The sequence below is a fragment of the Helianthus annuus genome, chromosome 12, assembly GCF_002127325.2.
Source record: "Helianthus annuus cultivar XRQ/B chromosome 12, HanXRQr2.0-SUNRISE, whole genome shotgun sequence".
Classification (NCBI taxonomy): Eukaryota; Viridiplantae; Streptophyta; class Magnoliopsida; order Asterales; family Asteraceae; genus Helianthus; species Helianthus annuus.
In genome coordinates, this window is record NC_035444.2 from 70626229 (window position 1) to 70698317 (window position 72089).

Genomic DNA, 72089 nt, shown 5'->3' on the forward strand with positions numbered 1-72089 from the left:
ATTCGAACAGCACTCAAGTATTCAAGTCGAAATCACGATGAATAGTCAAAGTACAAGCTCAATTTGAGTAGCACTCGGACAATCGTTGGATAGTTATAATCGATCGGACGTTGAATCGTAAAAGCGATCGAGTTATTACCCTGATTGCGGCAGCGATTCGAGACCTGTGTGTGTTTTAATAGTATACAGGCGATATCTCCGTGTGTATTTGGAGTTTTATCGTCGTTTCAGTGCCCAAAATCAAGTCCCAGTGTCCTCTATTTATACTAATTTTTGGGACATGCTTACCTACCTGCTTGACATGCCTACCTACTTGCTTGATTGACATGCCTACCTACCTGCTTGACATGCCTACCTACCTGCTTGACATGCCTACCCACTTGCTTGATTGACATGCCTACCTACCTGCTTGACATGCCTACCTACCTGCTTGACATGCCTACCTACTTGCTTGATTGACATGCCTACCTACCTGCTTGACATGCCTACCTACCTGCTTGATTGACATGCCTACCTACCTGCTTGACATGCCTACCTACCTGCTTGACATGCCTAGGTGTCTTAATTATGGTTTCCTTATTGATTAATTATCATCCTAATTATTGACTTTAATGAGAGTTGTTACATGTAAAACAATTGATAAAAAGAGAATGACTCACATTGCAGATTTAACACGGACAGAATATGATTTAGCCTTGTTAACCTAATTTAAATAATAATGCACACAAAACCGGGTTAGTGATCAATACAGCATTTACGATAACTCACGAGATCAAATTCTCACAACGAATGACAAAGTGCAATACTTAAACATCCATCGATTTAACGACGAACGACAAAGTATAACCCTATGTGGGCGGCACTTAAACATCCATTGGATATATTGATCAGTCGGAAAATGAATCGTAATAGCGATCGAGTGATTACCCTGTTTTGCGGCAGCATTTAGAGATTTAGTGTGTGTTTAATTGTACTGTAACAGCCTTAATTCGACGTACAGACAGAGTTGAGACGTCGTTTTCGTATCCTATTTCAAGTCCCAAGGTCGGCTATTTATAGCAATTTTTGAGACTCCCTTACGGACCGTATGCCTGATCCCTTACGGTCCGTAAGCTAAGCAGTCTAATTATAGGCTGCCTAGGCTTGGGACTAGCTTAGCTGATTCAAAAATTTGGTCAAATCATAATTCAACAACGAAAATTATTGATAATTATCATTAGGGTTTATCCCCCCCCCTGAGTATTAGGGGCCCTGATCCTGATTCCGATTGTTATGAAAATTTTAGGGTTGGTGCAGAATTACTTGGGTGTCTCAATTAGGGTTTTCTTATTGATTAATTATCATTCTAATTATGGATTTTAATGAGAGTTATTACATCCTCCCCACCTTATGAAAAAATCTCGTCCTCGAGATTCATTGAAATAGATGAGGGTATTTCCGCTTTATTTCTGACTCCAGTTCCCAAGTATATTCTGGTCCCCTCTTTGAATCCCATTTGACTTTGACTAGCACTAGTCGCTTGTGTTTGAGAAACTTGACCTTCCGGTCTTCTATTTGTAAGGGTTTTTCTATGAATTTTAACTTTTTATTTACCTCTATGTCTTGAAGAGGTACTACCAGAGATTCGTTTGATAGACATTTCTTAAGATTGGATACATGAAATACATCATGTACTCCAGCTAATTCTTCTGGTAGTTGTAATTGATAAGCTACTGGTCCTATTCGTTGGATCACTGGGAATGGTCCAACATATCTTGGACTCAGTTTTCCTTTCTTACCGAATCGTACTACTCCTTTCCAAGGAGATACTTTCAAAAGTACTTTGTCTCCTATCTGGAATTCTAGTGGCTTGCGGCGATTGTCTGCATAGCTTTTCTGACGATCTCTAGCTGTCTTCAATCTTTCCTTGATTTGGGTTATCTTGTCTGTGGTTTCTTGCACGATTTCTGGACCTGATAATTGACTTTCTCCTATTTCTGCCCAACATACGGGAGTTCTGCACTTGCGTCCATACAGTGCTTCGAATGGAGCGACTTCGATGCTTGAGTGATAACTATTATTATAGGAGAATTCGATTAATGGTAAATGGTTATCCCAATTACCACCAAAGTCAATTACACATGCTCGGAGCATGTCTTCTAGAGTTTGGATCGTCCTTTCACTTTGCTCGTCTGTTTGTGGATGATATGCAGTACTTAAATTGAGTCGGGTTCCCATTGCTTCTTGGAAGCTTGTCCAGAAACGGGAAGTGAAGCGACTATCTCTATCCGATACAATGGAGAGTGGGACTCCATGTAAGGATACTACTTCATCCACATACAACTTGGCTAACCTTTCCATGCTAAAGGTTTCTTTCATCGGTAGAAAATGAGCGGATTTGGTTAACCGATCCACAATTACCCAAATAGCATCATTACCTTTTCTGGTTTTGGGTAACTTAGTAACAAAGTCCATTGTTATGAGTTCCCATTTCCATACAGGCATTTCTAACTGTTGTAGTAGTCCTGAAGGTTTCTGGTGTTCGGCTTTAACTTGTGAACAGGTTAGACACGTAGATATATATTCGGCTATATCCTTTTTCATTCCTATCCACCAGAAATTCTTTCTTAAATCTTGTTACATCTTATTGTTTCCTGGGTGTACAGTATACCTAGATTTATGAGCTTCCTCTAAAATCTTTGATCTTAAATTTCCCTGCTTAGGTACCCAAATTCTGCTTTTGTGGAATTTCCAAATTCCATCATTTCCTTGTCCCAATTCTTTTAGGTAACCTTTCATTCTTTCATTATCATCCATGATTGTTGTTTCCTGAATTTCCTTCAATTGTTCCATTAAATCTACTTGTAGATTTATTCTAAGAGCACGGACTCGCTTTTGCTTCTCATGATACTTACGACTTAAGGCATCTACGACTACGTTTGCCTTTCCTTCGTGATATTGAATATCACAATCGTAATCACTCAGGATTTCCATCCATCTTCTTTGCCTCATATTTAACTCTTTTTGCCCAAATATATATCTTAAACTTTTATGATCTGTATAAACAGTAAACTTACTTCCATACAGATAATGTCTCTATATCTTAAGGGCAAAAACTATAGCTCCTAATTCTAAGTCATGAGTCGTATAGTTTTCCTCGTGCTTTTTCAATTGTCTGGAAGCATACGCAATTACCTTCTTGCGTTGCATTAACACACATCCGAATCCTAATTTTGAAGCATCACAATATACTTCAAAATCTTCTGTTCCTTCTGGTAAGGCTAAGATTGGAGCATTAGTTAATTTCTGCTTCAAGATTCTAAAGGCTTCTTCTTGTTTAGGTCCCCATTCAAACTTAATGGCTTTACAGGTTAGCTTAGTTAATGGTACAGCTATCTTGGAAAAATCCTTAATAAACCGTCTATAATACCTGGCTAAACCTATAAAACTTCTAATTTCCATTGCGGTTTGCGGAACTTTCCAATTGGTAATTGCTTCTATCTTAGCAGGATCTACGTGAATACCTTCATGATTCACCATGTGTCCTAAGAATTGCACTTCTTGTAGCCAAAATTCACACTTCGAAAATTTGGCGTACAACTTTTCTTTTCTTAACAAAGTTAAGAGTGCATGCAAGTGCTGACAATGTTCGTCCTGACTTTTTGAATAAATAAGTATATCGTCTATGAAAACAATTACAAATTTATCCAAATATGGTTTACAGATCCTGTTCATCATGTCCATAAATGCTGCAGGTGCATTAGTTAACCCAAAGGGCATGACTGTAAACTCATAGTGTCCATACCTAGTTCTAAAAGCAGTTTTAGGTATGTCTTCTTCTTGAACCTTTAATTGATGATATCCGGAGCGCAAGTCTATCTTAGAAAAGTACTTAGCGCCTTGCAATTGATCGAAAAGATCATCAATCCTAGGTAATGGGTATCGATTCTTAATTGTAACCTTATTTAGCTCTCTATAATCGATACACATTCTCATTAATCCATCTTTCTTTTTCACAAACAACACTGGTGCACCCCAAAGGGATGAACTAGGTTGTATAAATCCTTTACTTAGTAATTCATCTAATTGCTTCTTCAATTCTAGCATTTCGGTAGGAGCTAATCGATAAGGTGCCTTGGCTATCGGTGTAGTTCCTGGAATTAGATGAATCCTAAATTCTACCTCCCTATCTGGTGGTAACCCAGGTAAATCTTCCGGGAATATATCTGGATATTCTGAGACTACAGGAATTTCCTTAAGTTCTTTACCTTTAGTACTAATGATTACTGAAATCATATATACTATTCCTTGTTTTCGTTCATAATTAGCAACTTTCATTACTGATATGAACTTCAGTGGCTCTCGAGGTTTATCTCCTGTAATCATGATTACTTCTCCAGTAGGTGCTTGAATTTCTATAGAGTTTTTAGCACAAATGATTTGAGCATGGTTGGCTATTAACCAATCCATTCCTAACACAACATCAAATTCAGCTAATTTCATAGGTAATAGGTTTGCAGCAAATTTATGACCTGAAAGTTCTATTTCTACTTTTTGCAAAACCTGATTGATTTTTACTGAATTCCCATCTGCGGTTTCGACTATAAAAATCTGCCTAATGGTAGTTAAGGGTAACTTAAGAGCTTGGCAGAATGAAGTATTTATAAAACTTTGGTTTGCACCAGAGTCAAATAATACTTTTGCATAAACGTCGTGAACTAAAAACGTACCAGCTATGACGTCAGGAATCAGTTCGGCTTCCTAAGTAGTTAATTGAAAGGCTCTGGCATTCTTCTTAGTAGCTCCTTCGGTCGCCTTAGGTTTGTTGTCTACTGGTTTGACTAACTTAGGACATTCTGTTTTGAAATGTCCGGCTTCTCCACAATTGTAACAAATTATGGATTTCTTTCTGCAGTTTTCTTCACGATGTCCTATAGTTTTGCAAAAATTGCAAATTTTATTACATTTTCCAAAATGTTTCTTTTTGCAAATTTTGCAGAATGGCAAAGTTGAAGATTGCCCTGCTCCTCTTTTCTTGAAATTACTACTATTACCCACCCTAAATCCTTGGGTAATTTTCTGAGCTAGTTCCTTCTTCCTGTCTTCATCTCTTGTGCGTATCAGTTCATCAGTTAGGGTGTTAGCTAATTCTACTGCATCGTCAATAGTGCGAGGTCTCGCAGCCTTAACGATATTGCGAATTTCGCCAATTAATCCCCAAATATAGCGAGAAATGAGTACCGGTTCTGGCGAAGCCAGTGTTGGTACCACTCTAGCATATTCAAAGAATGTCGAAGTATAACCACGACAATCTACACCTATCATCCGATGATTTAGAAACTTATTTGCCATTTGTTCCTTTTCATACTCAGGACAGAATTTTCTTTCTATAAGATTCTTAAATTCTTCCCAAGTCATAGCATAAGCCCTATTTCTTCCTTTAGCTTGTAACATAGTGTTCCACCATTCGAGTGCTCCTTATTTAAACAGATTTGATGCGTACATGACCTGATCATCTTTGGCACACTTACTTATTGCAATTACTGCTTCGGTTTTCTCTAACCAACGCAGTGATGCAGTTGCCCCTTCATTGCCTGCAAATTCAGTGGGTTTACAAGCAAGGAATTCTTTGAAAGTGCAACCAGGTGTTGCAGCTTTCAGTTTCTTAGGGAGCGGCGTGTGCTGGGATTCATTATCATGATTAACATGATTATTGCCCCCGTTTATACTATTACTGAAGTTATCTTCAGAAGTACGTTTACTAGGAACGATATGTTGTGGTTCGATTGGACTTTTTACAGCGGCAACGAATGCTGGAATAGCATTGGCTATCCCTTGAGCAACAATATTTTCAATATCTTGTCTAGTCATATATTGATCCCCTGGATGTTGCTCCGACTGATTAACCTCATTTACCGGTTCATTACCAATATTTGCCATCTGATAATATATATAATTTTTATTAGTATTTTAATAAATAGTAATTATACACAAACAATCAGACAATTTACAATACACGTATAGTCAAAACTATCGATTTCTCGATTCTAATTTATATCTGTTATAGTATGCATCACTACACACAAATATTTTACAAAGTTTTATTTGTAGTTATGTTACAGACTGATTTCACTATTACTTTTACTATTACACAACTATAGTTTTTCCACCCTCCTATCTCTCGCCACTTGTCGTCCTAAAAACGAAGCTCCCTTTCATCATACTTCCAGGCAATTTGTCCCCCTATCTCCCTAATTCTATTTCCTGCATCCATCAATTCTTTACCATAATGACGAAGTTCCGCCATATTTTCGTTACTCATTGGTGGATTAGGTAGGGGTTCTGGATCGAATTGTGGAAGAAAGGAATAAGGGTCGTTGACAATATTTTGAAATTGCCAATCATTCGTCCACCATTCGTCCATTTCTACAGGTTGAGAGTGGACTATTGGTTCTGGGATTGCTGGTTCAAGATTTATAGGGAGTTGATTTTCAAGAGGATAGGTAAAAACATTAGTATTGACAGGCTGAATAGTCTCACAGCTTGCTAATAGAAAATCTATTTCCTCCTGAAAAGTTATTCCCTGGTTTTGGTTGGAGCTCTCTCCAATTTCTATCTAAGTTGGTCTAGAACCTTGTCCTACTTCCATTTCTATTTCTTTAGAATATTCCTCAAACTGTATTTCCATTTGCCTAGAATCTTTCTTGACTTCAGTTTCCATCTCTTGCTGTTTAATACTTTCTTTGATTACAATTTCTTTTCCTTTTTCTAAAGGGTTGTTTATTTTAGGAAGTTTCGTAGCTGGCTTTTTCCTACGTATACGACTACCCCATACATAATTCTTTCTTTTCTTTCGTTTTGGCTTTGTCAAAGGTGGAGCATTGAATTCTACAGGTTGTTCCACATCAGCAAAGTATCCAGTAAAATCTTAGGAAACTTCTACATTCACCGGGTAAAGATTGAGGTTCTGAAAGGCTTCAGATATCTCATTCATGCTGTGTAGCATATATGCAAAATGCACAAAAATACTAAGTTAAAACTTTGGAACAAAGTTTAACAAATAAACATTGAAGTTTTATTGCACACTATTTGTACAAAATAACAGGAAAGAACACACTCGGATTTATTTATTTATTTATTTACTGGGAAGTACTATTACTAGACTTAGGGTTTTTAAAGATCTGCATGTTCTGCTACTGTGGCTAGCATATACAAATTTGCCCATTTCTCATCTAGCTTGTCTTCCCAAGGTGATTTATTTATTAATTCCTGGGTTTCCTTTTTAATCTTCTTTTCTCGGATTTGCTTTTTACTTTTCTTAATAATCATACTCCTTTTTCTAGGAGAAAGCGGTTTCTCATATTGTGCTTTTCGCACAAATATTCCTTCTTCAGGAATTGTAGGGAGTTTTGAAGATTTGGTTTGGGATGAACTTCCCTCTTCGTAGACTGACCTATCTAATTTAAGATAGATATTTTGCAGCTTTTGCTTACCCATACTGTAACTAACAAATAGTCAGTTTAATAAAACACATAATCACATAATAGTAATCAGGAAAAATTAAGTATCTCTAAATACTTAATTAGCTTAACTCAGTGGCTCTGATACCACCTTATTTCTGTCACGGCCCCCGACAAGGTTTGACCCGTTTCAGGAGCCGCGGGACAGAAATCCCGTGATATTTATTTAATTGATTTTTAGCAGCGGAATTTTATCAACAGGATCTTTTTAAAACTAAAAAAAACTTTTCCCGATTATTTTATTTCACAACTCGGGATAAAATCCCGGTAATTTACAACAACATGATTTTAATGAGAAATCTTTATTTTTAAAAAACATATTTCTCTATTTTATAATGAGCCACTTTCGTAAGCTTGAAATGCTCCCCAGCACTTTTCCTGAATTACAATAGATCACCTGAAACATGTTTGAAAAAGGTTTTTGTCAGCGGGAATTACTGAGTGAATCATTCTATTTATTTAAAATGACTCGTTTATTATAATTTACAGTATTAAGAGTTTTTACATATGTTTCTGATATCTACCAATTACCCACAGTATTTGTCACTCGACCGGATCTGTGACTATGGTCATACACCATTGGCTGCCCCAATGAATGACGTATATCACTTAATTTTAGGTTCGCCCACCTAAAGTGATAACAACAGTAGTAATGTGCACAATACCCCACATACTGGCTGTAATTTGGTGATTACATAAACTTAATCACTGTAATTATAATTCTGAAAATAATTTGGAGTATTGTAAAACAGTTGATAAAAAGAGAATGACTCACATTGCAGATTTAACACGGACAAAATATGATTTAGCCTTGTTAACCTAATTTAAATAATAATGCACACAAAACCGGGTTAGTGATCAATACAGCATTTACGATAACTCACGAGATCAAATTCTCACAATGAACGACAAAGTGCAATACTTAAACATCCATCGATTTAACGACGAACGACAAAGTATAACCCTATGTGGGCGGCACTTAAACATCCATTGGATATATTGATCAGTCGGAAAATAAATCGTAATAGCGATCGAGTGATTACCCTGTTTTGCGGCAGCACTTAGAGATTTAGTGTGTGTTTAATTGTACTGTAACAGCCTTAATTCGACGTACAGACAGAGTTGAGACGTCATTTTCGTATCCTATTTCAAGTCCCAAGGTCGGCTATTTATAGCAATTTTTGAGACTCCCTTACGGACCGTATGCCTGATCCCTTACGGTCCGTAAGCTAAGCAGTCTAATTATAGGCTGCCTAGGCTTGGGACTAGCTTAGCTGATTCAAAAATTTGGTCAAATCATAATTCAACAACGAAAATTATTGATAATTATCATTAGGGTTTATCCCCCCCTGAGTTTTAGGGGCCTTGACCCTGATTCCGATTGTTATGAAAATTTTAGGGTTGGTGCAGAATTACTTGGGTGTCTCAATTAGGGTTTTCTTATTGATTAATTATCATTCTAATTATGGATTTTAATGAGAGTTATTACAGGCTCTCTTATACATTTGGATATTTGGGCTTGTAGTTCAGAGGTGGGTATAACTGGGCTGTTGTTATTGTACCGTGTCTGTTACAACTGATTATGTTCCAGTTTTATATGTTGTGTATTTGTTCAGGGTTATATATGAAATATTCCAGGGGCTCCGATCATCTATGCGTATATTTTTGGACTAAAGTGTAACTTCAGCAGTTACATTATATAAAAGTCTCACTTGTGCACAGCTAGGGTTTCCAGATCATTCTTTCATTCTCGTATCGTCTCTTTCGTTGCCTCTCGGCTGTTTGTTGATCTGCTGGAAGTTCCATTGAAGATTTAGAGCAGATTTTACACTTGCAGTATTTTGTATTGTTCGATCCTGTGGATCGTTGTCTTTTTGGTTGTATCATTCCCTTTAATCAACTGATTTATCATCAGTTGGTTACTTGTTACCTGTATTGTTCATAGATCTTACACTTTGTAAGATCAAGGGTGGTTTGGGTGTTTTTCTGGGTTGGTTAAGAAATAAAAACTTTACGTCACGGTTTTGTCGCTATTTCTGGTGTTGTAGTTTATTTGTCTTGATTAATAGCTTTCATACCATTTTTACAGATCAATCAGTGAATTAGTATGAAATTATGCTTGTGTATGAATTAGAACCATCGTTAGAGGGTGTTTTATGCTTGATTTCGTTTGTATTGAAAGTTTGAAGGAAAACCCATTTGTTCTAGTAGTATGATAGTATTGAAGTTAGATAAATTGAGTAGTTTTTTGATTGATGAATGAATATGTATCAGAAAATTTATGAATTGTTATGTTGTAGAAAGAACAAGTTGTGTGAATTTTAGTCGATTAAAAAGAATTGTGAATATTGCTAGTGAAATTATGCATTGGGTACATGTACATAAAGCCTAAAATGTTGTATGCACATATAACACCCCGTGTTTTCGAATGTCAAAGTCAAAGTCAAAGTCCAAGTCAACTTTGACTTTCTTTGACTGTAAATAGTCTATTTTATGTTTTATTTGTATTATGTGGAGTAAGTGTTGTAATCAAGAAAGAATCAAAGTAATCGAATGTGTAATCGACGCGAAGCGACTTACGATTGTGAATAGTAGGAAGTAACAATGCGATAAAGTTAACTAATCAGTAATCAAACCGATCTAACTATCATCGAACTCGAATCTCGAATTACACGAACTTTGGTTGTTGCTATACGTGTGTGTGTGCCATATGTGTTACCTGTGCGTGCTTACTTTATGTTTTGTGTGGTGATCAATCGAAACTCGAAGCTCAAATCGAATGCAATCGAAATCGAATTACGACGAATAGTAACGTAAGGATAGGTTGAAGTATAGATGATTTTATGTTAGATATAGTGGTTGGGATTAAAAGTAATTTGATTAGGAAACTCTATCGTATTCATATCGTCTTTAATTGTAATCAAAACGTCAAAAATCGTCACACTGAACACTCGAACCAGGCTGTTGATCAATCAGGCTGTCAGCCGATCGAACAGCCCAGCCGATCGGACAGACTGTCCGATCGAACAGGCTGTCCGATCGGCCAACCCTTTCCTCTTTTGGAGCCTATAAATAGGGCTGTCATTGTCACTCTTTACCACTTTTGGAAAGCTCTGAACGACCAACTCGTGCTCCTCTTCCTTCCTCAGATTTCTTCCGATTCCGGTAAGTTTTCATCCTAAATCTTGTACTTTCTTGATCAAAACATGCTCCTACACCTTTCTATCTTTCAAATCTTGATTTCTAACTGTGAAATCATCAAGATATAAGCATTCTTGGATGATGTCATCATGGTGTTCTTCAAGAACATCATGTTATGGCTTCAATCCACTATGAATAGCTCGGATCTAACCAATTTCCACATAAACAAGCTAAGATCTATCAAAGATCTAAACATTTACATGATGTGAAGGATTGAAAGAAGGATTTCCAACTTTCTTTCAACTCTTTTACACTCAATGCCTTCAAACCAGTAGAAACGGAGCTTGAACCAACTCACTAGTCATTCCAATGGTTGTGTGGTTCAACATCCGGGTTCTATCTACGAGGTTCACCGACTTCGGGTTAAACGTTAAACGACCATTCAGAACCGTTAACCGGCCAGACTTGGGTGATTCCTGTCCGAGCAGGGGAAACAAGTAAGAACGAAGGTTCCATGGTTCAGCTTGTTGTCAAACTACCTCAATATAACGTCAAATAATCAGAACAACCAAGTGTTAGACGAACAGGCCGACCAGGTCAGGATGCTGGCCGAACGGTTAGGCTGTTCGAACGAACAGCCCAACCGATCGGACATGCCAGCCGATCGACCAGGCCATCCGATCGGCTAGCATATGGCCCCATACCTTACAATTTCATGAAGTATGGTATTGAACGAGGTACTGTTCGATCGAACAGCTGTTCGTCAACATTACTCCTCGGATCATGAGATACTATGCTTCAACACTTAGTCGATTTTCAATTCGTTGTCGTCTAGGAATGCCATCCGATCGAGCATGTTATTCGATCGAGTAGGCTGTTCAATTGAGTGACCTCCTGATGAGGACTACTACTAAAGTTCCTAACCGATCGGTTATGCCGACCGATCAAATGGACCGTTCGATCGATCGACCTGAAAGGTAAGAACACTTCAGTGTTCTCAAATACTACAACGAAAACTTCAAAAGTTCAAATCCTCACACACAAACACATCCTACTCAAAGGAAGAAACAATCCACTCGAACAGTCCAGCCGATCGAGCCTACCAGCCGATCGAACAGACTGTCCGAACGGATTGTCTAACCGGACGAACATCCCATCCGATCGAACCTGCTGATCGATCGACCAGGCTGTTCGACCCACTTACACTTGTTTCCATTCTACCTTCATCGTTGTGCTATCGAACTGTTCAGGCTAACCCCACTCTCAAGCGCTCCCTTCAATCCACCAAATCAAACGCTGTGAGTTTACTCGATCCCTTTTTGCTTTTAGCACTTTTGGGTGTTACAAACGTTACTTATATCAAAACACAATCGATCACACTACTCAACTATTTGAACGCTAACCAAAATTCATGTATTACGTGACTAAATGAATGCTTGTTGATTGTGTTTACACGTGGAATGTTGTCTACCTGCCTTAACGACGTAGTACTATAGTTTGGACTCAGCACCCATTCACAAGGGGGTTATTAAGGACAATTACTTGCATGGATTACGGTGGTAATCATGTATTGCGAACCGTCCCGGACGGTCAACCCGCAGTCATTGGTATCGATAGGTCCATGTCGAATTGTCGATAATTAACATGCTTCGTTTTCCTCTGTGTGTTTAAGATGTTTGCTTGCTAGGAAAGCAAGGCTAGAATAAAGCTCTAGAGGGCCCCAACAAATAGTTGTCTGTCAGGAAAGAGCAACTGGAGCATAGTTGTCTGTAGATCTTGTCAGGCTGGGTCTTTAGGAGCATTTGAACAATATTCATTTGTCTTATTTAAATCTGAGTTGTCGGAACACGATATTTGACTAGTTGTTATCTGTAATAATTTGTTTGTTAGTTGGGACACGGTATGGGACGTGTTATTTAAACTGAATAGTGATGATAATTGTTATGGAAACTTCTGGACAATCTGTTTCGCTCAGTGCCATGCCCCGATGATTCCGCCATCGGTTGGGGTGTGACAGATTGGTATCAGAGCCATAACTATAGGGAATTAGGCAAGACACGACCTAGTCCGAGTCGCTGTCTTAGAGACCTAGACTATAGTTAGGAACCAACAGACCAAGTTTAGGTGCTATATCCTGCTATTCTTCGCTATCACTGCACTCGTAATCTCAAATAAAGTCAAGCGATTTAGCCGAGATTAGGTGTGAAAGCCGCAAACTCTCGACTAAATTGTTCGATCAATGCAGATTTTGTCAGTTTATCAATGTTTTCCTTATTATTTTCGATAACGAACGAGGAGAATTATACCAAAACAGGAGTGAAATCCATATTTTGATGAATAACCTCCTCAAATTTTACTAAAACAAGGAAGAAATTGCTAAGCCAGGGGTGAAACCCGAACCTTGGCAACTTATTCCAACTTTCACTCATCTCAACAAAGCCTCGACGGACTCCAACGACCTTAACTCACGAGTATGACTTAGGGAATACGTGTTGAATGCCCAAGAATCGAGGCAGAAACGCGATCCCGAAAGTTGGAAAGTGACGACAAGTCTATCATGAATAGTCAAATCGCTTTGGGTAGTCAATGTCTAGTAGCCGCAGACAATCCATTTCCTCGATTTTACATGTTTCGATTCTGAGCCCGCAACTGCCGACTCTGATAATTCGTTGATTTTATGTGTTTTATGTGTAATTACCTGTTTATGTGTTAATTTTGAAGTTCGCCCGATTTTTGCTATCACTTCGATCGACACACACGACTCGTATTGTTATTCTACCTCAAAACGCTAACAAGTCGTTGCAATTCTAGGCGATACTATAAAGCGATATACGCTATACTGTACTCGACATGCTATACGATTATGCGATACTACTCGTTATGCTATACGAACGACACGCGAACTTTGAACGATAAGATCTTGAGGTAGTCAGAATACTCTGTGTGCTTATAAGAGAACTGCGTGCTTAACTGCATCTGTGAATAAATGCCTATGTGCTTATGTGCTTCTGTGCTTATGTGTCTCTGTGCTCTACGTGCCTATGTGCTTCTGTGATTACGTGAACCTGTGGTTATGTGCCTACGTGTTTATGTGATGCGTGTTTCGACGTGTTTCTAAGCTTTAGTAACAGTAGACGTGCGAGGTGAGATTCGATTTGTTGTGTCTGAGACATACGACGATGTCTGTTGCAGACCATGTCGTCATCTGGACACCAAACCCCACTTACTCGCCAAGAGAAGAGAGACAGGTGTCTCGCTACTATCATTGCCAAGAGCATGGCAAAAGTTGTGAGCGATGTCTTTGAAAACGCCAGAAAATCGTCTGAGGAGTCGCGAATCGATGCTCCTAAGGATGCCAACAAGACTAGTTTCAGCTTCAAACAGTTTAAAGCATGCGGACCCAAAGAATTCACCGGAGAAGATGGCCCTACCGCCATGTTTCAATGGTTCGATTCAGTTGAAGTCACTCTGCGCCAAAGCGGTTGTCCTGAAAATCTCCGCACCCTCAATGCTACAGGCGTCTTCCAGTCCCGAGCTCTAGACTGGTGGACGGCCGAACGAAACAAGCGCGGAAATGATGCAGCTTATGAGTTGACTTGGGAGGAGTTGAAGGCTATTATGATGGACGAATTTTGCCCTCCCCATGAACGCCAAAAGCTGGAGGACGAGTTTTGGAACATCAAGCAGAAGGATGGAGACAACGCTGCTTTAACTGCACGCTTTAAACAGCTCAGCATCATTTGTCCCGATCAGGTCAAGACGTCAGACATGGCCATCAAGAAGTATATTCGAACTCTACCCGACTACGTTGTCGATTTCATTCATGCTGCCAAGCCATCATCGATTGAAGAGACCTACCTGCTTGCCGCTGAGATCAATGACAAGCGGGTAAAGTCTGGTTTTTGGGATAAGCATACCAAGTCTCTACACCAAGCCACCGCCACGTCAACCATCGACACCACCACTGCTCAACCCTCCAAGTCATCAAGAAGAAAGAAGAAGCACAACAACAACAGCTCCAGCAACAAGAACTGTGCTGTGACAACGACTGCTGCTCCCTTGCAAGCCGTACCGGCCCAGCAGCAGTCTCACCACCGGCAAGTTCCAGTGATCAATGCGCCGCCAGCTAAGCGCGCTTACACAGGTCCCCACCCGCTCTGCCCGACATACTCATACCATCATCCGGTGGGAATCGCCTGTCGTTTCTGCGCCCACTGCAACCTCTACGGGCATTTCACTACGAATTGTCGCTATGGTCCCCGTCAAGCCCCAGATCAAGCCGCCGCTCACCAAGCTCTACTTCCAGCCCCTCAAGGCCAACCAGCAACTCAAGCACCCGCGGTCAATGCTCGAGTCTGCTTTGCATGTTGTGACCCTAACCACTTTGCAAACATGTGCCCGAACAGGGTTGTGAAACAAGAACCCCAGCAGCAGCAGCAGCAGCAATAGCCTCAGCAGCAACAGCAAGCAGCCCGTGCCAGAACCTTTAACATCAATGCCCGTCAAGCCCAGGCTGACAACAACGTGGTTAATGGTACGTTCCTTGTGAATGGTATTTATGCATCATGTTTGTTTGATACTAGAGCCGATAACTGCTTTGTGTCATTTGAATTCGAGAAGCTCCTTAGTCGTAAGCGTTCTTATTTTCCCTCGTCATTCGAAGTCGAAGTTGCTACTGGAAGAACCGTCGCTGTTAACTCTGTTCTCCGTGATTGTACCCTCGAGCTAAACAATCACATCTTTCCAATCGATCTTATTCCGATGCAACTCGGAAGTTTTGATATCATAGTAGGCATGGACTTTCTTCGCGAAAACCATGCTGAAGTCGTGTGCTTCGAAAAGATGATTCGATTCTCGCTCGCGAATGGTGATCTATTATGTGTGTACGGTGAAACAGCTTCGAAAGGTCTCAAACTTATGTCATGCGTCCAAGCTAGCAAGTATCTCCGCAAGGAATACAACGCTTTCTTGGCCAACATTGTAGTAGCAGAGAAGGAAAAGAAAAAGAAGGTTGAAGTCAAGGACGTCCCAGTGGTTCGCGAATTTCCTCAGGTATTCCCTGATGACCTTCCCGGACTACCGCCAAGTCGTGATATCGACTTTCGTATCGACCTTATTCCTGGAGCTAACCCTGTTGCTAAAGCCCTTATCGACTCGCGCCATCCGAAATGAGGGAACTCTCAAACCAACTCCAGGAGTTACTTGAAAAAGGCTTTATTCGCCCGAGCACCTCTCCTTGGGGCGCGCCAGTCCTTTTCGTCAAAAAGAAGGATGGGTCGTTCAGGATGTGCATCGACTATCGGGAATTGAATAAGCTGACCATCAAGAACCGTTACCCTTTGCCTCGAATCGATGACTTATTTGATCAGCTGCAAGGTGCCAAGTGTTTCTCGAAGATCGATCTACGTTCAGGCTATCCTCAGTTGCGCATTCAAGAGGAAGATATACCTAAAACAGCCTTTCGCACTCGATACGGCCACTATGAGTTCGTTGTTATGCCTTTTGGTCTAACCAACGCACCCGCGGTGTTTATGGATCTGATGAATCGCGTGTGTAAGCCTTATCTTGACCGTTTCGCCAAGTGTTAGACGAACAGGCCGACCAGGTCAGGATGCTGGCCGAACGGTTAGGCTGTTCGAACGAACAGCCCAACCGATCGGACATGCCAACCGATCGACCAGGCCAGCCGATCGGCTAGCATATGGCCCCACACCTTACTATTTCATGAAGTATGGTATTGAACGAGGTACTGTTGATCGAACAGCTGTTCGTCAACATTACTCCTCGGATCATGAGATACTATGCTTCAACACTTAGTCGATTTTCAATTCGTTGTCGTCTAGGAATGCCACCCGATCGAGCATGCTATTCGATCGAGTAGGCTGTTCGATTGAGTGACCTCCTGATGAGGACTACTACTGAAGTTCCTAACCGATCGGTTATGCCGACCGATCGAACGGACCGTTCGATCGATCGACCTGAAAGGTAAGAACACTTCAGTGTTCTCAAATACTACAACGAAAACTTCAAAAGTTCAAATCCTCACACACAAACACATCCTACTCAAAGGAAGAAACAATCCACTCGAACAGTCCAGCCGATCGAGCCTACCGGCCGATCGAACAGACTGTCCGAACGGATTGTCTAACCGAACGAACATCCGTCCGATCGAACCTGCTGATCGATCGACCAGGCTGTTCGACCCACTTACACTTGTTTCCATTCTACGTGTTCTTCATCGTTGTGCTATCGAACTGTTCAGGCTAACCCCACTCTCAAGCGCTCCCTTCAATCCACCACATTAAACGCTGTGAGTTTACTCGATCCCTTTTTTGCTTTTAGCACTTTTGGGTGTTACATACGTTACTTATATCAAAACACAATCGATCACACTACTCAACTATTTGAACGCTAACCAAAATGCATGTATTACGTGACTAAATGAATGCTTGTTGATTGTGTTTACACGTGGAATGCTGTCTACCTACCTTAACGACGTAGTACTATAGTTTGGACTCAGCACCCGTTCACACGGGGGTTGTTAAGGACAATTACTTGCATGGATTACGGTGGTAATCATGTATTGCGAACCGTCCCGGACGGTCAACCCGCAGTCATTGGTATCGATAGGTCCATGTCGATAATTAACATACTTCGTTTTCCTCTGTGTGTTTAAGATGTTTGCTTGCTAGGAAAGCGAGGCTAGAATAAAGCTCTAGAGGCCCCCAACAAATAGTTGTCTGTCAGGAAAGAGCAACTAGAGCATAGTTGTCTGTAGATCTTGTCAGGCTGGGTCTTTAGGAGCATTTGAACAATATTTATTTGTCTTATTTAAATCTGAGTTGTCGGAACAGGATATTTGACTAGTTGTTATCTGTAATAATTTGTTTGTTATTTGGGACACGGTATGGGACATGTTATTTAAACTGAATAGTGATGATAATTGTTATGGAAACTTCTGGACAATCTGTTTCACTCAGTGCCATGCCCCGATGATTCCGCCATCGGTTGGGGTGTGACAGCACACCTTGTGTTCGTTAAAATGGCTCAATGAAAAACTATGAGATTTTGAATGGATTGGAAGGTGATGAATTGCATAAATAGGATATAGTATTGATGAATTTCGAGATATGAAATGGAATGTGATTGATGTGTGAATGTGATTATTATGTAGTGGATGAAATAAACTAAATAAGAATGAATTATGTGTAGGAGTGAAAGAAGAAGGAGCTAATTTCGGTCCGCAACAAAAGGCTCAAGAACGAGGTGAGTTTGTTACTTACAAGTTTATTCAATATATTAGTAGCTTGTTCCTTTAAATATTAGTTGCATAATGGAAGACGTAGTATTGAAATGAGAACGCAAAAGTAGAGCTCTGTATCGGTCCGTGATGAACGGGTCGGTCGGGTTAGAATGAGAATTAATGAGTTTAAGTTTTCTCTATGTTCCGTGTAAACGGGTTGTGATAGAATGAGATGCAAAAGTAAGAATGAGGTAACGAAGTTGGTTACATAAACAAGAATGTCGATTACGAGAATGAATTAGTTATGCGTGGTTCAAAAATTAAAAGTGGTGATGATTAGTTCACCAAGTTCATTGATGAGTTAATTGTAGGGGTGCAAACGAGCCGAGCTACTCGCGAGCTACTCGAGCTCGGCTCGAAAAAAAGCTCGAACGAGCCGAGCTTAAACGAGCTCGAGTCCGAGCCTAAAAACCAAGTTCGTTTAGTAAACGAGTCCGAGCCTGAGCTTCGCTTATCGAGCTCGAGCCGGCTCGCGAGCCTAAACGAGCTTTCTGTTTATATATTTTTTATTAATATATTAAACATCTATTTATATAATAATAACTACCATTAATAATAATTTTATAATTAATACAAATTAATTAATAAATACTAAACGAGTCGAGCCCGAGCCGAGCTCGAGCTTGAAAAATTACCTTCGAGCCGAGCTCGAGCTTGAAAAATTACCTTCGAGCCGAGCTCGAGCTTTAGAAATAAAGTTCAAATCAAGTCGAGCTTGAGCTCGAGCTTTCATATGTTAAACGAGCTCGAGCTCGAGCCTGGTCGAGCTCGGGCTCGGCTCGGCTCGGCTCGTTTGCACCCCTAGTTAATTGAGATATGAAGATTATGCTAATGACGTTTGTTGTATTGGTTTTAGGTAAAAAGTCAAGCTTAGATGCTATCGCTTCGTTCGGAATCGAACACACCTTGACCGCCTTTATGCGCTTCCACAAATTTTTAATGTATCATCAATGGGTCAATACTTTTGTTTAATTAGGCTATGTTGGTAGATATAAACTCTAAACTTAAAGTTGTAAATCTTTTGTCAAATACTAGTTTTAATGGTCGTTTTAAAAGGTTCTAAAGTGTTATGATTTTATTATGTCTTTTTAAATGCGTTGTAGGTTTAGTTGTTGAATGTTATTAAACAGGGAATTGTTTATATTACGAACGTGTCATGTCCGAATTTTATTAGATAATAGTATGAATTATTGCATTTTCGGAATTAGAATTTTAGGCGTTTCACTTTTTATGTAAGTATTGAAGAAAAACATATTCAGTCTGATCTAAAGATGAAGATAATGTCCTGAAGATCAAACTACAAGAAGAAATGAGAGAGGACATTTGAAAAGAACAACACATCTTCATCAAAGAAGCTGATCAAGAACAAAAGAAGGTTATCAGAAAGACCATTTTGATGGATCTGATGATATTTCTGATGAAATATCATCAGTTTCTGGTAAATCTGATCATCGGACTTTCTGATGACTTGTTCATCAGAATTTCTGATGAAGTGGTTATCAGAAATTCTGATAAACACCACTTGTCTGAACGAGTTCTAGTCTGCCACAATAACCGAAGCAACTTGACATTATTGGATTCCATGATATAACCGAACCAACTTGACATTATTGAATTCAATGAATATGCTAAGAAACTACTTTTGTATGACAAATGCATGAATAAACAAATGTTTATTCATGCCCCCTAGGCTTTCTATAAATAGAAAGCTCTTCAGCAAAGGACAATGAGTTAAGCATTATACTGGCTTTTAATGGTTCAGACCTCTTACGGGTTCAACACTTAATGGTTGAGACTTCTTACTAATTCAGCACTTAACTATTCAGAAGTTACCAAACAGCCCCTAGGTTTTGTAAAGGAAGTGATTGGTTTTTCCAGTACCATTTTTTGTGTTTTAACATGTTCAGGTCAAGTATTACCGGGTTGGAACATGTTTCAAATCATAGAATATAGAACCGATCTCTAACCGGTGAGTAGGGTCAGGTATAAAATCGGGTACTCCATATAGGGCCGACAATTTTAGACACGTATACGAATACACGACACGAACCTACATGAAGTTAACAGGTATCGTGTATGGCCTTAACAGGTAACAAGTACTAAACAGGTAGACACGAAAATACTTGTTAATTTTCATGTCTAAACAGGTAAAATACTTGTTTACCTGTTTAGTACCTGTTAATACATGTTAACAATTTTAAAATATAATAAAAAATATAATTTAGTGTGACCACGTGATTTGAAAACCTGATTTTATCACTTATCTTTCTAGTTTCCCTAACCCTTCCCGTTCCCATTCCAATTACCTTTACATTGTTTTGAATGGATGTTATGAATTATTTAAACCTTTTGTGATTTGTCATTTATGGATTTTGTTTCAAACTTGTTACGGATTATGCGTTTATGCATTATTTAAGCCTATTGTGAACTTTTAAAAACTTTTGTTTCACTAAACAAGTTCCTATATATGTAATTATTGAAACATTTGTAAACATGTATTAACAGGTAATTATCGTGTATACATGTTAAAAAATATTTCGTGTTCGTGTATGGAAAACTGGACACGAAACCCTATCGTGTCGTGTTCGTGTATAGGATTTCGTGTATCGTGTATACGAATTATTAAAATACCGGGTTTTAGTTTTTTTCCGGGTATTTTCCGGTACCCGTTCTGTTTAACCCAAATCTAAACACTAGGGCTGTTCACGAGCCGAGCCGAACCGAGCGGACCTTTGCTCGTGCTTGGCTCGTTTACAAACCGAACCGAGCGGAGCGGCTCATTTAAAACCGAGCCTCAAATCAATCGAGCATTTTTCGAGCAATAAAAATTTCGAGCGAGCGCCGAGCGAAATTCGAGCGATTTGGACAACCGTGTTACCCGATTTAAATTTGCTGAGAGAGAAATTAACAATGTTGGGTCTCAAGTTTTTATGTCTTAAAAAATATGCACATTTAATAGCACACTATTTTTCTTACTAATAACAATGTTGTGGCCGACGAGGCGATGATCATATTGCACAAATAGTTACGTTGAGAGCAGGAAATGATCGACTTAGGGTAACGACATGAAACATTGAGGCGATGAACAAACTATCTTTTATCGATTTAGGGTTTAACTTTTAGTTTTAATATTAATTTTTTTATTGGTGTGGTTGGGCTAGTACGTATAGATATAGTTGTAAATTTGTATATCGTTTACCAAAATCTAATAGAGTAGTACATATAAAACTATCAAATTAATTTATGTTTAAGTATATATGTATGTCTAAGTGTGTATACATATATAGGTGTGTATGTATTATGTATAATTTATACTTGTGTGTATATACATGTTTATATATGTATGTGTATAGGTATATGTATATGTATACTAATTAAAATAATAATTCGAGCCGAACCGAGCCGAGCGGACCTTTGCTCATGCTTGGCTCGTTTACAAACCGAACCGAGCAGAGCGGCTCGTTTGCAACCGAGCGACAAATCGAACGAGCATTTTCCGAGCAGTTTTCGAACGAGCGTCGAGCGAGCGACGAGCGGCGAGCGATTTGAACGGCCCTACTAAACACGTCTATAACCATACAATAAGCCCAATTACTTGAAGCCCAATAAGGGCCCAATCATCCTAACCGGAGTATATAGATGTGATTCAAATTGGGGGTTACCAGCCAAGTGGTTCTTTTCTTGATCAACAAGCCAGTATAACTCTCTTCTTCTTCTTCTTCACCAATTTCCCCTTTAGCGACCATTTCAATCCGTCACATAAAGATCCATCCTCTCCATGACGAGTGAAGGCGAAGATGCCGTTCGTCGCCGAGGCGCCATTACCGAGTACCGGAAGAAGATGCTTCAACATAAAGAGCTCGATTCTCGAGTTCGAGTAGGTCAGATATCAGATCTCTTTGCATATATAAGCCCTAATTATGTCTGTATCTATAATTAATTAATTATTATGTTCAATGAATGATAATATGTATTTTTGTTATGTAATTTACTGGTTTAGTGGAGTTTGAGGGTTCTGTATGCTAGTGGTTTTGTGAAATTTGCCTTGGTGTTGTGGTAATTTTGGTGTGTTTGGTGAATGTTTAGTGTCTGATTATAGGATTTAATCGGTTTCGTTCGGTTTATTACAGATGTTATGGTCTTAATTGATGTTTACCGGTGTTGTAGAAAGGTAGATGATAGTGCGAATGTGAGACTAGAGTATGTACATGAAAGGACTGTTAATTAGCACAGTAGTTATGTTTATATATCGATGCCAGTTGGTGTGTTGTATGGTATGTGTCGCATGGGTTCTTTCGGTAGACTTGTTGAATGGATGTAGCTGAAGTGAAGTAACTCTTGGCAGTATTATTAGAAATTTTTTGAACGCTGTTAAGTGTTAACAGCAGGTCATGTGTGTACATGTTTATTGTGCTGCTTTCTTGCGGGATCGTGAGGTTGGTTTCAAATGGCATTTTGCGTTAAGCTTATCATCTTATCATTTATAGGCATTCTTAAAAGTCTGATATTAGTTTTTGGTTTAAAAGAGTGCGCTGAGGCGTGAGGCGCAGGTGCTGGCGTCTTCGGTAGGCAGGCTGAGGTGCGAGTAAAACAGGAATAGCATAAAAATGCATTTTTTTAGACTTAGGTGCGCGCCTCTTGTATTTTGGGTGTTTTATGCATCAAACTGTTGTACAATAGGTTCTTTGGCTAGTACAAGTAGGTAAAATCATATATTGTCTTTATTTACAGCTATATTTTGGATAAGGGACGATAAAAACCTATGTGATGTATAAAAAAATTATATAATCACCTTGCACTCTGGGTACAAAACCTTGTCGCTTTTGTGCGCTTCTCACCTTTTTAAAACCAAAGAATAGTTACATCTTTACTTTCGTGGGCAGTGGTGTGATTGTAGTTCCCTTTTATTAACTACTTATCATTGATTTATTTCTTTCATGGTTTTTGCGATCTAACCAACATTCCAACCTAATCGTTGTTTGAAAAGAAAGGTTTTGCTTTACAAGACTATTTATCATTCATTTATTTATTTAGTGCCCCAACACTCTTAAATGGATTTCTCAGTTGTAGGTTAGATATTTCAACTTTCAAGTGGTGCAATGTCTTGATTTGTTTGTATATGACTCTAGTTTCCGTCGTTGCTTGATTAATATTTTTTTCACTTTTTTGGCATTATCATTCATATAGCTATATTATAGCTCATTGAAAAAGTATATCTAATGTTTGATTTTGTTCTATGCAAGTGTGCTTTGCTAGATTAACAATAGTATAACTTGATCTTTGTAGTGAGAGAGACTTTGCGGAGTACAAAAAAAGATTATGCCAAAACAGAAGATGATTTAAAGTCTCTTCAAAGTGTTGGACAGATTATAGGAGAAGTTCTCAGGCCTCTGGACAGCGAAAGATGTATCTAGTTCTTCCAATATTCTCTTGAACTCTCATTTAAACATTATACTAATCTCCTACTTGCAAATCGAACATTTCTATGCATCCTCAAAGTTCTTTCAAATAATTAATAAATCTTATGATGTTACATTACAGTGATAGTTAAAGCCAGTAGCGGTCCAAGGTATGTAGTTGGGTGCCGCAGTAAAGTGGACAAAGAAAAACTAACAGCTGGGACCAGAGTGGTTCTTGATATGACAACACTTACTATTATGCGAGCACTCCCCCGTGAAGTTAGTATACACACTAAATTTTTAACCAGTTCCATTGGTTGACCACTTGTTTTAACTAGCGTAATCATAATATTATTGCAGGTTGATCCAGTTGTTTATAACATGCTTCATGAAGATCCCGGAAACGTTAGCTATTCAGCAGTTGGAGGGCTGTCAGATCAGATTCGGGAACTTAGGGAATCCATAGAGTTGCCTCTGATGAATCCTGAACTCTTCATAAGGGTGGGCATCAAACCTCCAAAGGTACATACTGACCGTTATGCAATATTTACATTCAAGAAATGTATTGCTAAAGTTGTAAAACATTCGACAGAAGTGATTTCTCTTCTTTCTTTCACTAGGGTGTTCTTCTTTATGGACCTCCTGGTACTGGCAAGACTTTATTAGCTAGAGCGATTGCTAGCAACATAGATGCTAATTTTTTAAAGGTAATTCTTTGTTCTTTAATTATCTTTTAAGTTTCCGTAATATGGCTATCAATCTGTTCTTTATACATTTGAGAAATTGTTTGTAGGTTGTATCAAGTGCCATTATTGATAAATACATAGGAGAGAGTGCAAGATTGATCAGGGAAATGTTTAGTTATGCACGTGATCACCAAGTACTACTTCTAAATCTCTCTACTACTCTCAACATATCTTTGTTATTTTTTTATCGGCCAAAGATTAATTTTCTTTAATTCTTTACTTTTAGCAAGTGTTTTTATATTTTGTTTTTTAAATTTACCAGCCCTGCATCATATTTATGGACGAAATTGATGCCATTGGTGGACGCCGTTTTAGTGAGGGAACTAGTGCTGACCGTGAAATTCAAAGAACACTCATGGAACTGCTCAATCAGCTTGATGGATTTGATCAACTTGGGAAGGTTTTGAGATTTTTTTGTTCATTTTCATAAATTATAATATTGGTTTATGAAACCTGTATCATCTTAAACCATCTAAATTTTATTGGGAAGATAAGAGTAAAATACCATTTTCGTCTCTAAGGTTTGGCCAGTTTTGCGACTTTTGTCCAAAGGTTTGTTTTTCTGCATCCGGATCCAAAAGGTTTGAAATCTTTCCATTTTCATCTGGCTCGTTAACTCCATCCGTTTTTCTCCGTTAAGTCAGGGGTATTTCCGTCTTTTTTGTTAACTTAAAAGGCCAATTCGGTCTTTTTCAGGGGTATTTGGTCTTTTTACATAGAATGAAAAAGACCGAATTGCCCTTTAAGCTGGCAAAAAAGATGGAAATACCCCTGACACAACGAAGATAAATGGATGGAGTTAACGAGCCGGATAAAAATGGCTAGATTTCAAACCTTTTGGATCCAAATGCAAAAAAACAAACTGTTGGACGAAAGTCGCAGAACTCAGGGCCGAAAATGACATTTTACTCGGAAGATAATTAAACCTGCATACTTAGAGAGATGATTGTATTCTGTTAATTTCTTTAGGTTAAAATGATAATGGCGACAAACAGACCTGATGTTCTGGATCCGGCTCTGCTTCGTCCAGGTAGATTAGACAGGAAAATAGAGATCCCACTGCCAAACGAGCAATCAAGAATGGAAATTCTTAAAATTCATGCTGCTGGGATTGCTAAACACGGTGAAATTGATTATGAGGCTGTAGTCAAACTTGCTGAGGTATTGTATGGTTTTGAGTCAACATAAACAGTTATTTATTAATCTTTTCGAAATTTTAATGAATGGCGTTCTTCTTTAGGGGTTTAACGGAGCCGATCTTCGTAATGTGTGCACTGAAGCTGGTATGTCTGCAATCCGTGCAGAACGTGATTATGTTATCCATGAAGATTTCATGAAGGTAACAGTGATCATTAACTTCTTCTATCATTACATCAAACCCTTTTGTATTATTATTTATATATATGCACACACGTACATAAGTGCATATTAAACAAAATGAAAATAAGGGTTAAACGCCCGGATGCTGTTACGGAAACTGAACCGTATAAATCTAAAAGTGGCCTAACCGGCTGACTTGCTTTGGTTAGAGCAGTTTCAATGGTTTATGAACCTGAGATTGTTTTTTTTTTTATTTTTTATTTTTCAGGCTGTTCGTAAACTGAACGAGGCTAAGAAGCTGGAATCAAGTGCTCATTACAGTGCTGATTTTGGGAAAGAGTAAGATACTCTGTTGTTCTGTAAAAGATTCAACTACCTCCTGCTTTTATTTAATCGTCTAGTATGTACTGATATCACATTAGTCATGTTCTGTTTTTTACCCTCACGTATGCGACTCCCAGAGTTTATATAATGGGTGCATAATTTTAACGTTAAATCCACAAACACTTTTACATATCAAAATCAAACTACAGGCAGTGACAATGAAAGTGCCACCGAGCTCTGATAGCTGATGCGGTTGGCGGTTGCTATGCACAAAAATGCGTCGTTATGATAAAATTCCTCCCCTGTAATCTAATCCCTTATTTAAAATGGGACACTATATACAAGTTATCTTTTAATTATGTTGAAATATAGCCCAACAGATGCCATCGATGCCACATCACCCTTCCCAAACCCCTCTAGCGATCCTATACCCTTGAGCCTTAAAGATAACATTATACTGGTTGTGAAAAGTAGTATTACCATTAAAAGTTGGTCACATCTCTTTCACTTGAAACTTAATCAAAGGGTGTTGTAAGAAGTGATCATTAGCCTGAATTAAACTCGATATCGTCACAACGAAGTGTTCCTTCCTTCGTTATTGGGCAAGTGAAAGGAAACATACATTCATAAGCTTTGTGACATGCGCATACCAAAACTGTTCTACTAGCCAATTGCTAGCTAATAAAGAAAACGAAAAGATGTTGGGCACTCAAAAATAGTTACCAAGATAAGAGATGCAAAGCCTAGAAAAACCAAATGTGTTCTAAGTACGCATGTCAGTATCATCACTATGATTCCAAATATGTTTTTTTTTTAAATGATTATTTGTCACAACAAAATATCACTTTTAGGTTGTGGTGAAAAATAATCACGTATAAAGATACTTGAACACACAGTGCTTAAGAAACATACAAGTGCTCTTGACCGTGTAATAAAACACCATTGCCAACATTCGAACACCTAATGTGTTAATAGAACTCAGTTATATTTAAAACCGGATTATATTTCGAGGGATATATCATCAGTTTTGTAATAATTTTCGCAACTGCAATGACACAAGGATTATTTGTTGAAGCCCCTGCAGATCACGTGTTCATTTATGTTTTAATAACATGTTTCAAACTATTTCGGAAATTGATTCATAGCAATCGAATAGAGGCAGGAAAACCATCAAACTGTATGGTAGAATCAAGATTTTGCACTTCAGTGGTGTAAAAATGCTATTTTTCGTGTTCTATCAAAAATTACATTTGATAACTCGGGTTTTGATGATTGAAAAACTCTTTTTTCTACTAACGAGCTGTGCATTAGATTTCCGCTTAATGGGAAGTTCATAATGATCAACTGAAGCTCCCTCGGGTGGGAGAGACATGTGAAAAAGATGGTGATCTAAAAGATGAAAGAAATATAAATCTACACAACACAAACTTAAAAAGATCAAGATTATGATTGATTGTGTTTTGCAAAACCTGCTTTACAGTATTTTTAGGGAGCTAATCCTACCTACGGGTGCCCGATGTTTTGAAGATGAAACCACCCCCAAAACGATATCACTCTTCATCTAGTACATCGAGATACCAATCGTCCAGTCTGCCTGCATGAGGAGACAATGTCATTATTTACCCAAAAAAAAAAAAAAACCAATATGGAAAACAAACAGCATAACATATTAACATGAAAATGTAAACATATTTAGGGCGTGTTAAAACAAGTACAAAAATAACAATCCGCACTTTTCCTGTGGGTTCAGATTCTGGGTTCGAAAAATACTGATCGCAACAAAATTTGAAAAATAATCACCAGTGAAGAAAGTTGGTGGTTGTAACAGTAAGGTAGTGTCTGGTATGAAGTAATGAGACGTGGAATGGAATGGAATGGATGATTACGAGGGAATGAAGAAAAGGGTGTTTGATTGGTAAATGGAATGGAATCACCCATTCCAAAAGACATTCCATTCCCTCAAAATCATTCCTTCCACCCCCCATGTTTTTTTTCTATTCCATCCCCTCTTGCACCATTCATCAACACCACCACAACCCACCACTTTCGCCACAACCCACCACCACCACCACCACAACCCACCACCGACGCCATCGCCGCCACCCGCCGCCACCTCACCCCGACAGCCACCGCCGTCGCCGCCGCCGCCACCCACTCGCCACCGTTATCACCCACAACTGCGACCAACTGCCAACGCCACTCGCAGCCGTCGCCGGCCACCACCATCGTCGACGCCACCACCACCGCCACCACCAATCGCCGCCGCCACCAACCGCCACCTCTGCTGCCACCCACCACCAACGACCACCTTGCCGCCACCACCACTCGTCGTCACTGCTGCACCGCCACTCTCCGCCACCGACACCCACCACCGCCACCTATAACCACCCACAATCACTACCACCGACCACCACAACCACTCATCGCTGATTTTATTACTCTGTTTTTCTTGCCTACCGAACAATACACAATAATAATTCATTCCATTCACACATGGTAACCAAACAAGACATGGAATGATAATGATCCATTGCATTCCCTCGTCCATTCCATTACCTCGTTCATTCCATTCCTTCATCCATTCCATTACTCCATTACCCCATGACATGAAATTAGTTCAAGTTTGGTCTAAATGGGCCATGTTTGAGTCAACCTGGCGGGTTCGTGGGTGGGTTGACCCGTTTAATTTTCTTAAATAATGTGTTTTATATCATAACTTAAATTGGATACTTTACACCAAAATTGAAAATATAAAAGAGAAACAAGCATAAGTTTTTAAGTTTAACATGAAAAAAAGTAAAATAAAATAACATCTGGGTTAAAGGAGCCGTGTTCTTGTCAACCCACAAATATGTGCGTCCTGTTCGGGTTCATGTGTCTGACGTGATTATAGAGTTCGTTTCAAGTTAGACCCGCCAACCTAGGAACACGACCCATTTAACACCCCTAGTTGGCTGCAAACGAAGGTGGCAAAATGGGTAAATTTTTGCGACATGAAACACTTTTACTCCAAAATATATTTACTAACGTGTCAAACTAGTAAGATTACCCGCGCTACGCTGCGGGGTTTCGGTCGATATCTATTTTGGTTCAGTATTGGAACCGAAAGAGATATGCTTAAAAGAATATCGACACATGTTTTACATCGACCGAAAACCATTAAAATAAATTTAAATTGGACAGGGGGACAGGCTGATTTCAAATTCATTGTAAATGAAATGTAAATGTTATCTTAAATACAATTTTAATGTTAAAGAACCTAAAACTAAAACATTAAACAAATAGAAAAGTAAAAAAAATAAAAATAATAAAGTCTAGAAAAAAGACTTAAGAAAGAAACAAAGAAAAGAAATAGGATGAAAGCACTATTCACACAACTTGCTAATTTTAATTTTCGTCAAAACGTATACCAACCGGAAACGTACATATAAATGAGCACCAAAACGCATTACATTTGAGCTAATATATTACCGAAGAAAATTTACGTGGAAACGTATACTAAATTGAATTTATACCAATACGTACATAAAAATTAGCACATAAAAATGGTGTTTTTAAGCTAAAAAAAGTGACCTGAATTTATATCCTCTAATAAAAACGTATTAAATTTGACCCGACTCGTTTCTGAACAAAATTTACGTCAAAACTTAGATCAACTGAAAACGTATATAAAAATAAGCACGGAAACGTATTATATTTGACCCAACTCATTTCTAGGAAAAAATAAATTTTACGTCAAAAGGTAGATCAACTGAAAACGTACATAATAATAAGCACAAGAACATATTATATTTGACCAAACTCATTTCCAAGAAAAAATTACGTCAAAACGTAAATCAACTTGAATTTATATCGACACATACCTAAAAATAAACACATAAAACTCAATCAAAAGTCTTTAAAAGGTTACGGGACTGTAAGTGTCAATATCGAAATTTGAGGAACAAAAGTATAAAAAAATAGATGCAAGTTACGGTTCATGTAACTTGCAAACGTACATAATAGTAAGCATAAGAACATATTATATTTGACCAAACTCATTTCCAAGAAAAAAATACGTCAAAACGTAAATTAACTTGAATTTATACTGACACACACACAAAAATAAACACATAAAACTCAACCACAAAGTCTTTAAAAGGTTAAGGGACTGTAAGTGTCAATATCGAAATTTGAGGGACAAAAGGATAAAAAAATGTAAAAAAAAGTCAAATGCAAGTTACTGTTCATGTAACTTGCAAATGTATATATGTATAATATAATATAATATAATATAATTTATACCGATACGTACATAAAAATAAAAACGTAAAACCACAAAGTCTTTAAAAGGTTAAGGGACTGTAAGTGTCAATATCGAAATTTGAGGGGCAAAAGCATAAAAAAATAACAAAAAAAAAAAGTCAAATGCAAGTTACTGTTCATGTACCTTGCAAATATATATATATGTATAATGTATAATATAATATAATATAATATAATTATGCTTACCTCAATTATATTATTTCAATAAGAGTAAATTACGTTTTTGGCCCCTGTGGTTATATCACTTTTACTATATTAGCCCAAAATAAGAATTTTTAACATATCTGCCCCCATGGTCTCTATAACTAACCATTTTGGCCCCTAAGTCTAGAGATCATGGGAGCCAAAATGGTTGGTTATAGAGACCATGGGGGCCAAAATGGTTAGACTTAGGGGCCAAAATGGTTAGTTATAGAGACCATGGGGACAGATATGTTAAAAATCTTATTTTGGACTAATATAGTAAAAATGATATAACCACAGGGGCCAAAAACGTAATTTACTCTTTCAATAATAATCTAACTTAAGATGCTTAGAAATAAAAGTGTTAAATATCATGGTAGTATGGTACCTTTATAGAGAAATAAGGTCACTGCTTGCTCGATTTTGCCCAAAAAAACCCTTTTTTTCTTGGAAAATTGTTGTCTGACAATGACCGGCTCCCCTTGGAACCGAAAGACAGGTGTCTCTTTAAAGAAGACTTCATACTGGAACTTGAGCTCATCTTAGGGCCTATTGGGCCTATCTTATGATGACCAAACATAATATCATCACCATCCACCACGCGACGTCTCGATTTCTTGTTGATCCTAAAATCAGCTTTCAGTGCTTTTTCAGACAACTTAATAACCTTTTTCTCGCCAAAAGTACAAACAGGACATGCCGGATCATACTTGTTAATTTCGGATGTCATATGTTCTAAACACTCTGAATGATAAACATGACCACATATCAAAATGGCTACAACTGCAAGCTCATTAGTGGGTATAACTTTGTGGGTCCCCCATGATGATTTTTCGGTTAAAAGCATGGAGCAAATGCCACATGTCTGCATATCAATGCCACTAGTTCGGCTACTTATTTTGTCACGGTTAAAGTTAAGAGACTCACTATCAAACGACCATCTTTCTCTGTGGCTGTTAAACGCGGGTAAAGAGCAACCATCTGACGATCCAACATGGGACCCACGGTTTGACTCGTTGCTCCACACAGAGAGCATAAACGGAGAACCACCACCCTCTTCGGAAATCGACAGACTTGGTGACTTCATTGATGGTATTCTGCTATCTGACACCTGGCGCAGTAAATGGTGTCCTGGAGAACGGTTATGCCATCTTTGTAAGAAATGAGGTTGAGATGAAGATGAGGAAACTGAGCGTGTAGATGATGACATCATCATTGGAGACGGTTCTGAAGCAGGTGGAGTTTCACTTGACCCCTTCACCTACACAATGCATAAAGAGGAGAGAAATTGTAAATAAAAATGAGAGTGATTAATATTTACGATTTTCTTATAACATCTGATCGATCAGTTTTACTCACCTCTGAAGTTATTTGAGAGACCGATTGGTCTGCAAGAACAAGTAGAAGAATATAAGATATATAGAACATTCACAAATGTAATAGTCAACAAAACTGAATCGTATACTATTGGATGTATTCATTTATAAAGAATATGTGATAAAACATATCTCCAATGTTTATTTATATAAGTATGAAGAGTAAATGCCACTTTCGTCCCTGAGGTTTGGCCAGTTTTGTGACTTTCATCCAGAAGGTTTGTTTTTCCGCATATGGATCCAAAAGGTTTCAAATCTTGCAATTTTCTTCTGGCTCGTTAACTCCATCCATTTTTTCTTCGTTAAGTCACGAGTATTTTCGTCTTTTTTGTTAACTTAAAGGGCAATTTGGTCTTTTTCACTTTATGTGCAAGCATTTAAAATACCCCTGACCGAATTGCCCTTCTTGAACAGGAATCAGGTTCAGAGCATTTCTTGAACAATATGAACCCATGACGTATTTTATTAACTAAGATAAGCGTACCTGACTGTGGAATGATATATCCTTCAGAAGGCGATGACTTATGCCAAGTCCGATTTCGGAAACTTTCCAACGGACTACCGTCTTCTGATGCATAAGCAGTTCCAGCAGTTGTGTGAGATTTATTGTCCAACCTGTCATTTGTTCCAAGATCATCGGAAAACCAATGTATAGAAGCTTCTTCCCCTGCTACACGCCGCCTAACACTCCATGATGGAGAATATCTGATAGTTCTCGGCATACCATTACGGCTGGATCCGTTTGTTATAGTTCTGTCTCTAGCAGCAACACAGCAAGCCGAACCCATCTTTGCTGCACCCCTTACAAGTACCGCTATAAGATACCAACGTCTGTTGCCTCAAATCACGGTAGCATCTGTGATCTGAATATTCACAACAATGACGATTGCCAAGAAAACCATAAAAATAATGGAATAATAAAAGCTTGTAGTATCTAACTGTAACATTAAAGACTCTTTGCATGGACAAAGAGAACATTCACAAAATAATGAGAGCCATATGCATATTCTGTTCAAGCATTGAAGTACTGGTACCATTTCAGTCAATCAACCCATGTTAAGCCTGGGCCCAAATAAAGATGACAGGCAGACATTAAATTCGGCCATGCACATAGTAATACTACTTATGATAAGATGATTATCACTTTGGTGACACATAAAGCCATAAACACAGCCAGATAACTATTTCCTAGTTTACAAATCTATACCTAATAAATAAGTAACTGGTTCAGCCACATGTCACAATTCCGTGAGCCCAAGATTCTTTTTCTCGCTTCTCTTATTTCACCCCCTCGTATTCTATTTCTTATTTTTGTAAATATAACTTATCTCAAAACACCATTTTAGAATTCCTAAATACTCATTACTAACTATTTAATATTTCCTTTATTCAAACCAGTGTAGAATTCCTAAATACACAGTTTCTAACCTAGTACATTATCTTTGTAAATAAACCAATCATTCAAGTGTGGTTTAAAATCCACAAAACAACTTGAAACCCCCAAAATAATTAAAATGAAATATAAATGGTATTAAAACATAAAAATTTCCAATTCAATAACACTAATGAAGCCAATCCTTAACATCATGTCTAGAATCATTGAACCACTAGATAACACATATATAAAAAATAATTAACAAAAACAAAACTCAAAATATCCCTAAAATATACCTGAATTAGATAGGAATAACCTCCATTAACTTCAATTAATTTGCAGAACAAAAAATGGATCTATCAGTAACAGTAATCCTATAAATAAACAATTGAAACACATTATATAGCAAGTAGAGATCTGAAATCAGTGCCGATTAACCAACAGTATAGTAAAGTTATCAAATTAACATAAAAAAAACCTAATAATTTTAACCTAATTTAGCATCTAATTAACCTAACCGCTTACAAATTCTGATATATACGTGATACATAATGTTGAAACCGGTAGGAATGACGTCAGCTTACCTATTTCACCGGCCACCGGTATCCGGCGAGATACCAGAGAGGAAGAAGTGTGCGCTCTAGAGAGAGAAAGAAGAGAGAGAAAATGACGTCAAATATGGTTTTTCTCACTTTCTGTAAAGTCGCTAACGATCTGCCGTTTATTAAGAGCATATTTACATATTCACTCCTTGAACTATTTGCAATAACTTTAAGTGCACCATAATAGATTTTTTCTTTAAGTTTTACAATTGTTATCTTTTGAATGTTCATTTAGTCCATGTAATATGAAAAAAAGTATTTGTGAACTTTTAATAGTCAAAGGATAAAATGGAAGCAATAATTTTTGTTAAAGACTTTTCAATAAGAGGTTATCGCTAGTGACGGATTAAGGAATTCTTTCCAAGGGTTCACTTTTTAAGTGTTTCAATAGCATACGTCGGACATAAAAAAAAATGGTCGGTTTGACGGTTCAGGTCGGGTAATGTTCATCGCATAATAAAAATACGATAGAATAATAAAGATAAATTAAAAAACATGTAACATAAATAAGATGGTCCTTACAAATAAAAAAAACATATCTACAATTGTTCCCTACGAGGTTTCATCTTTTGAAAACGTTGCACTGCATTCTTGCTCGAAACTTGTTGTAAGAACTCTCTTTCAATGTAGCAAATTCAAGTATCATTCATGTATCCATCACCCGTCCTATTATGTAGTTCCGTCTTTACATGCTTTATTGAAGAAAAAACTTCTTTCAACGCTAGCCGTTGCAACCGGTAAAATTAGTGACAACTTCATTAGTTGATAGACCAATTGATAATCAGCGTGTTTACTTGTTTCCACCATCATTTTGGCCAGATCATGCATCCCATTCAGGTTGTCAAACCGACTATCTTTTTTCACATTACGAATGTAGTGGCCGAGTTCGTCAATAGGATCGCCTTTTTCATCAAAAGTAAAAACACACAGATACATCTCGGCCAACTTTAACAAATTTAGTTTATTAAAGGAACTAAAATTATGACATGGGCACAAGGAACTCATACACATAAGCAAGTCGGTGGTTACCTCGTTAAAACGGTTTCCAAGCTCTTGAATTTGCATATCGAGAACCGTGTTGAAATAATTAACCACATAATGGTGACGATTGATGATGTTGGTCTTTTTTCTTCTATTTTTTTTTGTCAACATACTTGTCTTCTATGTTAATCATCTCAATATCATACTTGTCACAAAAGCATGTGACATCTTTCAAAAGTGAGTCAAAGCCTTCAAGTTGATACCTTTGTAATTCTTCTTTGGTTGATCAAACCAATTCAACTGCATTTATAATATCTGGATTCTTTCTTTGAAAAGCGACACACAATAAGTTAGTAACTCCCCAGATATGCTTCATCAAATGTAAATAAAATACAAACTTATAACTTTTCATGTATAACTGAAGTCCATATGCTTGCGCCTTGTGACTTAATCGTGTTCTATATTCTTTTCTTTCTCAGATTTTTTTCATTACATAGAAGTATAGATTGAGCTTCTTTAAGTAAGTCTTCCCCTTTTTTTAGCGACTCTTTTGTGAAAAGTATTATTGCCTTTACCAACACGTTCATTTAATTTTTCTTCTTTCTTGTGCCAACATCGTACCCCTTCACTCACAAATGCATCATTTTGTCCACTTTCATGAAACAAGTAACAATATAAGCAATACACTTTATCTGTGTTGACACTATATTCTAACCAATTTCCATGCTTTTATGTGTACCATTTGGATTAAAACACCTTAACTTATCACCACTACCGTCTTGGGTTTGTGGAAAATCATCTTTTTCCCCTTGCGGCTGCCATGGACCTCTAAGCAAATATGTTTGTCTAATTTCATCTTTTTGACTAGGGTGATAAAATGAAAATGATTTCCTCTCGGAAGGATCCCAAGGAAGATCATCCATATCTTTTTTCAACGGTTTACTACTTGAAGATGATGATTCAACATTTGATGGTTGTCTTTCGAAAAAACTTGAAATTCCCCTTTGCATACTACCTAAACATAAAAAATCAAGTTTAAAAACATTACAAATTTTCATCACCAATCGTCCAATGACCCAATCATAATTTCAAATAGATTAAACTAATAGAGAATTGCAAGTCGTTATCTCAAAATCAATTTACCCAAAATCACTGTGATATCAAAACTAATAGAGAATTGCAAACTAATAGAGATAACATATGATATCAATAGTGACAACGACTTGCAAGATAATATCAATTTACCCAAAATCACAAATAAACATCATAAACTTTTAGAGAAAGGGGCATAAACGAACCTGAAAGCTAAAGAGAGTGATTGAGGGAAGGCTGAAGGGGTTGCGGATGCCGGCTGCGTGACTGCTCCGACGAGTGGAGAGTGGCTAGAGAGTGGAGATGGTGGATGAGTGGTAGCGATAATGGTGGATGAGTGGCTGGACAGTGGAGACGATGGTTGTGTGTTTTGGTTTGAGAGTAAAAAGGAAAGGGGCAAAAGGCGACTAAGGGACTAAGTCCCTGATTCGTATTTCACTTAAAAAAGGCAAAAAAAAAAAAAAACAGGTTTTACAAGACTCGAACATGCGACATCAAGTTAATCAGTGCGAGCATTAACCAGTTAACCACTCTACACATTTGCTTATAGGGTTCCTCTACAAAATATTAAGGGGTTCTTCCAAAATATTCTATATGCGTTAACATTATAGATTACGGATCGAACGGGTTCCCGGGAACCTCTTAACTGAATGTGAATCTGCCCCTGGTCATCGCTTAGTCTGAAAAATGGAGAAAAGGCTCGGCTAGTAAGTTTTTGGAGTTTTATAAACTTGATAAGTGGTAATTTCTACGTAAATTCTAGTAGTCATTACAAATCCATACGCTAAATGTTATATACATTATTGTATAATGTCGAATGTTTCTTTCTCTATCCACTAGTGGATCCAGAAATTTTTTTCCAGTGGGTTCATTGTTTTTAGATACTCTAATGTTACATGACCGAATGTAAAAAAATCGAGTCGGTTCGACGGTTTGGGTCGGGTAAAGTTCATCATATAATAAAAAAAAAACATTACAATAATAAAAAAACACGGTCATTAGAAATTAAAAAAAAACATGTAACACAAATACGATTGTTCTTACAAATTATAATTTTTGTTCCCCTACGAGTTTTCATCTTTTGAAAATGTTGCATAACACGACGATTCAAGGTTTGATGGTTGTTTTTGGAAAAAGTTGTCAATTTTCTTCATACCTAAATATCGAATTTAAGTTTCAACAAATTAGAAATCAACATCACTATTTGTCTAATTCGTACTCATATCTTCACATACAAATCAACATCACTAATTGTCTAATTTGTATTCATATCTTCAAATAATAGAATTACTCAAGTTCAACAATTTAAAATTATTCAAGCTCAATAGTCTTCACAAAATCATTCAAGTTCAATAATCTTCACAAAATCATTCAAGTTCAACAACATATTAACATTTAACAACACATATTCATTGAAACTTATAAAGAAAATGAAAGAAAGTAAAGAAATTGCAAGAAATTATAAGTTTACCTTTCATTCTTTCAAAAAAGGTTAGAAATTGAAGTTAGATCGTCTCATCATTTCAAAATCAACGTGCAACCAGCGAGTTTCACGAAGTCACGAAGGAGTCGAACCGTGGACCTTTCGCTTGAAAGGAGACATACTACCCACTCAGCTATCATGCAATTTCATGAATGGGTTCATCGTAAATTTTATTTATGGTTCATTCAGAATTTTCTATTACCATTTCTATTAATAATTTGAAACCGAGCGGGTTTGGATGAACTCGTAACCTTCAATGTTGATCCGCCCCTATCTCTATCATCTTCATGAAAAAATTTAAAAATATGAAAACCGCTCCTGTATTTCACATATTAAAAGTTACTAGAAATACTAGGGACTTTTTGTCATCTACCGTTTGTTGAGGGACTAAATGGAGAATATTTTCACAAAGTCAAACTTCTATATATTCATACATGGTCAATTTTGTAACCTCATGGAATGTCATCGACTCATCATAAATGGGGTTGAAAATTGTGGGTTTTGAGTCAGTGTCCCGCAAATAGTTGTTGTACTAATGCATCGATGGTTGAAGGTTGACAAAAAAAAAAAAAAAAAAAAAAAAAGTAAATGTGTACATGTCATAGATTTTGTAGCGGTGAGCCGATGAAACGTTCATTTTAAAATATTATATAAAGTTTGTTTTGGTCCATGTGGGTTAGTCACTTTAACTATTTTAATTTAAAAAAGAATTTTTTTAACATATCAGACCTTTAGGTTGCATATTAGTATATTATAATATAATGGTTTTGACCCCTGACACTAACTTTGTTACTTTTTTTGCAGTTAAGTGTAAGGGTAATTAAGTAATCATATACCTTGGGGGCTGCTTTTGATAATAATAATAAAATTCTTTTAATATTTAAGAGATTATTAATGCAATTACTCTAATTTTTTTATTTCGTTATTTTAATGATTATTATTTAACAAATATGTTTTATACATACAAAAAATATGTATTTTCATTAAGCGTCTGTTTTTTTATAAACGTCATTTTTAAAATCATTTGTTTTTTAACCTTTTTTTAAACCGTGTATGACTTTTAATATTATTCATTTTTAAATCGCTTGTTTATTAAAATCGTTCTTTTTAAAAGTGTTTGTCTTTTAAAGATTTTTTAAACGATTCATTTTATACCGTTCTTTTTAAAATCAATTTTTAACTTTTTTAAACAATTCGTTATTTTAAGTCGTTAATTTTTAAAAAACGTTTCTTTTTAAACCGTTCCTTTTAGAACCCTTTTTGAAATAGTTCATTTTTTAACTTTGTATTCAGTTTACTTATAGCCGTTAGGGAAAAAAGAACTTCAGAAAAAGAACGATTTCAAAAATTGAAAGAATTTAAAAACGATCGATTTTAAATGAATGAGTTTTTTAAAAAACGAAGATTAAAAAATGAAGTTTATAAAAAACAAAACCTTTAAAAAAATAAGTTAACAAGTGTAAGGAACTAAAAAATGCACGAATTTAATAAACAAAAGATTAAAAAATAATGAATTTTGAATAAACAAACGGTCAAATAAATGGAAGATTTGTAAAAGAAATAACTGAAAAAGAGTTAACTGTCATTTTCATCCCTGTAGTTTGTCAAATTATGCCAGTTCAAACAAAATTTCAATTTTCTATCATTTCCGTCCCTGACATTCTTGAAACATTTCAGTTCCGTCCAAAAAGACATGAGTTAACTGTCATTTTTGTAACACCCCGTGTTTTGAAAGTCAAAGTCAAGATTGAAGTCAAAGGAAGAAAAGATTGCTAATTGCGATCTGTCACTCCTAGCTCATCTACTGTTCTGACTTCTTTGACTTGTAATCGAATCTTTTATTTTAATCGCTTTAGTTGTATTATGTGGAGTATCTATTAATAATCGAGGTTTAATCGATGTTTATTGCATGTTTTATCGTTTTATCGCTTATCGCATCGCAATCACATTCGCAACTCGAATTATGCGTTCTGGATATTGTTTTACGTGTGTGTGCTATTTATGTGTTACTTGTGCGTGTTTATTTATGTTATGTTTTGGGGTGATTAATCAAAATGCAATCGCAACTCTATCGCAATCGAATCGCAAACGCTAAACGCAAGTTACTTAGAATGATTGTATGTTAGATATAGTATTTGTGTGTTTATTATTAATCTATCGCATCGCTCGCTCGAAACGCATCGCAACGCTCAACACGCGAATCGAAACGACAAAACTCAACACGCCGGACACTTGGATCGAATGGCCAATCGATCGAGTGGCCATCCGACCGGATTGCCATCCGATCGGTAACCAATCCGACCCTTGTGCACTTTCCTCTTTTGGAAACCCTATAAATACCCTCCTGTCACATCATTTGTGATGTGACAGCTCCTCCACTCGACCAGCCGCACTCAAGCCTCTTTTCTCTCGATTTCTCGCGATTCTTGTAAGTTTTCAACCTAAATCTTGTACTTCTATGATCTACAAGCACTCCTTCATCTTTTTCACCTTTGAATCTTAACTTTTAACCATGAAATCAGTGGATTTGAGGTGTTCTAGGGTGATGTCATCATGGAGTTCTTATGAACTTCAAGTTTTGGCCTCATTCCACCAAGAACAACTCAGATCTGAAGGATTTCCGCAAGATTAAACAATGTTTTCGCATAGATCTACACATATTCATGGTTAAAAGGATTGAAAGATGGTTTTCTAACTTTCTTTCAACTCTTTTACACTCAATGCACTCAAAACCGATAGAGTCGGAGCTTGTTCTGATCTTCTACCCCTTCTTAGTGATGCGTTGGTTCAAGATCTGATTTCTATCAAAGAGACAACTGATTTCGGGTTAAACACGAATAACCATCACGAACAGTCAACTGATCAGATTGGGGTGATTCCTGTTCGATCGGGTCACTAGGGTCTTGACGAGGTTCTATTGTTTAGTACGTTGTAAAACCGTCTCGAACAAACCGCAAAACTTAACAAATTTTCAAGTTAGCAACACGATCAGGTCGCGGGACGGATTGCCGACCGATCGGATTACCATCCAATAGAACTGCAATCCGATCGGATTGCACTTGAGAATTCAACACTTAAACTTTTTCTTATTCAACTTCAAAGTTCTGAACGTCGAAACGGATTGTCGTTTAATCAGATAACCATCCGATCGAACAACCATCCGACCATGTGACATTTGGAACTTCGACACTTAACCATTTTCATAATTTTTAAAGATCATCAGTAACTAACGGATTACCAACCGATCGAATTGCAATCCGATCGAGTGACAATCCTGCTGTGAACTTGTTCTCACTAAGTGTCCTGCCAATCGGATCGCTATCCGATCGAACGGCCGTTCGATCGATCGACCTGAAGGGTAGAGATACTTCTCTGTTTTCAAAATGCTACAACGAAAACTTCAAAGCCATCATACACAAACACATCCTTACCAAACGAATGTCAATCCAATCGAATGGCCATCCGATCGGATGACCATCCAAACGGATTGACCATCCGATCAGATTGCCATCCGACACTTGGCACTCCTACACCATCTTACGCGCCGCTCATCGTTTATGCTGTCGTTAACTATTCAGGCTAATCTCTCTCAGCGCTCCCTTCAATCCAAGAGAGTGTTTACTTGTTAAACACAATCTGTGAGTATACTCGATCCCTTTTTGCTTTATGCACTTTCGGGTGTTACATACGTTACTTATTCTAAATCACAATCGACACACAACGCAAACACTATTTATAGGCTGACCGTTATTGCATGCTACGTGTTATTCGATGAATGCTTGTATGTTATGTTAACACAGTGATTGTTGCCTGAAACCTTAGCAACGATAGTACTTTAGTTTGGACTCAGCACCTGTCGTGGACAGGGGTTGTTAAGGGCTTTACTTCACGTGTCCCAGTGGGGATATGTGTTGCGCATTCTACAACTCGCAGTCACGTCTGTGCATATTTCTCTGTCGATAACCTACTTGCCTTCACATTATACATGTTACATGCTGGTTATGCGTAAACGATTTAGAACTCTATTATTACTATCAAACTTGTATGCTCACCTTTACACTCTGTGTATTGACTTCTATTTTAACGTATGTGACAGGTGCTTAGGATGTTGTGCTTTGCTTGCTTTTCATGGAATCAAGTAGGATTGAGAGTCTAGAAACAAAGTCAATTTATTTTATTTAAATCTGAGTTGTCAGAACACGATTTTGTTTTTAAGAATATCGATGTCTGTAATAATTTGATTGCTTGATAGGTTATGGTATGGGACATAATATTAACTATACGGTAATTTAGTTGTTATGGAATTTCTCTTGACAATCTGTTTCGCTCAGTGCCATGCCCCGATGTTTCCGCCATTGGTTGGGGTGTGACAGATTGGTATCAGAGCCATAACTATAGGGAATTAGGCAAGACTCGACCTAGTCCGGGTCGATGTCTTTGAAACAACCTAGTCTATAGTCTAAGTACCAGCAGACCGACTTGTGCATGCCTTGTAAGGGTTTTGTACGAGCTTACTTGCTATTTCTCGCTCACACTCGCTGAACACTACACTATCACTGCACGCTATTTTCGAAAATGAACGGGTGATTAAGTCGAGATTAGGTGTGAAAATCACAAACTCTCGACCGAATCGCTTGTTCGACCCGCATTTTATCTATAAACAGGAGAATTTGCATTGAATCGGGAGTGAAATTTGTATTTTAACGCAGAGTTTCCTCTCTGTTTTATCAAAACAGGAACGAAGTTGTTAAGTCAGGGGTGAAACCCGAACCTTGACAACTTGTTCCGTCCTTTATTTTGGTTTTACAAAACTCTCACCAAAGTCTCGACGGACTCCAACGACTTGAAGTCACACTGTAACTGGAAGGATGCGTGCCGTTCGCCCAAAATCGAGGCGAGAGCACAGTCCCGAAAGCCAAAGTGTGTACTAAAAGTCCTTGTGAATAGTCGAATCACTTTGGGTAGTCAACGTCTATCAAGCCTTAGACAATCTATCCTCGATTTCAATCTCACAATCGCTGATTTTTATGTGTTTTTGATTCTGAGCCCGCAACTGCAGACTCTGATAACTGTCGTTTTATGTGGATTTTATGTGTTTTATGTGATCTTCCCCTGTATATGTGTTTCAGTTTTGGTGATTTATACGCTTTTCGCTTTCCGCTTTGATCGACACACACAATTCGCACTGCACATCTATCTCAAATCGCTAACAAATCGCTGCTACTTGTGGATAATCGCATACTATATTATTCGCTGTGTACTCGCTAATCGCAATCGCTATTCTCGAACTCGCGCACCCTGAATGATAGGTGAATACGTGCAAAATATAATATGGTTTCTGTGTTCTGACTGTCTTATGTGTGATTACGTGCTTCTGTGCCCTATGTGCTTATGTGATTCTGTGGTTTATGTGCCTAAGTGCCTATGTGTTTACGTGGTTGATGTGTTCATGAACTTTAGTAGTAGTACGTGTGAGGTGAGATTCGATTATATAGCATTTTGAATCATATGACAATGTCTATTGCAGACAATGTTGTCATTTGGATCATTTCATTCCCGTTCCACACGCTGCAATCATGATGACAAACGCATCACCGCCCTCGTCGCTAAGCAAATGGCGAAAGTTACCCCCCAGATTGTTAGTGCGCTGAATGAAAACACTAGCAAGTCTTCTGAAGAGTCCAGGATTGATGCTCCTAAAGCTGCTTTCAGCTTCAAGCAGCTCAAAGCTTGCGGACCGAAATAATTTACCGGAGAAGATGGTCCTACGACCATGTTTTAATGGTTTGATTCGATCAAAGTCACCCTGCGCCAGAATGGCTGTCCTGATAATCTCCGTACTCTTAACGCAACTGGCGTCTTCCAATCCTGAGCTCTAGATTGGTGGACGGCCGAGAGAAACAAACGCGGAAATGATGCAGGTTATGGGTTGACGTGGGATGAGTTGAAGGACGTTATGATGCAAGAGTTCTGCCCTCCCCACGAGCACCAAAAGCTGGAGGACGAATTCTGGCATATCAAGCAGAAAGATGGAGACAACGCTGGTTTGACTGCTCGCTTTAAGCAGCTAAGCATTATCTGTCCTAGCCAAGTTACTACGCCCGAAATCACCATCAAGAAGTATATCCGTGCTCTTCCGGATTGCGTGGCTGATTTCGTTCAAGCTGTAAAGACGACAACCATTGAGGAGACTTTTATACTCGCTGCTGAGATCAACGACAAGCGAGTCAAGTCTGGTTACTGGGATAAAGCCTCCAAGAATCTGCATCAAGCCACCACTGCTGCAACAGCTGAAACCGCCATCGCTCCGCAGTCTTCAAAGTCCTCTCGTCGCAAGAGGAAGAACAACAACAATAGTAGCAAAAATTGCGCTGTCACCACTGCTGCCCCGCTCCAATCAGTTCCAGCTCAACCGCAGCCTCAACACCGCCAAGTAGCGGCACCGGTTACCAACGCACCGCCGGCTAAGCGTGCGTACACTGGTCCTCATCCGGCTTGCCCTACTTGTACTTATCACCACCCAGTGGGAATTGCCTGCAGATACTGTGTGCATTGCAACATGTACGGCCATTTCATCGCCAACTGCCATACAGATCCACGCCAAGCCCCAGCTCCAGCTCAAGGTCAAGCTCCTGCTCAACCAGCTCTACTTCCTGCTCCTCAAGGCCAGCAAGCGGCTCCTGCACCCGCGATCCATGCTAGAGCTTGCTTTGCGTGTGGTGATCCCAACCACTTCGCAAACGTGTGCCCAAACCGAGTGGTGAAGCAAGAGCCACAACAACAGCAGCCCCAGCAACAGCAGCAGCAAGCAGCTCGTGGACGTGTTAGACGAACTTGTCAAACGCTGAAAAAAATGTGACGCGACGGGCCAATCAAACGGGAAAAAAATATAAGAAAAAATGTTGAACCCCACACGCACGTTGCGGTGCGTTAACTCACAAAATTTAGAACGAAACGAAAAACTTGGGAAACATGAAAACTATGGTGAACCAAAATTGAAAATAAAAAAAAGTTGGGATTAAATTGCAAAAGATGAAAAACTTTGGGTTAAAAGGAAAAAAAAACAAAGGGTCTAAATTGCAAAATTGAAGTTATTTATTAATTTTATATTAAGATAAGGATAAAAATAACTGATATCTATATATTGGTTATTAAATAATATTAATATTAAACAAAATTATTAATTTATTAAATAAATATAACTAAAATTTTTGAGGTTGAAGGAGAGAATGCCATGTGGCATTATTGGAGTCTTTTATTATAAGTTAGATTATATTATAATATATTATATTATATTACTAGCGGTAAGACCCGTGTGCAAACACGGGTCGTTTCTTAGAAAACCATGCATAACACATATTGATAGAACAAATAGATACATGTATAGATATTGTACCAAAACGTGTTATCTATTATAGCTAAAAGACAACTATAAACATGCATCATCAGTTAATATATAAGATACATATGAGTATTTCCATTGTCCTATCCACAAAAAGGAGCACCCACCCATTGACAATGAAACCTGTTTATAGACATAACTACATATAGAACATGTCTAAGAAGCAAAATTAGTACCACCGACAAATCAAGTGTACAACCACAAACAATCATGACATGAAACTAAGAGGACTTTATCTTTGTCACAAAATGCACAACTTTTTTTAACTTCAGCAATTGAGTAGACTTGTGAAACTCTAACGAAAGTTCATCACCAAAAGCAATATTGCAAGATCTCAGATAAAAAGACCATCCAACAATAGCGTAGTTGAATCCAGTATTGGTTTTTGAGATGTTGTAAACAGTTCCTGGACTTCACATTTGAGATTCTGGATCTTGATAGGCTTAGGATTATCAGTATGCATATCCAACGCAGAAGATACATCTGACGGCAGATGCTAAAAAACAGAAAATTGAATAGTGAATTTTATAAAATATTGATATATAACTGAAATTGCTGAAATAACGAAACAAAGCAACGACTGCAAAAGCTTACAAGCCTGTCTTCAGCATGTGTGGTGAAGTGTAAGACTGATTCTGAAGTGGATGATACTAAACGAACCTTTTGAACTTTACACGGTCTATCAACAGTTTGGTTATCTTCTACAATTGTCTTGCCACGAAGTTTGTGCATCTTTTCATGCTAAGTAAATTAATTTAGAATATAACAACTCTAAATTCTTGAAAGTTATAACTTTCTTTATCAACACAAACTATCTTCTCAACTCAGCTTCAAAGTTTAAGACTCAAACATACAGAAGAATATCAATATATTGAGACAATAATAAAATAGACAATATAAAAGTAATAAACACTTACATTAGATACAACACTTGAAGAGGCAGAAATGTCACGAACAGGAAAATCTTTAGACTGTAGTTGAGGATCGTTAACATCATCAGCTATTTTTACAGAATGATCTTTAGGCTACAACAAAATTTAAAAAAAAAACCTTCTTATACTTATTATACAATAAAATATATGCGTAGAAATTATAAATTTACAGCATTTTTAACATCTGACTCATCAACCAGACGCGCAATCTTTGAATCAAATAGCCCATCATCTGCAAACTATATTTATAAGAATGATCATATATAAGAAACCATATTTTAAATCATAATAATATATAAATATTACATGTGTATATATACATTAAAAATATCCTCAAAACTCGTAAACTGCTTAGAATTACCAACCGAAGCTCTAGTATCCTCATCATCTAAAGCAACTTCCCCGGAATCCAGAACCTGTTTGTGTTTAGCCTACAAAATGGGATTTCAAAAGTTATTAGCATAATATAATAAAAGTTACTTATCACCATCATGTTATCACACAATGCATTTTATCATCAAAATTTTATACCGCAGCCAATAAATCAAACCCATAATCTCCATAATCATCCAAAACAACAACATCAACTTTCTTGGTTTTCAAACGACAATCTCTAACAAACTTTGTCCATCAATCCGTACATATACAATGATCATCTCTCTTCCTTACTCGTACTAACCATGATTTGTCACCATCAAGTAACTCTACAATTCGACCGTACGGGACCTTCTTGCCCCACAACTGTCACACCCCGATATTTCCACGTATTACCGGTGGGTCCGGTGGGGAGTATCTGTAGGATCGTATGCTGACCCGAACGAGTCGTTCAGAGGTTATCTCTTGCGTTTCAGATGCGGAATAATAAGAAATACAAGTAGCAGTAGCTTGTTCTCCTTTCTAACTGCTTGTTTTATTGATATCAAACGTTTTACAGCTCGATCGTCACACCGGCAGAGCTTCGGCGTGGAATTTCACATACACGTTACGTGGTTCGCCTAAAGACCCTATATATAGTGGTTTGGGTCCGTTCATATGTCACATGTTCATATGAGCGGTCCAGACACGTACAAATAAGCGGTTCACACTTGACAAATAAGCGACCCACCATCCCTATGACCCTATGAGCGGTCCTAGCAAATAACACCTATACAAACTCCTGTTTTCTCGTATTTCGTGCCCTATGCTATACAATACGACGTAAGACCTGATCCTAGACACCTAGACGTAATCAACAGATGTAGTACCCTAACAGACTCCCCCTCAGATGTTGATGGAGTCGCCAACACACCTTGACTGTAAAACTGTGTCTTCACATCTGCAGTCTAGATCAGTCTCTGGGCTTTTCTCTTCTTTCAATCTTCAGACTCCCCCTCTCGATTTACTGACATTCTTTTGTTCTTCAGTAACATCTTCAGGATCGTTGTCTGATCTTCACAGGTTTTCAGAATCGAATAACCTGGCTCTAACAACACTTTAATTCTCTTGATCAGATCTCTTGATTCCTTAAATTCATTAGCATCAACAATCAACGTGATCTTCAGGATCAGAATCTGTCTCTACTCATTCTTTCAGGATCAATCAACCTGGCTCTAACAGATCTTCAGGAATTGAAACTTGGCTACCTGTACAAACTCAACCCCGAAATAAATTTCTTTCACAAATATTTCAAACAATTTTGTACCATCGCATGACTCTCTCTCAGCTATCTATGATGAACCACTTTAAGAAGGTTAGAATTAACGAAAACAGTTAGGCTTACACAAACACTCCCCCTCAAATGCTGTTCATCAGGTTTAGCACTCGGAATTTTGAAAATCAGTTTTTCAACATCAGTTGTCGAAAATCTTTTTGACTTTTTCAAAACAATTATGCTAAAATCCACACAAAATCTTTTTGGATTTTCTGAGAGATATTATCTGACACCACTTGAAAATACAAACATATAAAAATGTAATATTTACAATCAATATTTTTGTGAGTTTGTGCAAGAGGATCATATCAGTTTATGAGACAAATCACCAACACCGTTAAGCTTGATTTCATTTTAAGCTTTAAACAATTTACCTAGATTGTCAGTATGTTTGTCCTCTTAAATTCTCAACACAAATTTCAATCGATTCGAGATACGATATTAATGTTTTAGAGACTTAAACTTAATTGTGTATCACTCCACTTGAATATACTCCCGTATCCAGATCCCAAATATTCAGTCTTACAGGTGAGTATACCACAGATGATATCTGTAAAGGGGTTAGGTGCGAAACCGTGAGAGCTCAGGTCAGAACTTCCGTTCAGCAGAGAGATGACGGCTCGACTTTTGGTGGGTCCCCTTTAGAGGATCTTTTGCATTTCAACAGCAGCGACTATCAATTTTATTGTTTCATCAGCATGCTGAGGGCGGCGCTTATGTTTCAAAGCTTTAGCAAAAAGTATTATCCGGGGACTAGGTCAGAACTTCCATTCAGCAGAAGTCCCGGGATAATACCCCAGATATCACTGAGTATAAAGACCTAGTATCTCAGAATATGGGACCTTTCAAACAAGATTTCGGGGGTTACCCATATATTCAAGAATAGTTACCCACGAATCAAGCAAGTTTGAATTTAGGTTTATATCTCGTTTCAATTTACTAAATGTGCGAAAATCTACTGACACATCCGCAGTAAGATTGTTTATCACATTTTTAGACTTTACATTTCTTTAGCGTGCCGTGATAGTCCACAGATGTACTATCATTTCCTCTTTTTCGCAACATAACTCATTTTTGAATTTTATCATGTTTTGTTGTTTTTTTTTTAAATTTTCAAATGTTTTTGGATTTTCTGAAATTTCCCTACTCCCCCTAAAATGCAAACACATTTTAAAGAAAATTTGAAAACTTTTAGACTCTTGACCCACTAGAAACATAAAAAAGTAAAACAAACTGTACAGAAATTTGACAACTGACATCGAATCACCTCAAATCGCCATTCACTTAGCATAAACAATCTGAACTCCCCCTATCACAAACCATTTTCTCATTTAGATTTCAAAACACTTAAGTTTGTTTTAATCAAAATGATTTTTCCGGAAAATGAATTTGTGTTGATAACAACCACTTGTAGGTCTATCTTTTAAAAATAGGGATGTGGTTCATCATCTTGTCTATCTTTTGCCATGGATAGTAAATCAAGTACAATTTAATGTCCCTGATTTATCATCTTTATTTAAGAACCTTCTGTACCACTTGTAAATGTAACCTCTTCAAAGTATACAAACGTCTCAAAATTTAACCACAAATACCACTTGTGGGATCAAGATTACCACTTGTAGGAATGTTACGTCTACATCACCATTTTATCAATCAGGATGCCGATTCCTGCTTCGCAATTACCAACCTGGAAGCTCCGGCGTAGTCCTTTCTCCTGCAAAACATTAACAACATTATTCAAAATCTTTCAAACAATCTTTTCAAACATTAGAAAGATGCCGATTCCTGATCCACGATATAAACTTGGGATCTCCGGCATAGTCCTTTGACTATCATGGAAAACAAACTTCCAACCAAGTCTTTTCAGACTTGATGGCCTTTAGTTCCTGAGCTGTAGGGTTGTATGTTGCCTTTTTAGTTGCATAAAAATCTTTTACCCCCTTAGCTTTCCCACTCAACATTTTCCCAAAATTTTTTTTAACATTCCCGTTGAATGTTTTCTCGACATCAAATTCATCCTTTTCTTTATAAAACTGATTTGAAATCTCAGTTTTTCCCACTTTCTTCTTTACTTCCTCAAACTTCAATGATGGAAATTCCTCATCATTCACTGAAATCTTCTTCTTCACCTGTGGCTCTTCTGGCTTTGTGGAACCAGATTCATCGCCGACATTCACTTCACCTTTCTTCGCGACCCATACCTGGTTGTCTTTTCCTTTCTTTTTGTAAAAATTCTTTTCCGAACACTCGCCAACCTCAAATTTTGAATTTTCAAAAATTTTAGATCCATTGGTTGGTGTGTCAACATCAACAACTTTCTCTTTCAACTTCTGAGAAACTCCCTGTTTTGATTGTGCACTTTTTGAGCAATTCCATGCAATGTGACTAGCTTCATTGCATCTATAACAGGTTCTTGTCTCTCTTAGATAACATATATCAGCTCCATTCTTCTTTCTCTCAGCAAGAAACTCTTTATTAGACTGTCTCCAGAACGGTTTCTGCTGTTCCTCCTCAGCACTTCCACCTGACACAAATTCAGATTTTGTTTTAGAATTTTTCATATTTTTATCATTTTCTGGTGGAATAAAACCAAGACCTTTCTTTTTGTAGCTATGATTCTGATTAGGTTTCTTTGGAAAACCAGGACCAGAGTTGTAACCTTTTTTCTTGTTTAAACGTTGCTGAACTCTAGAAGTATATTTTTTAGATTTTTCAAAACTTTTCAAAACCTTTAATTCTGGAATATTCACCTCTATAAGTTTAAAAGTTTTGTTTATTAGTTCCGTTTTAATACTCATTATTGGGAACTCCTTATTGTAATATAATTTGTCCGAACCATTCAAAGTATACACAACTTCGAATGTTTCATTATTCAAATCTGCCTTTGACAATAAAAATTCTTTACTATAAGACCGTTTTTCCGACGAATTTTGACTGTTGACTGACGACTTTGACTTTCCAGACCCAGATTTCAACTCAGACTCCTCATCAGTATCCAACACCTGATCGACCACCTTTTTGATTAGAACAGACTCATGATCAGTATCGGACGAGGTATACGTGATATCTATGTTATCTGGTAAACCATCAGTTGTGTCGGTTTTAAGCTTTATATTGACTGCTTTTTCCAATTGCTCCTCATTTGGTCTCCTAGGTGAATAACCATCCCAAATCGGAGGCAGACATTTGTTGTAACTAACAGTCGATTTCTTACCACAGTCTTTCTTGTCTTTTAGCTTCTCATCTTTGAAAGCTTCCATACCTGCAACAGTTGGGTAAATACGGTCAATGAGATAATCAGAACTAGAATAACTTTGCAATAAACGTCTAATTCTCTCATTCTCTATTTTTTCCGTCTCCAACTCTTGCTTCCACTTAGCACTCTCTTCGATGTAGAAGTTTATTGCTTTTTGTTTTGTCATTAAAACTGCATTCAACATAGTCAATAATTGTTCTCTCTCTGAGTTTGTCTTTTGAAGACCAGTTACTGTTTTATTCAAAACATCGTAAGATTCTTTCACATAGTTGAGGTTGAACAGTAACTGCTCCTTCTTCTTCTTCTCATACTCAGCTATGATGTCGTCTTTAGCTGCACAATCCTTGCAAGCTTCCAAGCACTTCTCACACGGCTTGACGACTTCAACAATCTTCTCAACTTTGATTGTTTTAACAACTTCAGCCACTTTTTCAACTTCAATCACCTTTTCTTCTTCTTTCACAACCTCAGTAATCTTTTCAGCAACATTCTCAGCGTTTTGAATATCACCTTCAGATTCAGCTTGTTGTTCTTTAGCAGCTCGTTTCTCCTTCAGTTTCTCCATTCTTTCTGCAAAATAGAAATGAAAACTTTCAGGAGATAGATGAGTTTTTGCAATATTTATATGTTTTTCTTCCTCATCATCACTGCTACTGTGATCTGGTGATTGATCAAATTTTACAGACTTATCAGAATCACCATCAGATACATCAGAATCAGTCGGTGTTTTACCAAAAACAACATCCTTTTCTGGAACATTTTCATTTTGTACATTTTCATCAAAACTCTGTAAATCTTCATCTGAGCCCTGTAAACCTTCATCTGAACTTTCTGAAACATCCCCAGAATGTTCTGAAAGTTTATCAGTACTATCTGAACTTTCAGATGACACAGATTTTTCATCTTCACTTTTCACGGTCTCTCCAATAGATTTCATCCAAGTAGGAAACAAATCTGGCTCTCGGACGATCTTGGCAATGAAAGCTTTGAACTCTCCCTTTTTATCCCCAAACATATCCCAACTGAAACCTTCTGGTAGTTTCTCATCATCTTGATCGAAAATGCGTGCTGCTGTGTCTTCAGATGATATGTAATTACTCCAGCTGAAATCTACCAAACATGCTCTATTGGGATCTTCAATCTTTCTCCCATGAGCTGTCTGTGGTTCTTGAGATTGACCAACTTGCTGATAGATAGCTTTGCGATAGTAATCATCTTTCCCAAATGGATTCTGTGCTCCGCTAGCTTCTCTTCCTTTGCACTCCCGCTTGAAATGGCCTTTATCCCTGCATCGAAAACAAGTAACTTTAGATTTATCAAAACCTAAAGTAGAGACATGTGCATCAAGAAAGTCATTTCTCCCAGTAATGGTTTTGAATTTCTCAGCTCGTCGAAGAACACTAGCAAGACACCATTTAATATCCATGAGTTCCATTTCTTCGGCGTCTATCTGATCATAATCCTCTTTGGTAAGCATAGGATTTCCGATCCGACCAGCAACAAGACCTTCATAGGATAACAGAACTGATCCTAAAAGTGCCATGTGGTCTTTAGCAGTGTCTTCAGAGAAGCTTTGACCTTCTGGAAGGTTGAGAGCTATGTTGCACTGAATTATGTATCCATTTCCGGTTTTTGTACTCTGAGACTGAAAACTGGTGTTAGTCTCTTTCGGATTCACACTTGGAAACGATGAAAACCCGCTGCTACTCTTGTTCAAACCCTGATCAGCTTTTTCAGATGAATCACCAGCACTGAAAGTAGTTTGAATTTTTGGACTTCTTTCAGACTCAGTGGCTGGAATACTACCCCTGTAATACATCTTCACATCCTATTGACCACTCGGACTATTCATCCTCGCGATCTTTTGCTGTTCAAGATCCTGACTCTCAATTTTCTCAATGAACTGTGAAATAGTTAACCCATCATACACACCAGTATTCTTTAAAATCATCAAATACGTTCCCCACTCTTTTTGAGGTAACGCGTCAGCCAATTTATCCACCCATTCCTCACGACCTTTTTCAACTCCCAACATCGATAACGATCGCACCAAATGACAGTATCTCTCGATTAGCTTCTTAGTATCCTCTCCCGGCAAACTACTAAACAAATCGAATTCTTTCTTTAACAGTGCTTTCTTGCTCTTGATCATGTTTTCACTTCCCTCAAATTTAACCTTAAGAGCATCCCATATTGACTTAGCAGTTTTATCGTGCTGTAACAAGATGAATATATCTTCCTTTATCGCCTGCTGCAACAAACTGATCATCATTTTTTCGGCTCTATACATTGCTCTTTCTTGATCGGTAAATTCAGATATCTCTTTAACAACTTGCAAATCTGTTCGAGGCAATGTGTACTTTTTCAATATGCACTCCCACGATCTGAGATGATTTGCTTGAACCCAGTTTTCAAACCGATCCTTCCACCCATAATACTCCTCAATGCTCATCAATCTAGGAGGCTTTTGAGTCGTTCCCGTCTCATTTTCCAAATTCATTGCTTGAGCAATTGCGGCTGGAGTAGTCGATGTAGCAAAAGCGTTGTAAAACTCGGAATCCATATTGACTCGGCACGATTTTCAAGGTAAATGACAGAAGAGCGAACCAACACTAAACAAATAAGCGAATCAGATGTTCACAAGTGTGACACAAACAAAATCCTTTGGAGCGAACCAGAATGACTCTTTGGAGCGGACCCACAAATTTCTTTGGAGCGAACCGGGTTGATCCAAATAAGCGATCCAGAAATTATTTTGAAACGGTCCAGAAATAATGTTCTAAGAGCGGACCAAAGACTGTTCAAATGAGTGATCCAGAGAAATAAATGTATTAAGAGCGGTCCGATATGATCCAAATGAGCGATCCAAGATGTCTTTGGAGCGGTCCAAAAGCTGTCTTACGAGCGGTCCAGAAACAAATTTTGAGCGATCCAACTGAAAATTTGTACGAAAGAGCGATCCAAAACGTGACCTAAAGGCGGTTCACGATGACGTCAGTACGAGCGGTCCACATTACGAACATGTTTTGATCTGTTTTTAAGCTGTATTTTGGCCTGAATCTTTCAAGGGTTTGTCTAAGTATTATTATACACAGTCTGTGAGTTTTTGAACGAAATTCAACCGTGAAATCTCCCGGAAATGAGAAAATAAGGTGTAAAGTGAGAAGAAACGATGAAAAACAGCTACAATCTGCAGAAAACCTCCTCCCAAGCTCTGATACCACTTGTAGGATCGTATGCTGACCCGAACGAATCGTTCAGAGGTTATCTCTTGCGTTTCAGATGCGGAATAATAAGAAATACAAGTAGAAGTAGCTTGTTCTCCTTTCTAACTGCTTGTTTTATTGATATCAAACGTTTTACAGCTCGATCGTCACACCGGCAGAGCTTCGGCGCGGAATTTCACATACACGTTACGTGGTTCGCCTAAAGACCCCTATATATAGTGGTTTGGGTCCGCTCATATGTCACATGTACATATGAGCGGTCCAGACACGTACAAATAAGCGGTTCACACTTGACAAATAAGCGACCCACCATCCCTATGACCCTATGAGCGGTCCTCGCAAATAACACCTATACAAACTCCTGTTTTCTCGTATTTCGTGCCATATGCTATACAATACGACGTAAGACCTGATCCTAGACACCTAGACGTAATCAACAGATGTAGTGCACTAACAGTATCATGACTTAGTTGATATCGTCATAGTCAAACAACACAATTTAATGCACAGCGGAAGCAAAAGATAAATACATTACAACCGAATGAAGAGTAATATCAAGTATTACAAAAACGGATGTAAAAGATCCACAGGCGGATCGAAAATAAAAGAGACATTGTTCAACAAATTTAAAGGCATCTAAGCTCGCAAGACTCTTTTATTGATGCTAGGAGTAGCCAGCCTATTCCGGCTAGTACCTGCACTTAGCCTTTTTGGAAAATACGTCAGTTTACACTGGTAAATACAATTAACCGACTCATTTTGAAAATATTTAAGAAAATTGATTTGAATGCACAAGGCACAAAACATCTTTTATAACTTGGGACAATTATTTAAAAATAATCTTGTATACAGTTTTACATATTTGTCGTCCGTCAGGGCCGGTTAGAAGAGCCGGACAAGATTAACTGACACACCACAGGTATAATACCCACAAGGAAAAATCCTTATTGTGGGTTACCAATTTTTACATATGCAACTGTCAGGTGTATGCCTACACCCCATGCTTAAGTCGTGGCCATTTCTATGAATGATGCCAAGGATATCCGGGACATGGTCATTAACCCCCCAAAGGCCATATACCAAACAAAACAGATTAAAACGAGTTATGTAAATATATTAATCACAATCCGATTTAAATAACTACACACCTGACCAAGCGGTATTATTATAATACCGTATCCCAAGCCCGTATAACGGAAAATAAGTTAAAAGTATTTACCTGAGCAAGTATATATCACAATCAGCGAGTGCAAGTAGCTTTTACTGGGCTACTAATCTAGAACGAAGGTTTTAATAACCTATTAGATTCCTAACGGGTCTTAATTAAGCCTAAACTTAGATCGGTTAGTTTTAAAGGAAGACATACGGTTCAAAACACACGATTAAGCGGAGACCGGATTAGTTGTGGTTTAGACCCGATAAGTTTGTATACTTGTATAATATGGGTAAACTAAACACATTCTGGATTTTGAGTTAAAAATGATAAGGTTTGACCCGTTTCGTCTAATTTATGCAAACTAGTTACATAAACCGCACCGAACGCGAAAAATGCGTAACGGGTAACCAAAAGAGTCATAAGCAGGTTTCCTAAGTTAATATGCCTCAAATATGTTGTGATATCAGTAGGATACCTTCCATTATGCCCAAAATGGATTTAAACTCCAATTATGCCCTGTAGGGGTATTTTAGTCATTTTAAAGCTTATAAAAGAGTTTAAATATAAATCTGAGTTTCTGGTATGATATAATCAGTAAAAATATTTATTTTTATAAGTTATAACAGTAGGGTATTGCATATATGTGAAATTTATCTTTTATAACCAAACTATGCACCGAAGGGGCATTTTGGTAATTTCACATAAGCTTTAAAGGTCAAATCTGGAAATCTGAGTTAAAAACTTTTGCTTACTGTTAAAGTATACTAATTTACTAAAGGTATCAGTAGGTATCAAGTCTTATATGTTTAAAATAGTTTCAACTCATACTATGCGTTTAAAACGCGTAGAAAGGCGGTTTTAAGCGATTTCCGGGTTTTATAAGAAAAGCTGATATTTTTATCATCCAGAAGGCGTAAAATATTTTATTTATCATATAAAATCAGTAGCAAAAGGTTTGGTATCAAAATGTTATGTAAAACTTATTTTATGCAAGAAAAGGGTATAACCGACAATTACCGAATCAAAGCTAGAAACCTATGTTATGCTCAGCCTAAAAATAAATAAAAATATTCAAAAATCCCAAAATATTATTTTACATCAGTGGGTAAAAAGTTTGGTGTCAAAATTTGGGTTTAGATAGGCTATATGCTAATAATGTCGTTTAATTAATAAAAAGCTTTCCATTTACGCTATTGAGCATAACTCCTAATCTAGACCTCAAACTGATGTCAAATTTTTAGGGCAAGTTTATAAATCAGTAATAAAGGTTTCTATCCTTTCACATTTTCTAAAATCTCGTTTTAAGGTTAAAAGGGCATAATGGTCAACATTTAGGCATATAACGGGAACATGCATATGAATCGGATAACTAAGGAACCAAGTTGTATAATCACAGAGGGTTATACTAACATGTAACCTGGTCCTAATAGAGCTCTAAGGCATTTCTAAAATATGCTACAATGGGTCAGAACTGAAAGTCAAAGCAAAAGTCTACTTTTGCGACTTTCGGTTCCGAACCGAGCCTATACTGAAAATTGTCGGGTTGAACATGCTTAGACATGTTCTTATACTAATTACCAAGTTATATGAGTGATACAACAGGCTGCATGGCTTCTACATTGTTAATTATGTGTTTATTTGAAAATTAGCTTTCTGTTGACTTTTTACAGTTAAGTTTGACCCGACAATTGACCTAGTTAGAGTGGAAATCAGAGGGTGCCTTTTTAAGGGTTTATTACCCACATAATTACCAACTCATAGCTACTTTCAATTTGATAATTGACTGGACCATTAGTGATTAATCACTAAGTCAAACCTTAACTACGACGGGTTTGACTTTAGGCCATTAAACTAATAAAACATGATTAAGAGAGGTTAAGGAAGCTTACTGAAGTACTAAGCATGACTAATGACCCTTAGGGAATGCTCTTGAGCTCCAGGAGGTTCCAGAAAATAAGCTAGAATGATTTTCAAAGTGCAAGTCCAATGTTTGCAACAAGTGCTCTATATATATGGACTTTGATTGAACAAGATCATGCCAAACAAGTCTAGGATTGATCCCAGATGATTACAAGTGCCCCCTATGCATGAAAAACCATTGGTTCAGCCCCCTGGAATCGAAAAATGGTAAGTTAAGGCGGTGCAACAGCTGATACAGGCATCTGTCCAAAAAAACTGATGCTGGCACTTTTAGGCGGCCCGCGTAAGAGACCATAAGGTCTTACGCGGCCGGTATGGCTCCCGAATCTGGTCAAAACAACTTTCAGCAATTGCAAATTTGGTCCCTGGTCCTCTAAACTTATTTTAATTTCCATTTATTGCATTTTTAACCCTCTATCTTGACTTTTAAGAACTCTAAGTCATAAACCAACTTTGTTAAGTCCCCGGTTATTTATATGATCACCCGAAAAGTCTTAAATTTCAACATTGACGCTTTTAACCCTTTACTTACGAATGTTCACGTATCTTTCTCATAATATATCGAAACCTTGTGAAATTTTTATCACATATTCTAGTGAGCATAATTAATCGTTACAAAGCTTCGGGTTCGCTAAATGGTCACTCAGAGGTATAAACTAAACATGTTGACACATTTAACCCTTGCGGTTTGTAAACTTTCACTTTCTTCCACAAACGGCTTCATATAATTCATAATTCATTTGTTTAAGGGTATAAACATCGTGTAGGGTTGTTGAAAGGTATAATTATCCAATGTTGACACTTTGAATCCTTTTACACACATACTTTCTTTGTTTATCAACTTTAGTCCTTCTAAAACAATTCTTTACACGTTTAAAGTCCATGACACGTGTCTATGTTATATTGGACATGAATTTACGAGGTGTTACAACAACAGAGTCTCAAAATCAAGTGGTATATTCTGCGACAGCAGCTAACAAACATCTTACATCAAAATTAATGTAGAATCCTAATAGTAGCAACAAAGTTAAAAAACATACCAAAAATATAAAATCATCTTCATTAAGGAATTGTAAAAAGGATGGTGTTTGATTAGATAGATTCATATCTGCAATAAACAATTTAAACTTACAAGTTATAAAGATGAACAACATCCAATAAAAGTTATAGACAAACAACATTATAAAATAGACATCACTAACATCTCTTAAACTAAATCAGCCCTTAAAAAACAAAAGTACCAAATATTAACCGGACTATATGTATAATCACACACTTAAGGTATTATAAAAACATAGCATAAAACGAAAATCATCATCTCTCACAACAGTTAAGCAAATGAGCATCAACCAAAAATTATATGGTTGATTTATCAAGCGTAATGTAGAAGACAACATCACGAAGAAGCATGCACAAATTGTGACAGAGAATGCTATCAGTAACTTCATTTAAGTTAATGCAGTACTTAATCGATAAAAATACACCGGATTACAGCAACTATTATTTGCTTCAACAAAGAATATGAAACGTCGTCAGTGACAAATACATACTCGTAACATCAAATAATGATTAATCCAACATTTATAATACAAACAATAAATTCAAAAAAACAATACTTGGTTTTATAGCGTGTAATCTATATTATGCAATAGAACCTTGTCGATTTTGATAAGAAAGTTATTTGAGAAAACTTCCAAATATGTTTTCTGGAGCTTATATTCAATAATGGAGATGAAAAGTATATTAAATGGAGTTAATACAGATGTTACATTTACACTGGTTGGTTGAAATTAAGTTTTGTAAAATTTATACTTTACCCCCTTTTACATTAAAACGAGACAGTTTTTGCACGGCAACAACCACTGCTTGAATATAAATTTAATATTAAATAAGAAAAACTTATCTATTAATTCATATATTTATATAATTAAAAATAGTTTTTAAATCCCGGTATTAAAGATTATTATAAGTTAAATAAATAAACAATTACAAGTTAATAGATAAATATCTTACTTTCAACAATCCCAATACAATCTTACTCTTCTTCTCCGGCGAAAAAACTCTACAGTTTCTTCTTCTCCAGATTTGACGATCAGAAGTTTAAAGTTTTAGATCAGGTATTTTTTTGTTCTCTTGTGTATTTTACAGGTATGCTTTGACATGTTCCTTTCAGTTTCATCATTTCAAATTATATAAACATCAAAATCATAATCTACTGATGTTAAAATAGATAAACTTATATGAACTTGTTTTCTTTATTTTATAATAAGATTTATACCAACTTATTTAGCTACATTTTGATTCATTCCATCTAAATAAGAATCTGAAATATTATTGTTTCGTAAATATTTGGTTGTATATTTTACGAATGGTTTTAGAATTATTGTATGAACTGCCATGTAGTGTTGATAAATTTGTTCTATCAATATTAATTTTGATAAAGTATTCTGCAATCAGTTTATAGTACTCATATGTTTGATTTGTAAGTGAATATAGCCTTGGCTGCTGAAAAAAACGGAAGTTTGAAGTTGACACAAAAATGGATATTTGAAAACTTTAATGTCATATAATACTTTTTTATTATACAAGAATATAAATTTGATCTTACACAGTGTTAGATTCATATTGTTGGTTGTAGGGACCATATTAAAGTACACAACATATAAGTTTGGTCCTACAGAGTGTTGGATATTTTTTATACCATAAATAGAATGTTTTTTAGATACAATTGATTTTATGTTTTAGTATTTAATTGTTATTGTATTTTTTACTTTCAGATGGAGTTTATGATAATTATTAATGTCTCTGAATTGACAAACCTAAACGAGGGATTGGTAAGCTATATTCTTAGAACAAATTAGCTCAAATCACAATTGTATGCTAAAAACTGTATTTATAAAATTAAAGATATATTAAATGTTGTGTATTTTATATACATAGGTACTTCCAAGGATAACGAGTAACAAATTACCAAGAAAGTGTGAAGTAATAAAGTTGGTTGATTATACGGGATTTAAGTATAAGATTGCAGTACAGAGCATCGGTCATAAAAGTAAGAGGATAAACGGGCCAGAATGGACTTGGTTTGTTGAAACTTATAGAAATAAGAACATAGACAAGCTGTGTTTAAAAAAATTGAAGAAAGTAAAATTTGAGATAAATGTTTTGAACAATGAAGGATTGAAGATTAGAAACGATGGCTCGAACAGAGATTATGTTCATGGTTGCTTGATACAGGCTGAAAAAGAAACATACTGCAAGCAGGTTAAAAATTGCTACCTTATTTTTATATATTTCCAGTGTATCTTTTAGGCTGTTGGAAAAACTTCATAATTTATATTTTGTATCCTATATAAAATCTAATATGACATTTCCGAAATGTATGAAAATTATAGCATTTACCACACGATTTGCTAAAGCTGTTGTCGGAGAGGAGACTAAAAATTGATAACTTGGTTGCAAAAGTACATGGACCAAAGCAGAGTAGTAAAGTTGATGTGTATTATGTTTTCTCTCATGAAAACAAAAAGGGATTGGCTGCTGGTTTTATGGGACCAAGATGGACAACTTTTTGCTTTGAAAATGACATTGAGGAAAGCTGCCAACTGTTGTTTCAATGGATGGGAAGTACTCCTGAAGACGACTTTAACTTCGCTGTGAAAGTTTTTAACAAAGACGGGATTGGACTTCACGGGGAGACTAAATATCACTGCAGCCGTAGCAATCATCAACACCGCAAAAGTATCCACATTATAAAAAACAGTTTGAATACCATGTTATAGAGACACACAGCTTGGTATTTACATATCTACTTTTAATATGGTTGATTTTACTTATAATGTTGGATCTATCTGTCATTACTTAAAGTATATGCTGTTTTGAATGAATAACTAAAGAAAGAATTTTCCTTTACATGCAATACCGAGGAACTTTGTTCGAGAACACCAGCTAGATGACTACCGTAGAGCTGTGCTGTCATTTGGTCATGTGAAGTTTTTGGTACAGCTGGTTGTTAGGAGAGATCCAAGAAGACTTGACGACAACAACCATCTAGTGATGTATACAAACTGGCAGCGTATCATGGATGAAACGGTCGCTCAACAAAAAGAAATATAAGACTCAAAATTAATAAAATAGTATACAACTTGTAATTACAAATAACAGTGTTTTAAAAATCTGCTCTTACTAAAGGGACAAAGTCAACATCTGTTTCCCTAAACTTTGCAAACCAAAATGTCTGTTGAAGACAACCACTGTTGAAAGAAAAGTTTGTTAAACCAAACAACCACAGCTCATGAGCCAAACAAACTCCGCTGATGAACCAAAAGGTTTGTTAAGACAAAGACCGCTGAAGCAAAGGTCTGCTAAAGAGAACCTCTGCTGATGAAGCCAAATGTATGATGAACCTAAGTTCTGCCGTGGACTAACAGATATTACACAATTCAACAGAAGATCTATAATATAAGATCTTTAACAGATGATGATCAACAGCTCATAAGGTCTGTTGAAGCACGCTATAACAGTGCTTAGCCTTTAACAGATCTTTAACAGTTCTTAGGGGTTAACAGATGTTAGCATGCTATAACAGTGCTTAGCCTCCAACAGATGTTAATGTATCTTAGACCCTAACAGTTTTCCCACTAACCAATTGATTAAATTTTCATTCATTAATCTAACAATAATATACAACCCTACTACTTGTCCAGTCCATCAATATCACCAAAAATGTATATAATGTATAATAACAATATTATATAACAAACAAAAGGTTAACTTTACTTGATATTCAAACCGTAGACATTACATACCATATTCATCATTATAGCCCTTACAAACCAAACTTTTAACCACAGTTTGTTAAAACAACAGTTAACAGACATAAATAAAAACCACAAGGATTCTTAAAAAATAAGTGGTTTCTACTTATCTCTCATAAGAATTGTTTTTTCATAAGCATCTAATTGTTAACCTTAGTCAGCTTCTTCCGGGTTCTTCTCACATTAGTGGATAACTCACCAACGTTGACAACATCAGCATCTTGAGCCATCTGCTTTCCATTGGGACTTGATCCAGAATCCTTTTCAACTTCAACGGCTCAAGAGTCGGCCGTAACAGAGACAACATCTTTGCAACAGATCACAAAACAACTATTGATCTCATTTAATAAAATAATGAACTCTTTTTAAACATACTAAACATACTTTAAAAATAAATACTCACCCTTGAAGTTCATTCAGCAGACATCTGGGAAGATTCTGAAAGGTTAACATCTTTAACGTCAGCAACCTCTTGAGTAACCTAAAGGATCATAATATATGATATCATATAAAAAAGTGCAGAATCCAGTCTTTAAAACTCAAAAGAAAAATAAATAGATTGAAAGAGTAATTTTATATGCTACCTGATGTATTGCAAAATACATCATTTATTCGTGTACAGTTTGTATAGTTTTAGTTATATTTAGTTTTGATTTTCGTTAGAATATGTATACTATTGATCAAATCGTGTTTCGCAGGTCTTGATGCTCAAATATGCGAGAAACCGAGTAAAACGAGTTAAAATATTGAAGTGTCAAGTCTTGAAGCATGTTGGGAAGGTCGAGGAGTTGAAATAGAGTTTAAAAGCTGAAAAATCACTTTCTGGCACCCCATCACCCACTGAGCAAGTTTCTGGCCCCTGGCGAGAGTCTGAAGTGAGTACATGAGCTGAAAAACAAGGTGGCACCCCACCACCCAGTCCCTGATTTTCTGGCGCCCAGCCAGAACGTTCTGATTGGCAATTATTACGAATTTAGTAAAGGGTTTTTATGGAAAGTGATATATAACCATCCAAAACGTGGGAAAACCCTAATTTTCGATTGGAGGGACTTCTTGGGCGATTATTGAGCAATCTTGGAGCGTTTTTGGAGATTGTGAAGCCTAGGAATCATCGGCACGAGTTCGGGGAAGAAGGCTTGAAGATCTAATCGGGTTTTCTAGTTCTTTATTCTTGGCTTTTCTTACGAAACTTGTTACAATGAATTCTTTGTTGAACTTCTTTGAATTATTTTCGTTTATGAACATGCTCGGCTAGATTTATAAACCGCCTAGACTTGATGAATGGATTGAAATAAAGTTTTTACCGGTTTATGTTATTTGCATGATTGTTATGGATTAGTTGTGTTTTGTAAGAAGTTTGATTTAATGATTTGATGTATATACGTACTTTGAATTGGTTTATTGTTATTGTTTGCTTCGTATGATTCTTAGTGACGGTCTATATCACAACATAGAGTCATATTAGGGTTTAGGATTTCGGTGAGTGTCTATATCACATAAGAAAACCTTAGCTCTTTAGGGAGAATCGGCCGATAACCCCTAGAAGTAATGAGTAATAATTTACTAAGTCTTAGTGTTCTGCTAGTCCTAATACCTGGAAAGTGAGGGGGTATTGGTAGGTCTTACCCGGCGAATTGCTTTAGATAGTCCTTGGAAAAGGTCATGTCTTGGTTTACCTGTCGGTCTTATTAGTCTATCAAGTCAAATTAATTACTTCAAACTACCCTAGATCTAGGATTGGAAAAGAATAGGTCAACATTAGGGTACTTACACAATAATTAGATAACTGGAAAGGCGTCTAATAACCGGTAAGATTAACGGCCTAGGTAGTTCCACAGGTTTCTCCTTGAGAAGGGTCGAGGGGCCTCGATGGTTCTTAATAGGTCTAGTACTTTAAGATCCCGGTTCCATAACTCGTGCATTTAACCTAATCGGTAATCTCTTAAAATCAATCCAGGATTCTTGTCTAGGTGGTCTCGTTCTCATATAAGAAAGGTCCTCAGTCTTTATTCATCTTTAGTCTAGCTTTAGTTTAATTTAGTAGTTTAATATAGATTTCCTTAGTTTCCGTAACCCCCCCCCCCAAACAAATAAACAAGTTAAGTCGTGTCTGTCAGCGTCTGTTAGAGTCTAGTTTGCGTGATACATAGAGTCCTGTGGTTCGATATCCGGACTTCCTAGGTTATACTACATTGATCGGTACACTTGCCGATTGTGTGGTTTTAGGTCGAGTCTAGAATTAAAGCTTTTTAGTGTCTAGCTTAGAGAGTCTAATTTAGTTAATTTTCATAGTCTGTTTAGCACACATCAAGTTTTTGGCGCCGTTGCCGGGGACTCTTGGCAATCGCGTTTATTAGCTTTGATAGACCTTATTTGACATATACGTGCTACGTGTTTAGTTTGTTTGAGTCTTTTATTTTCGTTTGAGTCGTAGTGACTACTGTGGCTTTTCTCACATTCAGGTTTTTGCGGATAGTGGATGCCACATCTGCGCTCGCACGGACCGCCACCGAAGCCACCACTCACCGAGTCATCATCATCGTCTCGTTTGGGCCAAGGCCCACAGGTTAGTATTTCATCCTCGTCTCAGTTTCCCAATTTCGATTCCACTCCATTACCCACCCCACCTCAATCACCCAAAACATCACCTAAGATTTCCCCACCCGATAGCCCTAATTTTAGCACCTCTAGCATCCCAGAGAACCTAGAACACATGGCCAACGCTAGGCAGACCGTTCACCAACAAGCCACCCAAGGCTTCACTGGTCTTGCGTCACCCATTACTGTTCCACCTATAGTTAGCGAGAACTCATGGCAGATTCCATCTTATGCCATGCAAGCCATCACCAATAGCATCCAGTTCCACGGTCGCGAGGACGAGGACGCCCGGCCCACATAAACCGGTTCTCCCGTATCCTCGCTACTTTTAGCCTTCATGGAGCCCCAAATGATACAACTTACCTTCAGCTCTTCCCGTTTTCATTAGCCGGCCGTGCGGCTACTTGGTTGGACTCTCAACCAACCGGTACCTTCACCACATGGGCGGGGCTTCGTCAAGCCTTTTTGAATAAATATTTCCCGCCCGCTAAAGCCTCACGTCTTAGAGACCAAATCCACTCCTTTCACATGGAACCCGACGAGCCTTACTACCTTGCGTGGGAGCGTTTCCAAAACCTGTGTGCTCGTTGCTCCCAGCATGGTCTTTCCGACTGGGCTTTATGTAAGAAATTTTATAACGGTCTCACCCAAGAGACTCGTGATAGGTTCGATACTAATGCGGGAGGGCATATGATGGGTATTCTTACTGTTGCTGAGTGTTTAGAGCGTTTTGAGGCATTTGCTCAGTCTCAATCTCAATCGCGAGCCGATCAGCGGTATCAAAGTGGTAATTCAAATACCACTACTAGTGCACCCGCCCGTGGGGTGAACCATGTCGCCATGGACCCTAGTTTGGCTGCTGTATTGGAAAACATGACTCGAGAGCTTAAGGAGATTAGAGCTAAGGTTGATAAGTGTGAGTTTTGCCGAGGGGGTCACGACACGAGTGCGTGTCCGTTGCTAGTTGGTGAGGAGCAAGTTGATTTCGTAGGAGGAGGTCAAGGTAGAGGTCAAACTAGTGGGTTTGGTAATAATAACTTTGGTTCGGGTTGGCGTAATAATAATAATAATTTTGCTTCTAACAACAATTTTCGCTCAAACGGACCCCCTGGTTTTCAAATAGCTCAAAACCCAAATAGGGGTTTAGGTTCACTCTTTGGTGGGGGTTCAAATGGGCAGGTCAAGGATGGGGGGTCGAGTAGTCAGGCTCAAACAGGTCAGGGTTCAAGTTATGATCTAGGGGGTAGTCTAGAAAGAATGGAGGCAATGATGAGTCAATTAATTGTTAGGGATCAAACCACCCAAAAGAAACTTAGCGAACATGACCTTATGCTTAAAAATCACCAAGCTGCTTTCCAAGACCTTCAAAGGGTTGTAGGCGATATGTCTAGAAAGTTAGAGGAGAGATTACCCGGTCAGTTTGCGGGTAACACCCAACCTAACCCGAATGCTCATGTAAAGGCCATTACCACTCGTAGTGGCAAAACAGTAGGGAACCCGAGAGTAGAGGAGAGAGTAGTCGATGAGGATGGAGATATTGTAGACGAAGAGATAGAGATGGAGGCTCCCGGCAAAGTGCAATCGAGGCTGCGCCCAGCAAGTACCGCACAGCCCGGTGAGTCTCAAGGTGAGAAGAGAGTAGAGAAACCTCCTATAGATGTTAGACCTTCACCTTTAGTGAACCATGCGTACGTTCCGTTTCCCTCACGCCTTAAGAACCAAAAATACTCAAGGGAATACGGACAATTTCTAGACATCTTCAAACAATTGAAGATAAATCTTCCGTTTATAGAGGCACTTCAATCGATGCCTAAGTACGCGAAGTTCTTGAAAGATCTCCTTAGGAACAAGGAGAAGTTAGGAGAGTTGTCGAATGTCCCATTGCATGGAGGATGTTCGGCCGTTGTCTCAAATCAGCTTCCTGAAAAGCTTACCGATCCCGGTGTTTTCACAATTCCTTGTCTATTTGGTAGTAACACTAATACTAGAGCTTTAGCCAACCTAGGTGCTAGCATCAATTTGATGCCCTTTTCTCTATACGAGAAGCTAGACTTAGGCGAGCTTTCACCTACCCGAATGACATTGTCCTTAGCTGATAGGTCCGTGAAACACCCGAGGGGCATAGTTGAGAATTTGCTTGTTAAGGTGGATAAGTTCGTTTTTCCGGCCGATTTCGTCATTCTCGACATGGAAGCCGATGAAAACGTATCGTTAATTTTAGGACGCCCATTCCTGAACACCGCTAAAGCTCTCATAGATGTCTTTTTAGGAACCATCACACTTAGAGCGGGTGAGGAATCGGTAGTTTTTAAGGTTATGAATTCGAGAGGGCCTAGTGATAGAGTGCAGGCGGTATCGTTAGTGAGGGAGTGTGAGAAGGACGAGAGAGATGAGGAGAAGGTGGTGAGTGGTCCGAGTCTAGAAAAAGTAATAGGACTCAAGTGTGGGGATCCACCTGATAGGAGAGTAGAAGAATTAGAAGCGAGAATGGTGCGTTTAGAATCTAAGCTAGAGATACTAAGTAAAGCTCAGTTAGGGGAGAAACTTCGATATGACGAGTCTAGATTCAAACCGCAAGATGAGGAGTTGAGAGGTTGTGAGAGTGATAAGGGTGTTTGGATTGATTCGAGCAATGATGTAACACCCCGAAAATGGGTTTGGTAATCAGACTCCGTTAACACTAAAAGATGGGTAAAATACCGTTAGTGGTAAAAGTAAACCCGGTGAATATTAGGAATTTAATGGATAAACCTAATATTAAATCAAAAGTGAATAAATGCTTGAGAAAATAAAGTTATGAAAGGCCCGAGTTAACGGGACTTAAAATATAACGGGTTATAACTTCCCGAACCTATTAAGTTAACTAGGGATAATTGACCTAGTTACTAGTATGAGGCTAAGTGATAAATGGTAAGTTATAGCTTCAAATGATCAAAACAAAACATGGGGGACTAAGGTTGCCTAGTGAAGAAACTTGTTTTAATTAAATCAAATAATAAAACACAACACAAACTAAGAGAGTGTGTGTATGCGTACGACCAGGAGGGGCTCCAAGGAGCCAAACCCTAACTTGATCAATTACATCAAATTGAGGATGGATTCTAGCCCCAAATCATTGCATGAACACAAATTCATGATCACCTAAGCTAGGAGATCACAAGGTATGTCAAATTTTGTAATTTAGTGATGTTTTGAATTCATGGTGAACACCAAAAATCGAAATTTCTGTGATGAATATTGTATACATGATTGATATTGGGTTGAATCTATGACTAGAAACAAACCCTAGATGCAAACTTGTAGAATTGTGCCACAAACTAGTGATTAGCCAATTACCCAAGTATGAGCCAAGTGGGTTTTGTATATTATGATGAACACTCGAATTAAAGTGTTAAATTGATGAATAATTGATGTTATGATACTAGTACTAGGTGTAATTCAGGAACACTAGACATGGAGGGTTGATTTTTGATGTAAATCTTGGTGAAAATAACTAGTTATGAACTAGTTAGTAAATATGTAAAACTATGCACTTTAGGTGTTTGATAAAATGCCAAGGAGAAAGCCAAATGTTGAAATTTAGAACGAAACGCTTATTTGAATAATATGGCTAGTTAAATGAAATACGAAACAAGAAGAGTTCTAATCATCATGTTGATTTAGACTTAATGTTGTAAACCATGTGATTGAAAGTAGTTAACCTTGATAAACTAAGTTAACTAATCATGAAGTCGAATAGTAGATTCGACATAGAAAATAAGTGAGGTGGAATAGTCGTGATTGTTAATGACTAACTTAACCGCCTTGTAAATGATGACAATAGTTTGACGCTTGACAAGCTAGGTGGGAGCTTGTGGATGAAGCGGGTCAAACGGATCAAGAACGAAAGGAAAAGCATGGCATGGATGCAAGGTAAGTATATCTTACACTAGTCATAAAATTAGAATATTCTTTCGTCGTATTAGTTACGAAAAAGACAAACATTTAATTGAGATATGATGTTCCGACGTATAGTCGTACGGAACAAAATAATCAAATATGATAAGGAATCGCGATGATGGCTAAGAATGATTTAAATCTGAAATTCGAACATGTTATGATGAATGAAACATGAACTTTTAATGGTTAACATATAAGGTGAATCATAATAATCATTAAGGGCGAAATGATAACTTGACAATCTGAAAATGGTAGTTGGTCATTTAGACCGAACGGGTCAAAAGGGGAAAGTGTCACCCTTTGACAATATCGACTAATGGGTTGTCAAGTTATGTGATTTCAGAAAGTAAATAGCAAATGGATGTTTATATCGCTACCACTTATCAACCATTGAAGCAAGGTATTGAGATGGGTCAATATATTGACCCGAGCCAGGTATGTATAGTGATACAACTCATCATGTAGAAATTGGAATTCTATAATAGTTAGACAAGGTCAAACAAGATGTTCGGTCATCTTTTAAGTAAGGCAAATGAATTAAGTTATGCTTAAGGTGTTTTAGAAACATCTTGATTTCTAAACAAAATATAGTTAAAAGGTCGGAATTTGGGATCAAACATGCACTAATAGTCCTTTGTCGTAAAAGAAGGACTAAAATTGACTAAAACGACCTTGTAAGCGAAATTGAGCAAACAATCCATAAAGGTTGTTTGGAAATAAGCGATAAGATGAAATAAATACTTCGATTAAGTATAAAAAGCAAAAGACGTAAAATATTGGTCAAATGTCTCTGTAAAGAGTCTTTGCCGTAAAATAGTGATTCGAAGTGTAAAATTTGGAATGATTAAATCACCACATCGAATCCACCACAATTATAGTTGTGGTGGAAGGTCATTCGATAAGAAATATGGACATATGTATTTAGAAACGAGTGAAACAGATTGGTGCTTAAAATATGCTTAAATACCCTTAACGGGTCAAAATGAGCATATGGGTAAGAATGGGTTTAAGAAGGTATATAAACCTATAATTTGAAACCCATTATGTTAAACATTGTTGAACTTGATAGGTTTATGAGAAATAAGGCTCAACAAACTTGTTTGTTGAGAAAAATCAAACGGGTCAAAATTCGATAAAAAGGTAATAAGCCGAAGACTTAAAAGTCTGAGGTTTTATTAAACCGGATGTTGGATTTTAACTCCATAAGGTGGAGAGTTAAATTACAATCACGCAGGAAGAAACGGTAGGTCAAACTGTCAAGCGGTTTGAAAGATACGAAAGATTTCGTGTCTAAAACGGCAAATGGAAAGGTTGGATGCAGGGGCCACCGTAACTTACGGTGCCACCGTAAGATACGGTGGAGCTACTATGGTTACGGTAGAATACTCCTGAGTTACGGTGGAATATTTGACATTCAGGGGCTACCGTAAATTACGGTACCCACCGTAATTTACGGTGGACCCTGTAATAAAAGTATATTTTAATTAGTTTCGCTTCGTGGACTCGTTTAGACATGTTTTTAAACCCTGAATGACTAAAGCATTTCATGTTTATGAAATGTAGGTACTTTTGGATGCCGGAAGACGATCAAGCTCAACAAGGAACCGAACACGAAAAAGATACACGCTTCCGCACTTTGCGTCGTCATTAATTTTAAACGACGAATCTGATCACGTTATGTCAAATGACTTATGATTTGTAAAAGTTTTAATAAACCCGTATTTCCGACGTATATGTAATCCAAATTACATGGCTGTTTTTCGTATATTTTACGTTAAAACTTGATTTTTAAGAACGGGCGTTACAAGTTGGTATCAGAGCCTTGGTTTAAGAGATTCAAGTATGGTGGGGAAAACCATGCTTGGACTTAAACCTTATGTTCTTAACAAAGATTGGTGTTCGGTTCGAGGCTTGATCGCAAATCCGGTAAGTACATGTATGTTAATGGTTTAGTGTGTTAAGTGTTGTAAACAACACATAGGGTTATCGTGTAATACACGTTACCCTAACTAAAATGATTGATATAGTTGACGAAAATACGCGCGTTGACGCGTATAGAAAAAGCCTTGTATTATAATACGGGTGATTATTAAAGTTGATATAATTAACTCTTGTAAATGTTTCAGTTGAAGGACACTCGCATCTAAAGATAGCGGGAGTCTAATAAATTGCGGACTTGGCGGGGGAAACGGTCCAAAGTACGACAAGTAGAACATGCTCACCAAGGACCTAAATCGCGTAACGATCGCGAACAAGGCTAATGGCAAGAGAAGCCTGTCAGGGCAAGCATTACCAGGTGCACATTTTAAATTTAATTGCACAAATAGTAATATGCAACAAATACGTAGAGATTGAAAGTTGCATATGTAGACTAAAAACTTGGAAAAACCCGGATTGAAAATCTATCCGGGATATTGTTTCCAAGAGAAATAAATAGAGGTGTTACTTACATGGGGTGTAATGTGAAAGTTATAAAAGGGTCATGTATGTCATGTGTTGATCGTCTACTCTGGCCAAGTAGGTAGGGAACACATGATACCATGAACTTTTTATGATGAACACGCTTACACCCGATGTAGTAAGGACGGGTGAGTGGGACAAATTAAAAGTACCCAAATGAATCAGATAAGCAAAACATTCGATCGTAATGTAAACGCACAGCCGAGTGACGTAAGCGTATTATATTAGGATAATGAGCCCGAGAGAAGGGACAAAGAAACATGTAAAATGATGTAGACATGAATAGGGAGGGGGTGTACATACACTCGAACCCTGAAAATGCAAGCATGTAAAATGATGTAGACATGAATAGGGAGGGAGTGTACATACACTCGAACCCTGAAAATGCAAGCATGTAAAATGATGTAGACATGAATAGGGAGGGGGTGTACATACACTCGAACCCTGAAAATGCAAGCATGTAAAATGATGTAGACATGAATAAGGAGGGCGTGTACTTACACACGAACCCGGAAAATGCGAATATGTCTCTAAATGGGTCGTTTTTGTAAAACGCCAAACTCGAGGACAAAGTCAGAATATAAAGATGAAGCGAGATCTTAATGCATACCGGGAGGGTTGCAATGATAACGACTGCGGTAAAACACCCAGTTGATGGGTAGGAATTAAACACATGCGTAAACCGAGGAACGGGAACTCGGATGGAAAGTTAAAAGACTCAGGTTTTAGGGTCATAACTAAAAGATGACAAGATAATGTAAATAGAGTTGTGAATAAATTATGTTCAACTATTTTAAAGTTGAACGGGTCGAATATAATATCATGCCGGACGGCATGAGTAAACACAAGCGGGACAATAGTAACATTAAAAGCAAAAGAAAAATGAGCCCGACGATGGGACATAATCAAATACGAATGTATGTAAACTGGATAATGGTGAGTATAAGATAAACCGACGCATAAATGACGTGAGAAGTCATAAAGTCGGAAAATGTGTCCGAAAAGAAACGAATGTAGCCTTAGACTACGGTCAAGGTCAAGGATAATGTCTAGACGAAAATAAATGATGTTAAACAAAAACATGGTGCCTTGACACCAAACATGAAATTTTAAGAATGTCATGAACAAGGAACGATCTACGGGATCAATATAACCTTGGGGGTTATAAACAATGGAAAGATCTATGAGGATAAAACGACCCACGGGTCATGATAGAAAGAAAGAAATCACAAGGACTTCTCCCTAAAAAGATGAAAGTCTAATCAAAATAGCCCATAAGGCTAAGTGATAAAACCTACGGGTTAATTAGACAAAGCGAGAGGATCAGTTTAAAATCCTCGCATAGAATAAAGACTGTAAAAGAATAAATATTGGACTGTCAATATCCCGGTATGGATAATTGACAAAGGATAAAGAGAAGACGCTAAACTAAAACTTTGGTTTTGGTAAGAAATAACATTTTTACAAATATGAATTCTGATAGACGTATAAATAGTAAACATGAAAGATATAAGTCTTGATACTGACGGGTGCAAGACGATATATTCGAAAAGTTGATATAAA

At 37.4% G+C, this 72089-nt stretch overlaps 3 protein-coding genes across 4 annotated transcripts; 2 read left to right on the forward strand and 1 right to left on the reverse strand.

Annotated features, from left to right (window-relative positions):
* The first annotated feature begins 21606 nt into the window (after positions 1-21606).
* LOC110895275 (26S proteasome regulatory subunit S10B homolog B) lies at positions 21607-25922 on the forward strand. The gene is made up of 10 exons (XM_022142558.2): positions 21607-21824; positions 23230-23349; positions 23485-23621; positions 23703-23864; positions 23963-24049; positions 24136-24222; positions 24351-24488; positions 25058-25249; positions 25329-25427; positions 25677-25922. Exons 1-10 carry the CDS (start codon positions 21722-21724, stop codon positions 25749-25751), a joined length of 1200 nt encoding a protein of 399 aa, XP_021998250.1. The 5' UTR covers positions 21607-21721; the 3' UTR covers positions 25752-25922.
* Positions 25923-27122: 1200 nt separating this feature from the next.
* On the reverse strand, positions 27123-33673 carry LOC110895274. Of its 2 annotated transcripts, XM_022142557.2 has the most exons (6): positions 33556-33673; positions 33268-33345; positions 32081-32459; positions 31580-31608; positions 30609-31481; positions 27123-27326 (listed from the first exon to the last, which is right to left on the reverse strand). In XM_022142557.2, the coding sequence occupies exons 3-5, from the start codon at positions 32382-32384 to the stop codon at positions 30627-30629; spliced, it is 1188 nt and encodes a 395-aa protein (XP_021998249.1). In that variant the 5' UTR covers positions 32385-32459; positions 33268-33345; positions 33556-33673; the 3' UTR covers positions 27123-27326; positions 30609-30626. The 2 variants fall into 2 exon arrangements, with proteins under 2 accessions (XP_021998249.1, XP_021998247.1); XM_022142555.2 differs by lacking the exon at positions 33268-33345.
* A 30982-nt stretch (positions 33674-64655) lies between these two features.
* On the forward strand, positions 64656-66791 carry LOC110893073. The gene has a single exon (XM_035981293.1). The coding sequence runs from the start codon at positions 64656-64658 to the stop codon at positions 66789-66791; it is 2136 nt and encodes a 711-aa protein (XP_035837186.1).
* Positions 66792-72089: the final 5298 nt, after the last annotated feature.

Excerpts from the sequence above, each read along its gene's own strand:
- LOC110895274 (XM_022142555.2), bottom strand. The coding sequence starts at position 32,384 with ATGGGTTCGGCTTGCTGTGTTGCTGCTAGAGACAGAACTATAACAAAC. Across the intron at positions 31,609-32,080 it reads ATATATCATTCCACAGTCAG|ACCAATCGGTCTCTCAAATA; the intron begins GTACGCTTATCT and ends TTGTTCTTGCAG. Across the intron at positions 31,482-31,579 it reads TCTCTCAAATAACTTCAGAG|GTGAAGGGGTCAAGTGAAAC; the intron begins GTGAGTAAAACT and ends TGCATTGTGTAG.
- LOC110893073 (XM_035981293.1), top strand. The coding sequence starts at position 64,656 with ATGGAACCCGACGAGCCTTACTACCTTGCGTGGGAGCGTTTCCAAAAC.
- LOC110895275 (XM_022142558.2), top strand. The coding sequence starts at position 21,722 with ATGACGAGTGAAGGCGAAGATGCCGTTCGTCGCCGAGGCGCCATTACC. Across the intron at positions 23,350-23,484 it reads GCCTCTGGACAGCGAAAGAT|TGATAGTTAAAGCCAGTAGC; the intron begins GTATCTAGTTCT and ends GTTACATTACAG. Across the intron at positions 23,622-23,702 it reads TGCGAGCACTCCCCCGTGAA|GTTGATCCAGTTGTTTATAA; the intron begins GTTAGTATACAC and ends ATATTATTGCAG.